The sequence below is a fragment of the Mytilus trossulus genome, chromosome 7 (genome assembly GCF_036588685.1).
Source record: "Mytilus trossulus isolate FHL-02 chromosome 7, PNRI_Mtr1.1.1.hap1, whole genome shotgun sequence".
NCBI lineage: Eukaryota > Metazoa > Mollusca > Bivalvia > Mytilida > Mytilidae > Mytilus > Mytilus trossulus.
In genome coordinates this window covers 40252282-40324370 of record NC_086379.1, presented here as the reverse complement: position 1 = coordinate 40324370, position 72089 = coordinate 40252282, and the positions used below count along the sequence as shown (strand labels likewise).

The following is a 72089-nucleotide window of genomic DNA, read 5'->3' as shown; positions in this document are numbered from 1 at the left end:
TGAATTATTTCAACACGGTTTCGTCGTCCTGTGTGTATACTTTTTATACAGAAAGTTCTAAAGCTATCTATAACGTTTATCGATAGAACGGTCATATATAAAACTTCCATGGTCATTCTGGTAAAAGATATATCAATATCTTTTCAGTGAGTCGGGTCTTTTTGTTCCAATTTATTATTCGGATCAGTCATTGCACTATTTCTCAGAAAGAAAACAAACATAATATATAACTTAATTTTCCCTGTGCTAGTTTTCAGACATTCGCAGACAAAGGATAAAATCGTTTTTACAGATCCAAATGTAAATATCATATATGTACTGACCAGTACAGCTACACTGGTGAATTAAAGTATCCAACTGGAAACTGTTTGCTGGGAAAACGATTCCTGTTTGTAAACGATCAGTTTAAAAACTCGAGGCTCTTAAGAGCCTGTGTCGCTCACCTTGGTATATGTGAATATTAAACAAAAGAAGCAGATAGATTCATGATAAAATTGTTTTTTGTTGATGGTGATGTGTTTGTACATCTTACTTTACTGAAAATTCTTGCTGCTTACAATTATCTCTATATATAATGAACTTGGCCCAGTAGTTTCAGTGGAAAATGTTAGTAAAAATTTACAAATTTTATGAAAATTGTTAAAAGTTGACAATATTGGACAATAACTCCATAGAGGATCAATTGACCATTTCAGTCATGTTGACTTATTTGTAAATCTTACTTTTCTGAACATTATTGCTGTTTACAGGTAATCTCCTATCTATAATAGTATTCAAGATAATAAACCAAAAACAGCAAAATTTCCTTAAAATTACCAATTGGGCAGCAATCCAGCAACGGATTGTCCGATTCATCTGAAAATTTAAGGGCAGATAGATCTTGACCTGATAAACAATTTTAGTCAGATTTGCTCTAAATGCTTTGGTTTTTGAAGTATAAGCCAAAAACTGCATTTTACCCCTGTGTTCTATTTTTAGCCATAGTGGCCATCTTGGTTGGTTTACCGGGTCATCAGACACAACTTTCCAACTAGATACCCCAATAATGATTGTGGCCAAGTTTGGGTTAATTTGGCTCCGTAGTTACAGAGGAGAAGATTTTTGTAAAAGATTACTAAGATTTACAAAAAATGGTTAAAAATTGACTATAAAAGACAATAACTCCAAAAGGGGTCAACTGACTATTTCGGTCATGTTGACTTATTTGTTAATCTTACTTTGCTGAACATTATTGCTGTTTACAGTTTATCTCTATCTATAATAACATTCAAGATAATAAACCAAAACAGTAAAATTTCCATACAATTACCAATTCAGGGGCAGCAACCCAAAAATGGCCCTTCGGACCAGGTGAGCTAAAATGGTTTACTGGTATTATTAGTTGGACTGCACTAAATTAAAGCAACTGATAGGATTTCACAGGCTATTTTCTATAAAGCAAGCCAGCATATTATCTTACTTAAACAACACAACATGACTGTAAAGATGTGATTTTTACCTCAGCTGGTTTATCGTTGTTGGTTCAGACAGCAACATATAATGATGCATTTGTTTACCTTAATTTATATGTCTTATAGCAATGTTTGATCAGAGCATCAGAAAACTACTGTTGCCTGTAATTCATTACCACCGGGTCGGAATATATAATGGTATAAGTCTTTCTCTCGGGAGTGTACCATTCTCATAGCTTAAAAACATGCCAAAGAGGGAGTTTCCAATATACTAGACACCCAATCGCCCATGATAAAATGGTTCCAAACGGTTGATGTCAAGGACAAAACCGTCAAGATTTTAAAGAATCATTATCGATCAACTTACGAAAGCAACGTCAAAATTGAAGGTGTATGTGTTTTATCACATTCCGATTTTACATATTCCTTTATTACCGTAGCATTGCTAATTCAATATCAACAAAATTCAATGTATTTATGTCAAGAATTCAACCATAAACGGTGCCCTATCTTCGTGATTTCTGAAAACATGTCAAAGTTTTGTTTTCTTCATTAAAACAAAACCCTCAATTCCGTTACCATATTCGGTTATCGATAATGTGATTATGTCTATCAACATAGATCTGCTTCTTTTATAAAAGTAAGATTGTAAGCAAACATTTACTTCTATAATATAAATGTGCAATACTTTTCATGTTCCCCCGTCATTTGTATGGAAAGGGTTATATACAATATAAAACAAAGTTTAACATGGCTTTTGATTTAGATATGTCTTTGTTACATGTATATAGGGCTTTTTTCCCTTTTTAGTGGAAACTAAATCTTGAATCAATTAACAGTATCATATGTTTATGAAATTTATTAATTTTTGCACTTACGTAAATTTGACATAAATTATTCAAACGTCTGTTTTGAACATGCTAGCCAAAAACTGGTACGCTATATTTAAAATATAGTTATTGCTGACTCAGTCTAATTGTACGCATGTTAACATTATAATCTAACATTTATCGAAGTTCAATAATGATCAATATTGTATTTTAAATAAAATGTCATTTCAAACGTTTAAGTGTATTTATAATATGTATACTCGATAATAAATTATATTCTGATAATATTTAATTATTTAGAATCAAGTTATAAATATAGCAGCATGTGGGAGTGTAAGAACTAAAAAATATCTAAGTCTTGATGTTATTGCATAATTATGTACCATGCCATTTACAGAAAATAACTACCTTTGAATTTGATAGCTTTTGTATTATCTTTTAAAATTGCAAGTGCACAATTTTTATTATGGAAGATAAGCATATGAGAACACTTAAAAAAAAAAGCATTGTCTTTTACCAATAAATTATTGAAAAATTGAAATTTATAGACTTGGGGGTAGTCGTTCAGTTGTATTTATGACTTGTCTATACTCGAAAGTACATTAGCCGATATTATTATTGGACCACAAATATTCACGGCGGATTAAGTGCTTTTATATTTTTGTCAGTTACTGCTAGCACATTGTAACGCGACAGAAAATACCAATGGTTTAATTGTATTACTGTTAAATATCGTCTTTTAAACCAATATCATCATGTCAAGGGTGTCAAGTGAACTGATATATAAAAACAAATACATATTCTAATTTGCTAACTGATAGATATTAGAATTGAATAAATGAAATATTGTTTATCTCGAAGACAATAGAATATTGTACTACTTCCAATATAATGTAGTTGTTGATTTATATTGGCCTTCTTGTTCGTTTTTTTTTTATTTTTTAATTCTATGAATCAAAAATTATCTCAATTTAATTTCATTGATTAAAGTAAAAGAGATAGGATTTTAATGTTTATAAAAACTGAGAGAAAAAATAACTAGGAGATTGTTAATGTTTTTGAATTTTTGATACAAATATTGTACCAGTCTTTTATGCTTACATTACTACAGAAAATTCAAAGTAATTGTGTAATTTTTATCGATACCACGATCATTCATAAGACGTTGTACTTTACTGTATATCGACCATTATAGACAAACGTCATGAATTGTTGTGCCTAAAAGATTTTATAAGTAAGACAGATCCGGTTTTTTAACGATTAAACAGTCTTAAATTGTTTAAAAAGACAATCATTTACTGGATATTTTTGTTTTGTTTGGATTGAAATAATAAAACAACCTTATAAGATTGGAAATGCAACATCTATGACACGCAATCGTTTAACCTATGTAAACTAACGCCAAATACAGTTTGGTGCTTCTAACCAGAATAATACCTTGCTTAAAGAAAGAAATTGGTATTCTGAACTTTTCATTTTTTTCCAGTGTATTTTGCCGGTTATTCTTAGGATTTTCTTATCCCAGGAATAGATTACCTTAGCCGTTTTGGGTCCTAAATGCTCTTCAACTTTGTACTTGTTTGGCTTTTTAACTTTTTTGATATATTAGTGTCACTGATGAGTCTTTTATAGGCGAAACGCGCGTCTGCCGTACTAAATTATAATCCTAGTAAATTTGATAACTATTTCCCACAATATTGACACAGACTGGTGACGCCAAACAAAAACTAAAGATAAACATGATGATTTCAACTTTCTCATAGTACATTTCTCATTACTAAGCAGTTAATAATCATCTGTCTCATCGTCTGCTGTTTACACATTTAAACTAATATTTTACGCTTTTCCATGTTACACGATAACACTTTATTATCATCGGCGTGTTTCTGAAATACCCATTATGTTGGCATATTCGTTAACATTATTTGGATGATAGAAATGTGATTATACTTCTTTATAAAGAAAAAGGCTAGACATTTTTGACATTTTAGATGTATTCTTCTGCTCACACATTGTTGTCAATAAATGGTATTTCATAAGACTGACATACAAGTGAGATATTTAGCTAGCTTTAGAATCAGGTTTTATCCATCGTTTTATCATGAGAAAATACCTGTACAAAGACAGGAATATGTCAGTTGTTTTCCATTGATGTAATGTATTTTTGGCTTTTGATGTAGCCATTACACATGTTACATAAAGGCTGTTCTGTTTAAATTTTTACTTTATGTTTGGTATTTTTGTTATTTTGCTTCTTATATAAAAACCAAAACATCGGAAAACATTTTTATATATATCATTTAAACAAATAACCGCCTCTTAAGGTGGTATGGGTGTCTTTCGCCATCTTGGATTGTAAAAAACAGAGAATCTAAGGTCCATATTTTCTATCAAGTTGCAGTAATGCAGATTTTTAATATGAATTTTCATTTATAAGAACCAATTTATAAGAAAATAACTTATAAATATTAATATTTTTACAAGTGTAGATTATTTTTAGTTGTTTTTTTTAATATTTTCAAATTGTCAATTTAAGGGGAGGTAACTCTAAAACAGTGCATTTTCTGAAGGACTCTACATGAAATTTTCCTATTTTGTCTTTTAGCCGGAAAAAACGTACGGTGACCCTATCTTTTCTGTTGATATTCTCAAAGCATTGTCTGAAAGCAATCTTTTCCTAATTTATTTTACAATTCTATCATTTTGTTTAGTTTCTATTCACAAAATGTTGTTTTTTCCTGTATTATCCATACAAAATTTGTCATTTTGTCACAACCTGTAGCTTGAGAAAATGCACGGTGACCTATCATTTTTATAATGTTTTTGAACATGTATCATTAGATACTACATTTTGACAAAGTATGAACAAATTCTATAATTTTTATTTTAGACTCCCATACCACCTTAACGTCTTCTGATTCCTGCCACCAGTGGAGTAATTTGTTGCTGAGGTAATCGCAACCATTCCTGATGAAGGGCATTGTTTATTTCATGACGTGTTTGAACCAGATGTGTCCTTTCGCGCACTTTACGTATAATAGTGTACCATATATACTCAATATGCTTCCAATCCGGGCTACGATCAGACTATTACCAGTTGCGATGAATCAAACTCGAACAGTTCTTGTTTAAAGTCTCCTGTAACCACTCTCTTTTTAGGACTGGATTGTTTGCAATGGGTTTCCTTCTGACCAACCTTCATTATGCTTAATTTTCCCTAGCAGGGAAGGTCTCAGAAGGTCTTTAACATCGTTTTTTGCCTAAATTTTATTATCAAAACGACTTATAGTGAAATGGTAATGACTAACCATACGTGCAATTGTCACAACGACATCCTGCTTCTCTCCTGCTGATAATCTGCCATCTTGCTGCAGTTAAGAGTTGTGGAGGATCCATTACAAGGTATTAATCACATAACTTTATAAACTAAGTTAATTAAAGTGTTGAAAACAATGAGGATACAAACACCTGTTTCGTCCCTGAGGGTATCACCAGCCCAGTAGTCAACACTTCGGTGTTGACATGAATATCAATAATGTGGTCATTTTATAAATTTCCTGTTTACAAAACTGAGTTTTATTCGAAAAACTAAGGATTTTCTTATTCTAGGCATATATTAACTTACCCGTATTTAACACAACTTTTTGTAATTTTGGATTCTAAATGTTCTTCAACTTTGTACTCGTTTGGCTTTATTAATATTTTGATACGAGCGTCACTGATGAGTCTTATGTAGACGAAACGCGCATCTGGCGGACTAAATTATAATCCTGGTGCCCTCGATAACTATTTACACTCCTGGGTCGATGCCACTGCTGGTAGACGTTTCGTCCCCGAGGGTATCACCAGCCCAGTAGTCAACACTTCGGTGTTGACATGAATATCAATAATGTGGTCATTTTATAAATTTCCTGTTTACAAAACTGAATTTTATTCGAAAAACTAAGGATTTTTTTATTCCAGGCATATATTTACTTAGCCGTATTTAACACAACTTTTAGGAATTTTAGATTCTAAATGCACTTCAACTTTGTACTCGTTTGGCTTTATTAATATTTTGATACGGGCGTCATCGATGAGTCTTATGTAGACGAAACGCGCGTCTGCACTAAATTATAATTATGGTACCTTCGATAACTATTTACACTCCTTGGTCGATGCCACTGCTGTTGGACGTTTCGTCCCCGAGGGTATCACAAGCCCAGTAGTCAACACTTCGATGTTAACATGAATATCAATAATGTGGTCATTTTATAAATTTCCTGATTACAAAACTTTGCATTTTTCGAAAAAAATAAGGACTTTCAATTATATGGTCATTTTTATAAATTTTCTGTTTACAAAACTTTGAATTATTCGAAAAACTAAGGATTTTCTTACCCCAGGAGTAGATTACCTTAGCCGTATTTGGCACAACTTTTTGGATATTGGGTCCTCAATGCTCTTCAACTTTGTATTTGTTTGGCTTTTTAACTATTTTGATCTGAGCGTCACTGATGAGTCTTATGTAGACGAAACGCGCGTCTAGCGTATAAAATTATAATCCTGGTACTTTTGATAACTATTTACACCACTGGGTCGATGCCACTGCTGGTGGACGTTTCGTCCCCGAGGGTATCACCAGCCTAGTAGTCAGCACTTCGGTGTTGACATGAATATCAATTATATGGTCATTTTTATAAATTTTCTGTTTACAAAACTTTGAATTATTCGAAAAACTAAGGATTTTCTTACCCCAGGAGTAGATTACCTTAGCCGTATTTGGCACAACTTTTTGGAATTTTGGGTCCTCAATGCTCTTCAACTTTGTATTTGTTTGGCTTTTTAACTATTTTGATCTGAGCGTCACTGATGAGTCTTATGTAGACGAAACGCGCGTCTGGCGTATAAAATTATAATCCTGGTACTTTGGATAACTATTTACACCACTGGGTCGATGCCACTGCTGGAGGACGTTTCGTCCCCGAGGGTATCACCAGCCCAATAGTCAGCACTTCGGTGTTGACATGAATATCAATTATATGGTCATTTTTATAAATTTTCTGTTTACAAAACTTTGAATTATTCGAAAAACTCAGGATTTTCTTACCCCAGGAGTAGATTACCTTAGCCGTATTTGGCACAACTTTTTGGATATTGGGTCCTCAATGCTCTTCAACTTTGTATTTGTTTGGCTTTTTAACTATTTTGATCTGAGCGTCACTGATGAGTCTTATGTAGACGAAACGCGCGTCTGGCGTATAAAATTATAATCCTGGTACTTTTGATAACTATTTACACCACTGGTCGATGCCACTGCTGGTGGACGTTTCGTCCCCGAGGGTATCACCAGCCTAGTAGTCAACACTTCGGTGTTGACATGAATATCAATTATATGGTCATTTTTATAAATTTTCTGTTTACAAAACTTTGAATTATTCGAAAAACTAAGGATTTTCTTACCCCAGGAGTAGATTACCTTAGCCGTATTTGGCACAACTTTTTGGAATTTTGGGTCCTCAATGCTCTTCAACTTTGTATTTGTTTGGCTTTTTAACTATTTTGATCTGAGCGTCACTGATGCGTCTTATGTAGACGAAACGCGCGTCTGGCGTATAAAATTATAATCCTGGTACTTTTGATAACTATTTACACCACTGGGTCGATGCCACTGCTGGTGGACGTTTCGTCCCCGAGGGTATCACCAGCCCAATAGTCAGCACTTCGGTGTTGACATGAATATCAATTATATGGTCATTTTTATAAATTTTCTGTTTACAAAACTTTGAATTATTCGAAAAACTAAGGATTTTCTTACCCCAGGAGTAGATTACCTTAGCCGTATTTGGCACAACTTTTTGGAATTTTGGGTCCTCAATGCTCTTCAACTTTGTATTTGTTTGGCTTTTTAACTATTTTGATCTGAGCGTCACTGATGAGTCTTATGTAGACCAAACGCGCGTCTGGCGTATAAAATTATAATCCTGGTACTTTTGATAACTATTTATCCCAGACATAGATTTATTTTTTATCCCTGACATAGATTTATTCTTTAGTTTTCTATGTTGTGTCATGTGTACTATTGTTTTTCTGTTTGTCTTTTTCATTTTTAGTCATGGCGTTGTCAGTTTGTTTTAGATTTACGAGTTTGGCTGTCCCTTTGGTATCTTTCGTCCCTCTTTTACATTAGCCGTATTTGGCTCAACTTTTTGGAATTCGGATTCTAAATGCTATTCAACTTTGTATTTGTTTGGCTTTTTAACTATTTTGATCCGAGCGTCACTGATGAGTCTTATGTAGACGAAACGCGCGTCTGGCGTATAAAATTATAATCCTGGTACTTTTGATAACTATTTATCCCAGACATAGATTTATTTTTTATCCCTGACATAGATTTATTCTTAAGTTTTCTATGTTGTGTCATGTGTACTATTGTTTTTCTGTTTGTCTTTTTCATTTTTAGCCATTGCGTTGTCAGTTTGTTTTAGATTTACGAGTTTGACTGTCCCTTTCGTATCTTTCGTCCCTCTTTTACATTAGCCGTATTTGGCACAACTTTTTGGAATTTTGGGTCCTCAATGCTCTTCAACTTTGTATTTGTTTGGCTTTTTAACTATTTTGATCTGAGCGTCACTGATGAGTCTTATGTAGACGAAACGCGCGTCTGGCGTATAAAATTATAATCCTGGTACTTTTGATAACTATTTACACCACTGGGTCGATGCCACTGCTGGTGGACGTTTCGTCCCCGAGGGTATCACCAGCCCAATAGTCAGCACTTCGGTGTTGACATGAATATCAATTATATGGTCATTTTTATAAATTTTCTATTTACAAAACTTTGAATTATTCGAAAAACTCAGGATTTTCTTACCTCAAGAGTAGATTACCTTAGCCGTATTTGGCACAACTTTTTGGAATTTTGGGTCCTCAATGCTCTTCAACTTTGTATTTGTTTGGCTTTTTAACTATTTTGATCTGAGCGTCACTGATGAGTCTTATGTAGACGAAACGCGCGTCTGGCGTATAAAATTATAATCCTGGTACTTTTGATAACTATTTATCCCAGACATAGATTTATTTTTTATCCCTGACATAGATTTATTCTTTAGTTTTCTATGTTGTGTCATGTGTACTATTGTTTTTCTGTTTGTCTTTTTCATTTTTAGCCATGGCGTTGTCAGTTTGTTTTAGATTTACGAGTTTGGCTGTCCCTTTGGTATCTTTCGTCCCTCTTTTACATTAGCCGTATTTGGCTCAACTTTTTGGAATTTGGATTCTTAATGCTATTCAACTTTGTATTTGTTTGGCTTTTTAACTATTTTGATCTGAGCGTCACTGATGAGTCTTATGTAGACGAAACGCGCGTCTGGCGTATAAAATTATAATCCTGGTACTTTTGATAACTATTTATCCCAGACATAGATTTATTTTTTATCCCTGACATAGATTTATTCTTTAGTTTTCTATGTTGTGTCATGTGTACTATTGTTTTTCTGTTTGTCTTTTTCATTTTTAGCCATGGCGTTGTCAGTTTGTTTTAGATTTACGAGTTTGACTGTCCCTTTGGTATCTTTCGTCCCTCTTTTACATTAGCCGTATTTGGCACAACTTTTTGGAATTTTGGGTCCTCAATGCTCTTCAACTTTGTATTTGTTTGGCTTTTTAACTATTTTGATCTGAGCGTCACTGATGAGTCTTATGTAGACGAAACGCGCGTCTGGCGTATAAAATTATAATCCTGGTACTTTTGATAACTATTTATCCCAGACATAGATTTATTTTTTATCCCTGACATAGATTTATTCTTTAGTTTTCTATGTTGTGTCATGTGTACTATTGTTTTTCTGTTTGTCTTTTTCATTTTTAGCCATGGCGTTGTCAGTTTGTTTTAGATTTACGAGTTTGGCTGTCCCTTTGGTATCTTTCGTCCCTCTTTTACATTAGCCGTATTTGGCTCAACTTTTTGGAATTTGGATTCTTAATGCTATTCAACTTTGTATTTGTTTGGCTTTTTAACTATTTTGATCTGAGCGTCACTGATGAGTCTTATGTAGACGAAACGCGCGTCTGGCGTATAAAATTATAATCCTGGTACTTTTGATAACTATTTATCCCAGACATAGATTTATTTTTTTATCCCTGACATAGATTTATTCTTTAGTTTTCTATGTTGTGTCATGTGTACTATTGTTTTTCTGTTTGTCTTTTTCATTTTTAGCCATGGCGTTGTCAGTTTGTTTTAGATTTACGAGTTTGACTGTCCCTTTGGTATCTTTCGTCCCTCTTTTACATTAGCCGTATTTGGCACAACTTTTTGGAATTTTGGGTCCTCAATGCTCTTCAACTTTGTATTTGTTTGGCTTTTTAACTATTTTGATCTGAGCGTCACTGATGAGTCTTATGTAGACGAAACGCGCGTCTGGCGTATAAAATTATAATCCTGGTACTTTTGATAACTATTTACACTACTGGGTCGATGCCACTGCTGGTGGACGTTTCTTCCCCGAGGGTATCACCAGCCCAGTAGTCAGCACTCCGGTGTTGACATGAATATCAATTATATGGTAATTTTTATAAATTTTCTGTTTACAAAACTTTGAATTATTCGAAAAACTAAGGATTTTCTTACCCCAGGAGTAGATTACCTTAGCCGTATTTGGCACAACTTTTTGGAATTTTGGGTCCTCAATGCTCTTTAACTTTGTATTTGTTTGGCTTTTTAACTATTTTGATCTGAGCGTCACTGATGAGTCTTATGTAGACGAAACGCGCGTCTGGCGTATAAAATTATAATCCTGGTACTTTTGATAACTATTTACACTACTGGGTCGATGCCACTGCTGGTGGACGTTTCTTCCCCGAGGGTATCACCAGCCCAGTAGTCAGCACTCCGGTGTTGACATGAATATCAATTATATGGTCATTTTTATAAATTTTCTGTTTACAAAACTTTGAATTATTCGAAAAACTAAGGATTTTCTTACCCCAGGAGTAGATTACCTTAGCCGCATTTGGCACAACTTTTTGGAATTTTGGGTCCTCAATGCTCTTTAACTTTGTATTTGTTTGGCTTTTTAACTATTTTGATCTGAGCGTCACTGATGAGTCTTATGTAGACGAAACGCGCGTCTGGCGTATAAAATTATAATCCTGGTACTTTTGATAACTATTTATCCCAGACATAGATTTATTTTTTATCCCTGACATAGATTTATTCTTTAGTTTTCTATGTTGTGTCATGTGTACTATTGTTTTTCTGTTTGTCTTTTTCATTTTTAGCCATGGCGTTGTCAGTTTGTTTTAGATTTACGAGTTTGACTGTCCCTTTGGTATCTTTCGTCCCTCTTTTACATTAGCCGTATTTGGCACAACTTTTTGGAATTTTGGGTCCTCAATGCTCTTCAACTTTGTATTTGTTTGGCTTTTTAACTATTTTGATCTGAGCGTCACTGATGAGTCTTATGTAGACGAAACGCGCGTCTGGCGTATAAAATTATAATCCTGGTACTTTTGATAACTATTTACACTACTGGGTCGATGCCACTGCTGGTGGACGTTTCTTCCCCGAGGGTATCACCAGCCCAGTAGTCAGCACTCCGGTGTTGACATGAATATCAATTATATGGTCATTTTTATAAATTTTCTGTTTACAAAACTTTGAATTATTCGAAAAACTAAGGATTTTCTTACCCCAGGAGTAGATTACCTTAGCCGTATTTGGCACAACTTTTTGGAATTTTGGGTCCTCAATGCTCTTTAACTTTGTATTTGTTTGGCTTTTTAACTATTTTGATCTGAGCGTCACTGATGAGTCTTATGTAGACGAAACGCGCGTCTGGCGTATAAAATTATAATCCTGGTACTTTTGATAACTATTTACACTACTGGGTCGATGCCACTGCTGGTGGACGTTTCTTCTCCGAGAGTATCACCAGCCCAGTAGTCAGCACTCCGGTGTTGACATGAATATCAATTATATGGTCATTTTTATAAATTTTCTGTTTACAAAACTTTGAATTATTCGAAAAACTAAGGATTTTCTTACCCCAGGAGTAGATTACCTTAGCCGTATTTGGCACAACTTTTTGGAATTTTGGGTCCTCAATGCTCTTTAACTTTGTATTTGTTTGGCTTTTTAACTATTTTGATCTGAGCGTCACTGATGAGTCTTATGTAGACGAAACGCGCGTCTGGCGTATAAAATTATAATCCTGGTACTTTTGATAACTATTTATCCCAGACATAGATTTATGTTTTATCCCTGACATAGATTTATTCTTTAGTTTTCTATGTTGTGTCATGTGTACTATTGTTTTTCTGTTTGTCTTTTTCATTTTTAGCCATGGCGTTGTCAGTTTGTTTTAGATTTACGAGTTTGACTGTCCCTTTGGTATCTTTCGTCCCTCTTTTACATTAGCCGTATTTGGCTCAACTTTTTGGAATTTGGATTCTAAATGCTATACAACTTTGTACTCGTTTGGATTTATTATTTTTTTGATACGAGCGTCACTGATGAGTCTTATGTAGACGAAACGCGCGTCTGTCGTACTAAATTATAATTCTGGTACCTTCGATAACTATTAACACTCCTGGGTCGATGCCACTGCTGGTGGACGTTTTGTCCCCTATGGTATCACCAGCCCAGTAGTCAACACTTCGGTGTTGACATGAATATCAATAATGTGGTAATTTTTTTTAATTTCCTGTTTACAAAACTTTGAATTTTTCGAACAAAATAAGGATTCTATTATCCCTTAATCCTGTTACCTTCGATAACTATAATGGTTTACGGGTAAAGTAGCTGCATGTGCAGATTAGAACTTATCGAGTCGATATTTATTGATTAAACTCAGGTGATTTTTTACTTATGTTTAACTAGTAGTTCTATTTCAACAAATTATATCACAAAAAAAACTAAAGAGTGTTTTTCCTAATTTCAATTCGGTGTTGCAATACTTTTTATCCATGTGTATATATTATCATAATACATGTATACAAGAAGATGTGGTATGATTGCCAACGCGACAAACTGCATGGCTCGGTATACAACATCTTCGTAAAAATGAGGATATGCTATCCCGTTTTCTACAGGTACCACACAAGTACTTGTCCCAGAATTATTTCTATATACCTTAATGTTATATTAAGGTATATAGAAATAAAAATTCTGAGACAAGTGCCTGTGAGGTACATTTGTACCAACAATTTTCAAAACCAAAATTTCATATCTAATGAAAAATTTCGAAAAGGTTTCATGTAATTTGTGGGAACTAAATCCCAATCATGTACATTGCTATTTTTTTTATAAGAGACGGGAGTATACAACATAAATCAAAGTCTTTTGATCAAAATATGTCTATGTTATAAAATATTTCTGTCGTGCTGTAGATAAATGTTTAATCAATTAATAGTAAAGTCTTGAAAGAAAATTTATTAGTTTTTGCACTTTAGTAAATTTTTCATAAATTTTCCACTGTCTATCCTGAACGTACCTGCCAAAAAACTTGCTAGCTAGTAATATCAAACATTTAGTAATTGATCATTCAGTCTTAATTGTTCGCATGTTGCATGTAATAATTAATTTCATATCTATTGAAGTTCAAAAGAGGACCAATACATATTAAGTTATGCCAAAACAAGTTATTTCTACGGCTCTTGTAGGCGTTCAAAGCGTTTTTAAAAAGCAAAATCTTAAGGGTACTGTAGATTTATATAGCATGCCATTTACTGAAAACTAAATTTGATTTTATTAGGTTTTTTTCTCTTTGCAAAATTTCAAATGTCAAATGTTTGGTGGGAGTTAAGATTAGCTTAATCAATTCATTAGTACATTTTTTTTTTTAATTCCTTGCCCACAAAATTTGGAAAATCGAAATTTAACGCCTTGCGGGCAATAATATTTTAATCGAATTGATTTCCATAACCTTCTTGGAGAACATAAACTAATAGAGTGGGGAGGACACAAAATTAATATACACTGCAGATTAAGTGCATTTTCAGTAACTAGCAATTATGATTGTAACGCGGTAATTTGTTTTACATGATTCTGTGTTATTGTCATGGTTAAGACCTATAATATCCGTAAGTCAAGTGTTTCCAATGAAACCATTAAGTTAATATATATATTATAATTTTGATCAACTAATAAAGGACAACTTGTAGACTCACGTATGGCACAAAATGGCCTCAAAGATCAACTTTTTTCATAAAACAAAAAAAAAAGGGTCACAATTTGGTTCGTAAACCAGTCTTTTTCAAAAGTGTTAATGCTAAAAACATCATTCTTTTCATAAAAGTAATTATTTTTTCAAAAGTAGCACATTTTGGACATTTTGTCAAAATATGATGATTGCGCACTTTGCAGACAGAAAAAGCTTTAGAAACACTTTGGGCGCCACCTACGATCTAAAATGTGTAGTAACCAAAAGATTCCAATTTTGTTATAAATTTCATCAATAAAAAAAATTTGGATCGTGGATGTATGCCAGTGTTAATTATGCCAAACACAATTAAAATTAAGGAAAAAGTGCCCAAATTGACCTTAAAATACAAATAATGTTTATTTAAGGGGTTGTTCTAGCTTCAAAACTTGTAAAGAAAAGTGCCAGAATAATATATGTTTGTCTAGTAGTATTATCACAAGTATTTATATACAAAATTTGTAATTATTTAGCCCGATTTTAAAAAAAATCAACAATTTAGGGCCAATTTTAACCCTTCGTGAACATTACATGGTTGTGTATCAAATCTTTTTTTTAAACTAGACAAAAATTATCTGATTTTCTAAATGTTGTATCGAAGGGCAGGCGTTCTGAATGAACATTTTGTACTTTACTTCAAATAGAATGTTAGATTTGTTCACTCTCAACCCTAGTTAAAATTAATTGAGGGAATTGGCCCTTACTTTTTATGCGGATGATCAGAAATGATACATGACATATAGTCACGATGGCTTGCATGGTTGTCTTTTTATATATAAAAAAAAAGGCAACAGCCTTATCTTTTTCTAAAAAATAAAACAAAACGTAGCATGTGAGAAAATTAAATTTGTTCCCGTCTTCTACTGTTTTGTCGGTTTCAACTGGGAAAATGTGTATCCTTTCTTTTACATAAATAGTACGATATTAGATTTAACTCTAATTGCACATCTACATTATCTTTTGTAGTACTCTAGTTTTTGCAGGACAACAGTACTGACAGTAGAAAAAAACTTTACTTCAAAACGCATCGTGACATTAAAAACCATTATCCAATGCCGTACCGTGTCGAACTAATAAAACATTTCAATACAGCAGTAGTTTCTTACAAATGCACATCTTATATCATTAAGATATACTAGTGATGTTTGAACGTGCAATTTCCGCTCCTACATGTAAGTGCAATATATTTTAAATGTAACACCAGATAGGGTGACAATCTTTTTTAATGTTTAAAGGTTTTCGGAGGAAAGGAAGTATTATTAGTTTTTTTGTTGTTGTTTTTGTTTTGTTTTGTTGGTTTTTTTTGTTGTGGTGCAATAGCTACATGTATCTCCAGTCCTCCAACGGGCATTGTAATATGTGTAGGTGTAAGACGTGAAGTACACACATTTTACTTTCTTATTTTATCCTTTACTTATTTTTAAAAAAAATACCAATCAATTAAATGATGTAAGTATTGGTTAAAAATTGAAATAAAAATGTATAAAAAAAAATATATATCAGACAATATGTCTCAAATATAAGGTCACGTGTACAAATATCTTTTTTTTCTTTTTTTTTTTTTTGGTCTTAAAAAAATATAACTTTACTAAGTAGTGTACGTAGATCTTTTTCAAAATTTTCTACCATATCAAAAACTGCAAAATTGCAACAATACTTGGACTTTGGATTGTCTGATACAAAACATTTGATACGAGTTCAATAATTACTTATCGAGGGAAGTAATATGGACACCATTTATCATAACTCTACGTGATCTGACAATAAATCAGACTGCATCACACGTAATCAGGCAATATCACACGTTCTGCTACAACTATCTAATGATTTCTTTCCTTAAAGGGATACAATTATAAAATGAAAATAGCTAAAGTTTAGTTTAACCTTATAAAAGATTGACCCTCCCCTGCTTCATTATAAAACAAATCATATTTTATTAAATACGAAAAAAAGCCAGAATAAGAACTATCTATAATTTAGATCTATAAACTATTTTGAAATGTGTTTTCCAAAAAAATAACATTGCAGAAACTTCGCGTATCATTAGCTTTAGAACAAATCTTGAACAAAAAGATTTCCTTTACTTATAATTTTAATTCCCAATTGGCATTTTTATTCAATTTCCTGTAAAATTTGAAATTTAGCATTCATCCGCAACTATCATCATTCTTGTCGTCTTATCATTTCATCAGCATGTTTAACACGAGGTTAATCAGAGGTGAATTTATATGATAATATTTCCATTTCCATTCTCCGTGTAAATAAATTTTCTGTATCAGTAACTTGTCATAAGGAAAGGTAAAACCTGTTCAGCTGCTTCCGATCATGCGAAAAAAAAGATGTGTATTCCACCTGTCAGGGAGGTTACTAATCTAATATCTGAGGATTAAACTGGACACGTTTAAAAATATTGTTGATAGATAAAATGGTTATTTAAGATTTGTGATAAATGTGATCCCGTGAGTGTTTCTTTTCTCTATCCTTCGTTAGTGATAAGAATAAATAGAGAATAAAAACATGTACTTGGGTGTTCAGATTTTAAACTTTTGAACTTTCAAATCTATGTTTTTTTATCGAATATGTATGTATTATTTCTATCGGCGATTCCGATTCAAGAGCATCTAAAAACTCTTTCATTTCTATATGCAAGGGTAGATTTCAGGTTTTAATGCTGCAAAACGCTTAGAGCAGTGGTGGATCTAGGGCAGGGGGTTCATTTTTTGGACGATCAATCATGCCTTTGATAGGGGACATATAGTTGGAACCCACCCACTCCCATTTGTCCTAGGTTTGGACCCCCTCCCGTATTTGTCCTGGGTTGGGAACCCACTCCCTTTTTGAATGGCTGGATCCACCCCTGTAGGACCGTCCTGAACAGATACTGCAAATCAGGGCCCGATTAAATGAAGAAGTTGAAATCATACCTGCGTAAATTTTACGAACGCCTTCACGAGTTGGTTGTCTGTTATGGAATAACCGTTTCACAAATGATATCGGACATGTAACTTACGTCGTAACTATACAATCCCCTTCCCTTTAATGAATGTGACCTACCGAATAAGAGTATTTACCGGATTTGTAATCACACAAGCAACACGACTTGTGTCACATGTGGAGCAGGATCTGCTTACCCTTCCGGATCAACTGAAATCACCCCTAGTTTTTGGTGGGGTTCGTGTTGTTTGTTCTTTAGTTTTCTATGGTGTATCATGTGTACTATTGTTTGCCTGTTTGTCGTTTTTATTTTTAACCATGGCGTTGTCAGTTTATTTTCGATTTATGAGTTTGTCCTTTTGGTATCTTTCGTCCATCTTTTAGAGGAGAGGCAAAAGGCAAGATACTACAAACTGTACGTTGAAATTCAAAACATTCGTTCGTGGTGTGATTTTCAAGCGGACACTGAGTTTGGACATTTCAAATTTGTAAAATGGAAATAAATGCCTCTTTATAATTATAGATATTTGACTGATTTGTATTTCGTATTTCGGTTGGTACATCAATCAGTTAGAAAATGAGTAGGTCAGGTCAAACCGATTTTGGCGACACAATGTAGCTTATTTACAAATGGTAAGAATGTAAACTTTAAGCAATTTAGTTTTTGATTTGGACAATACTATGCACATGTACTAGTTTCACCTTTTCGTGCAAATTAAATTAATTCCTCACAATTGTACAAATTGTAATATTCTTTTTTGGTTTTGTCTAGAATTGGATTGGCCGCACTTGTGTTTAGTCTTGATATTTAAAGATATGTCTTACTTGATTATATTACATAACATATATAATGGTATACACTGAAAACGAATGGGGCTACTTTAATTTTAAACAAAAACGATCTGAAACCTGACTTTTATAGCATATAAGTGATAGATTTATCATATTTCAGCTTGAATTTGAAAGTCTTCAATGGCCAGATCAGTTCAAACATTTTATAAAAAAAAATGCACTGAAGTAGACACTTTTAAAATTTCAAAAATGTCTAATCTATAATACATTGTACTCCAATTTCAGGCCAAAAATAGCAATTACTGGACCTTCGGTTGTCGTTGAAGAACGATTATTTCATCGTATACATATTAGCAACATGACTATCAAACGTCAAGTACATATTTTAAAACTTGTGAAAGTTGTCCTCTACAGTACACGTCTATCAAAACCAGTTTACAAAGTTGTCGAATAAAACAATTGTTTGTACCAGACATAACCAAAGAGGTGGTAAACTCCACACGCTTACCAATCATCATCGTTTACGAGCACATTTAATTTAAATATTTATAATTTCTATTGCTAATGTCTAGCCTGCATTAACACCACATTGTCAAAACTCATTTAGCATCAATTGGTGTATCAATAAAATTTAATAAATTTAGAGCGCTTTGGCAACAACTCGTGTGGAATCGGATGAACTTTATTCTCACAAAACTACATGTCTAAGTTACAGAGAAAATATATATTGACAATAACATATATGTATATATACTTAGTATATGCATGCACATGTGTGAACAAAAATGAACTTATTTTGGAGGACTGACTTTCACCTGTATTATTTTTATAAACTTACATATTTTTTTCTAAAATGATAGTATTGTCTGAATTAAATGAATAAACTATTAAATGTGTATGTATTTGGATTTTTACAGCAATATGCAGGTGAAAATTGAAAAAAAAAAAAGATTTCACATGAATGGCAGAATGACAAAATCTGTCGTTTCGTGAGCAGCCTCGTTCAGAATATAATACAATAGGACAAGGAACACGTAATTATTGACTTAAATCGTTATAACATATTTAGCAAAATTTGGAAAAAGATATAAATGTGTCATCTTCATCTATATTAGAATAGACATATATTCGTTCAAAGAAATACAAATAGCTTCATGTACATTTGTACCTTAATAAAATTGCGAAAGGCAATGGGGAATGTGTCAAAGCGACAACAACCCGAACATAGAGCAGACAACAGCCGAAGGCCACCAATGGGTCTTCAATGTAGCAAGAAACTCCCGCACCCGGAGGCGTCCTTCAGCTGCATGGCTCCTTACAAATATGTATACTAGTACAGTGATAATGGACGTCTTCCTAAACTCCGAATTATACAGAGGCTCCTGACTTTGGACAGGCGCAAAATTGCGGCGGGGTTAAACATGTTTATAAGATCTCAACCCTTTCCCTATACTCTAGCCAATGAAGAAAAGTAAACGCATAACAATACGCACATTAAAATTCAGTTCAAGAGAAGTCCGATGTCAGAAGATGTAACAACAACAAAAATGACAATAATACATGAAAACAACAGACTTCTACATTTGTACATATACCAGTTAACTGACATGCCAGCTCCAGACCTCAATTGAACTGATTGAAAAATTATGTCTACAACATATGAATATCAATCCCTCCCGTAAGGGGTTTAGTATCATACTATCATATGATATATTTCCCGTGTCATGAAAGCAGATACCTTGCGTTTCGGAAATTAACATATATATACGTGTTACTCTTGGTCTTTCGATAAATACCAAAAGACAGGAAATTTGGTATTTTTGCAATGAGAAAAAAGTATCCACCACCACGTCAGGGAATAAAGATGTAAACAAGTAGACTGTTCATAACGTCCTTCAACAAACAAACTGGAAATATCAGTTGGAGGCGTTTGACAATAACTTAACCCCCGTAAACATCATTTATATTCTCGTTTATAGAAACATTGAGTTGACATATTGAAAATACTCGCTTCTTTGTTTTGTTCAGATAAAACGATCTTTATTTGTTTTCTATTTTACTCTGATCATAAAGTCGCTATTCATTTGTGCTTTAATGTTCTGTACTGGCATTTTCCTTTCTTTCGGAAATGGTGTTTTATTTTGATAGTCGATTTGTTCATTTTGTAAATGTCATCCTAGAAAATTGTTATGATCTTATAAGTTTCTTCTTTTCGATAAGATATAATTATAAATCATTAAATAACATTGATCATTAATTGCTGATTATTTTTACGACTTAGCAAAATATCATACACATAGTACAGGCATATCTTTTATAAAGATAAATAAATGTGAATAAAAAAAAGCGATGTTCCTTTTATTTTAAGAAATATTAATCGATGCTTCAAATACATGAATAGAGTAGTTTTGTATTTTCCGAGGTTGACGTCCTAACGTTAAGCCAAGGCCGGTGAGGGAATTAAACTTATGATCGTTGTTATTGCATGTACATGTAAGGATATAAGTATCATTAGGCTCCCAAATTTATATACATTTATGTAAAATGACGATGGGCATGGCTATTATAAACCAGCTCCGTATGAAGATGTCATGTTACGATCTGTACCAATTGACTTGAAAGGCTATCATAAACAAGCTCTGTTTGAAGATGTCATTTCAATTTTAAAGTAATACGATACATGTATCACACATAACTATTTTGTATTTTTTTTTAATAAAATAAAATGTAAATCTACAAAATGTTAGGATTGTTGACTATGGAATGATAAATACTTCCGTTTTCCATACACACCAATTCCCTTTTCATTATCATGATCATTTTGTTCCGAGGTTAACCGAAATCTTTTTTAATTTGATGGTGACACTGATATAGTTCTCATAATACATATTTTGTACTGTAATTATTAAACCAGTATTTTAGCCAAAACTTTAATAAATTGTTACAGTACATAAAATCTTTCTTACTGAATCTTAATATAATTTGATATCTTTAAAAAGTTTGTTTGCCAAATTAAAATAATATAAAGTGTGCACCTGGTGAGATGCTAAGATAAAAACGCGCGTGCGTAGTAATTATTCTTTTAAGTTTAATAAATACAATTATAGTATACTAAGTGAAACTAAAAATGTATCAAATTGTTATCTAACATCACGTTTAAAGTACAAATGAAACCAAATCATGTAATATAATTATAATAATTTACAATAAGGAAGTATAAAAGGATTACATCAGCGATATATTTCATAAGAAAGCCTCTAAACTTTTAGATAATTGAGTTTGAATGATACGCCGTCATAAATGTTATGAAAATCTCTCAATCAGTACAAACATCATAGAAAATAAACATAACTTATTTGTTTCACAAAACGAATTATAGATTAAAATACGTAATTTTAGATAGCACTGAAGCTTTGTTTGATTTCCTAGTTAAAAGTCGAAATGATTACTCGGTTGTCAGGTCATGAGTACCAAGTTCTTGATCGAATTTCATGATTGGAATTGTTTTCAGATGTTTGATTGGTTTATTGTTGCTTTATTGCGTAATACTTAATATTCAAGAAAAGAAATTATTACAATTAATACAATGTATATGAAGTTTGTGCAGGGTGATACTCTTGAGACAAAGTGCATGGAATTTGGACTGCTGCTAGGAAGTGTGTGTGTGTTAAAAAGAGGCAGCATGTTGCCTTGTGAAGAGCGCCATCTATCAAGGTACCACCCCTCAAAGAGTTTTCGCAGGGATATTTTAAGTGAAGATTATTTCAGACAGTTAGTTTTCTCGTGTGCATTTGTTTTGCATTCTTTTGTCATGGTGAGGCCTTTCTTATGCTTGCTATGTGGTGTAGATTAGGCTCATTGTTAAGGTCAGGACGGTGACCTAATAATAGTTGCTAACTTTTAAGCTAGGTTCACTATTGACATCTTTACCCCCTTTTTTGCAATATTTTTAGTAGAAAGGAGGTTGTTGCCATGGATACACCAACACAATATCTTGAACCATTTAAAAATACTGGGTATCAGATCTATGGAAATTACTGATTACATACATACATGTATGTGTAACAGCCACTATGTTTCAACTAGTTATTTCGTTCCGATGAAAATTTCCAACTAGTTATTTCGTTCCGATGGAAATTTCCGACTAGTTGTTTTATTCCGAGTGGAGTTGAAAACTTTCGGGAAAAAGTAGCTAGTTGAAAGTCCCAGAACAATGTAGCTGGTTGAATAGTTCTTGCTGAACAGAACAACTAGTTAGCAAAATTTAAAGTTGTATTTCCTAGCTCACATAAAACTGAATAAGATGTATTTCATAGCTGCTCACATAAAACTGAATAAGTTGCATTATCATGCAAATTAAGTATTCATAGTACCCTCAAGAGAGAGGAAGAATACCCCGTCCTCATGTGGGTACTTTTTAAAATATCAATTTCAGATTAATGAATAAAAATAAATTAGAACTTAGTCCATTAGTTTACTTTGTCGAAATGGAACTTTGTGACTGATTGATAAGTTCCGTAGGAATTTTTGGCAAGTTTGTTAGTTCTAGTTTTGACTAATTTGACAAAGAGGAACTATGTGACTAGTTGATAACTTAAAGTTTCTTTTGACTTTTGTAATCAGTATCTTGGTTCACTTTGAAAGGTTCAAATATAATATGTTGCGCTTTTCCTTTGCATCAATTCTCTAAATGGAGCTTTGTGACTGGTTGATAAGTTCCGTTGGAACTTTTGGGCTAGTTTGTTAGTTCCGGTTTTGACTAATTTGGCAAAAAGAAACTTTCTAACTAGTTGATATGTTCCGTTGGAACTTTTCAACTAGACACTTTGTTCCGTTGGAACTTTTCAACTAGACACTTTGTTCCGGTGGAACTTTTAAACCAGAGGAAGAACACTTTAAACTTCAAACATGAACTTGAAGCATAATATTTAAATCAATGCGAAAGTTTAAAAAAAAAATCTAACATAATATCTTATTTCGATGCAGGATCTTGTTTACACTGAATTGTGCGTATTTTTGATAATATTTTTTTGGTATCAACGTTTAAACCTCGATTTTTACACACCTGTAGATGCAATAACACGTACACGTACACACGCAAACAATCGTGTCCATATATGGCGTCATTCCTCGACCACATTCCACAATTACATGTATCTTAAACATGTAGCTACATTTTGTACAACATGCTATTTATCCCATGATGTTTTGGGTTCAAAAAGCTTATTTATTGTTTACTATTCTTTTCATTTTAGGTTAATACATTACCACTGATATGGCGCCTGTCATACAAATTATCGCAATGGATGCTTTAGGTTGTTTTCAATTAAAAGTGTTGTGTCACCAAGCACTTACCCAAAACGGCCTTTAATTACCTGGCCACAATAATGATGATGCAATACTCAACAGGGAAAATGCGTAAGCAAAATTATAGTTTCGTAAATAGCTGTGGTTAAAAAAATACACGATCTAAATTTAGTATTTTTTACAAATGATTGCAATTATGCAGAATCATAAAACATTTTAGCTAAGAGAGCGGAAATCTGTGGTGTATTAAAACATCAATATAATTCTAGTTTTCTTAAAATTGAAATAAAAATATATTTTGCTGTCTCATGTATACCACGTGTATCCTTCTATTGATTTGTACCAGTAATTTCATCTTTAATTAGGTGAAAACACTTAATTAGATGTTTAAATTTTGAAATATTAAACTATTAAACTTTTCCGTCCTGATTCTTTAAGTTTATTGGTAAAATATTAACACTATTTAAAATGCATGCTCATTAAGTATAAGATTTATTTACAATTTGGCAAATGTTGTGATTTGTTATACAAGAAAAAACATAATTATATCAATAAAGTAAGATATGAAAAGGAAACAACACTGTAATTATTGAAATATGTGTGGTATAGGTATAAATAAAATAATTATTGTGGGATGGATGAATGGGCTGGCTGTTCGGGACAATCCAATCAGAAGAATTGATCGATGAATCTAGACGACGCGAACAAACGAACTTTCAAAATATTAATCTAACACGAAACAGCATCAAGAAATCGTAAGAAGAAAAAAGTATATGAAATTGATAGTTTCTGTAGTTTTTTTGTAAAATTTACTTCGCTGTTTCACTATAGATTTCTGTTTCACTATAGATTTTCGCTGCAATGTAGGACGTTTGAACAATTATAGTAGTTTGAAAGAAATTTTACACCTGAAGAAAATATAATTATTATTGGATTTTTATTGATAGTATTTGTTCTTGACACTCAGTTAAGAGAACTTTGCAGAAAAAAAATGTCAATTTTTTACAATGCAAGTGGAAAGAATAATGAATTTGAAATAAGCATGGTGAATATTGAGAATTCATACGCACAGGACAATAGTGAACTAGGCATAAACGACACTCAAAATTCTAGCTACGGATCCGAATTCAAACATCCTCCTGGTGTACTTGCGATCTACATCATAGCTTACAGCACTGCTTTCTTATTCGCACTTTTCGGTAACTTAGTTGTAATTGTTGTAGTACTGAAATACAAATGGATGCATACAGTGACAAATTTCTTCATCGTCAACTTGGCTATAGCTGATATACTTGTAGCGATATTTTGTGTTCCAATCACACTGCTGACACATATATTTATTGGTAAGTACACAGATTTTTCCTACTCATTTTGTTTGTGAAATGACTGTGTCAGTTACACTAGTGTTTTTTTTTCATTGAATGTGGTATTGAGTTTTTAAGACTTTTACATAATTCCCCCTTGTTTGTTGTCATTTCTACTTCCCTCAGTGGTGATACACCGAGTGCTTCTTCTTATCGAGTGTACACGTTTTAGGTTGCTCATTGTAAACTTTAACTCCAACGTTTCATATTTAAAATATCTGTCTGACTATGGTCATGGTATTTCTATTATATATATATATGTTGTTACATTGTTACATGTTGTTAAAACGAAGTCGACAACTTGCAAGTGACAAATATATGGTTTTTCTTACGGAGTATGATTCCATCTTCTACGACATGATTGTTTGAAAACAACACGTTGAGATCTTTTAATTTTTTTTTGAAATTGACAACTTGCAGGTCTAAAATATATGGTTTTTCTTTCAGAGTATGATTCCATCTTTTACGACATGATTGTTTGAAAGCAACACGTTGAGATCTTTTATTTTTTTCTAAATTAGATGATTCCGTGAAAAACGATTACTAAGATTATTATAATGTTTTATTATCTATTGAATATGGTATTTTGGAGTAACATCAATTCTAATAGTCTTTAAAGTTTGAAACGAGACTCAAATTCTATTTTTTCTTCTTTTAAATTCAAAACTCTTTCGGGAACGAACAACATCGTGAAATATTGGTGAAATGAACAGTCGCCTACATAGTTTGGTTGGTATGTCAGCATAATTTCTTAGCAGCGGGTTAAGAATTTATCGCATTTGAGCGTGTTTAACGTTAGGGCAAGCATCCTTTGATACGGTATCAAATAACTTGATACAATGTTTTGTCGTCTGCGAATTGTTTTGTTACAGAATTTAATTCAGAACGCACTCTCTTGGTAACCTTGTGTAAATTTATATGAATGTTCGTAAATAAAAGAGGAAATGCAATTTATCTATAATTTACAGCGACCTCACAACATGTTCGTGTGCACTTCTCAAATCAAGATTTGTGTTGGGGTTATCCGTAGTCAGAATAAAATGTGTTCTCTTTTTGAGGCATGTGTGTTTAAATTAGATCTTTAATAGTCTATTTTAAGTTTGGTCACTTGTTCTACACTCGAATTATGATTTATTTTTACTTGTACCTCGCAGACTGCATATTGATCTCTAGATATTTGGATTCAAGTTTTTCAATGTTGGGAAGTTGTTCCACTGACGTTTACCAATCACAGTATTCATATCTTTATTGTTGAAATATTTCTTTACACAAGTTTGCATGAAACAAACAAATGCATCATGTTACTGACAACAAGAGAGCATGGTATTTTTAGTCTGATGTAGACTTAAGGTGGTACCCAACACCTTGACTAAAATTTATTTGGCTCGTTTAATTTTCATAAAATTTTTACAAAATACATACTTTGACCCTTTGACAAAAATATAAAAATTTCAAAAAATTTGAACCAACCGTTTTATCCGAAAAATTACACTGGTTATATAGCAGTTTGACAAACACTAATTTTGATCACTGAGAAGCTTAATATTCCATTAACAACACAACGTAATTAAAACGTTTAGCTGATTTTATAGAGTTATCTCCCTGTAGTGTTAGGTACCACCTTAATTTCGTTTCCATCAACAGTATCAAAGTTGTAGTACTATGTACAACTAGCAATGTGTTCATATGCACCAATAAATTGAACAATATGTCTTAATTAATATATGTAACCGCCTGAAAGTAATAATCAAATCGCTCCAAATGCTATATAGCTTACGGTTAAAAAAAACCATTACCAATATTTATTCAAAAAGTATGAAGTCAAAACTAAAAGTGTCAGGAAAATATCCGACAATAAAGACATATTAACATTAATTTTCATAGAAAACTTACTAACTATCCTCTGAAATGGGTTACACTTGGAACATGGAGTTTAAAACGTACCTTTTAGAACAAATACTCCATGTTTCAATTGGGTCTTTTACTTTCATCAAAATATTTTATAAGACGTATGATATCGCTAACAGTTATTTTCCATATGATTACTGTTTCTAAGAGATATTGATAACTGATCGGCTTTGATGGATTTGTAATGTGAGAGAGATTCAAAGACTCGGCAACGAAATGTACAAACGTGTATGCTTGGAATTTATTTGTATAATACTACAGTTACTGAATTCCTTTAAGCTAAAATTCTAATTCGATAGAGTTTTATGGAGCGACTGCTGTAAACAAGACCTTAGTTCTAGTTAAGTAAGCGTAGAACAGTCATGTGCCAGACATTAAATGACAAGACGAGGTTGTAATTATATTATATAATTTTAAAGTTAAAATATTATCTTATTCTGGAAGCTAGTCTGCACTTAGAGTGGATTTACATTTTAAATGCCATCCTGTAATTTGGTTTAACATTGGAGAATAATTGAAAAGAGGATCAAATATGGAAAGGAAATGTATATTGACCTTTTGAGTGTTATATTTAATGTCTTTTGTAAAGGCTCACAACTTATCAAATATGAAACATAAAATAAGGTGGTCTTTAAATAAAGTTATAATTGGCTAGAATATGCAATTAAAATAAACTCGTCAAATATTATAGTGGTAGAAAGTAATTGTTTATTACGTTGTACAAAAATATATGTTTTATGAATCCTTCTTCCAATGAAATATCTTAAAGTATGATTTTTTTTTTTATTCAACAAATTGGTAAAAACTTTCTGGTTTTATATAGGGCATACCTGTATAATGAATATGTGCATTGTACATTTTGGTAGTATGGGAATTATTTCGTCTATTTTATCGCATATCGCAGTTTGATCCTTTTCTTATGCGAGTCCTTGTACAGTTTTGTGGACAAGCCCTTTAAATTGTTTACAGAAAGTTGACTAAAATGAGGCAGTCAATGAAAGTTAATATTTGTCATTCAACGAGTATCTGAAAATTTGTGTTTCATTATATTTCAGAGCGGAACTTTTAGCATCAGCTTTTTACTGACAGTAATACCTTTTATGTTTCCTATTATATTGCACGAGTGAAAGGCGGTTGTTCTCTCCGGCTTCCCCTTCCAATGTAAACTGGTCGCAATGATATCTTATAGTGTGATGAAAGTGGCGTTTAATACCAACAACCAAACCATAATATATAATTCTTGAGCAATTTTGTAACAAGGTTTAACTCGGAAGTTAACTACTAGTATCAAATAAACAATAAATGTGTTTTGTCTTTATTAACTTTGTATGTATTTAAATGCTTAACACGTACTGGTGGAACAATGATACGACACAAGACTAAGATATATCGAAGCCGGAAATCGTAATGCTATCTACAGAACGGTATTACAGGCAAGGACATTCCTTGAGGTTTAGTTGGTTTACATTTTTCCTTTAAGGTTCGATAAAGTGTGTGTATCCTCGTCTTATAGGTGTTCGTGCTATTAAGAATGCATTGGGGTTTTTTTTAACTATTTTTTTATTAGTTGTTAGTGGCTTTGAACTAGCTGTCAGATAACTGCAAGTACTCTCAGATCTGTTCATTGTGTCTTTTTGTGTCAAGATGTATAAGTACCCGTCCATGTTCACTTGTATTTTTGTCTATCTGATGAGTTAAGCCTTTTTCAACTGATTTTTATAGTTCGTTCTTATGTTGTACTGTTATAATACTGTCCCAGGTTAGGGGAGGGTTGGGATCCCGCTAACGTGTTTAACCCCGCCACATTATTTATGTATGTGACTGTCCCAAGTCAGGAGCCTGTAATTCAGTGGTTGTCGTTTGTTTATGTTTGTTTTTACTGACAGTAATACCTTTTATGTTTCCTCTCATATTGTAGGAGTGAAAGTCGGTTGTTCTCTCCAACTTCCCTTCCAATTTAAACTGGTCGCAATGATATATTGTATTGTAGTGTGATGAAAGTGGTGTTAAACACCAACAATAAAACAATTAATATATGTTTGAGCCATTTTGTAACAAAGTTTAACTGGGAAGTTAACTACTAGTATCAAATAAACAATAAATGTGTTTTGTCTTTATTGACTTTGTATGTATTTAAATGCTTCACACGTACTAGTGAAACAATGAGACGACACAAGACTAAGATATATCGAAGCCGGAAATCGTAATGCTATCTACAGAACGGTATTACAGACAAGGGCACTACTTGTAACTATTCTAATTCCGTTCAATAACTTCCGATCAGAGAGACATATCGCCGACATATAGACATTCCTTGAGGTTTAGTTGGTTTATATTTTTCCTTTAAGGTTCGATAAAGTGTGTGTATCCTCGTCTTATAGGTGTTCGTGCTATTAAGAATGCATTGGTTTTTTTTTAACTATTTTTTTATTAGTTGTTAGTGGCTTTGAACTAGCTGTCAGATAACTGCAAGTACTCTCAGATCTGTTCATTGTGTCTTTTTGTGTCAAGATGTATAAGTACCCGTCCATGTTCACTTGTATTTTTGTCTATCTGATGAGTTAAGCCCTTTTCAACTGATTTTTATAGTTCGTTCTTATGTTGTACTGTTATAATACTGTCCCAGGTTAGGGGAGGGTTGGGATCCCGCTAACGTGTTTAACCCCGCCACATTATTTATGTATGTGACTGTCCCAAGTCAGGAGCCTGTAATTCAGTGGTTGTCGTTTGTTTATGTTTGTTTTTACTGACAGTAATACCTTTTATGTTTCCTCTCATATTGCAGGAGTGAAAGTCGGTTGTTCTCTCCAACTTCCCTTCCAATTTAAACTGGTCGCAATGATATATTGTATTGTAGTGTGATGAAAGTGGTGTTAAACACCAACAATAAAACAATTAATATATGTTTGAGCCATTTTGTAACAAAGCTTAACTGGGAAGTTAACTACTAGTATCAAATAAACAATAAATGTGTTTTGTCCTTATTGACTTTGTATGTATTTAAATGCTTCACACGTACTAGTGAAACAATGAGACGACACAAGACTAAGATATATCGAAGCCGGAAATCGTAATGCTATCTACAGAACGGTATTACAGGCAAGGGCACTACTTGTAACTATTCTAATTCCGTTCAATAACTTCCGATCAGAGAGACATATCGCCGACATATAGACATTCCTTGAGGTTTAGTTGGTTTACATTTTTCCTTTAAGGTTCGATAAAGTGTGTGTATCCTCGCTGTCAGATAACTGCGAGTACTCTCAGATCTGTTCATTGTGTCTTTTTGTGTCGGGATGTATAAGTACCCGGCCACGTCCACTTGTATTTTTTGTCTATCTGATGAGTTAAGCCTTTTTCAACTGATTTTTATAGTTCGTTCTTACATGTATGTTGTACTGTTATAATACTGTCCCAGGTTAGGGGGAGGGTTGGGAACCCGCTAACATGTTTTACCCCGCCACATTATTTATGTATGTGCCTGTCCCAAGTCAGGAGCCTGTAATTCAGTGGTTGTCGTTTGTTTATGTGTTACATATTTGTTTTTCGTTAATTTTTTTACATAAAGAAGGCCGTCAGTTTTCTCGTTTGAATTGTTTTACATTGTCTTATCGGGGCCTTTTATAGCTGACTATGCGGTATGGGCTTTGCTCATTGTTGAAGAATGTACGGTGACCTATAGTTGTTAAGGTTTGTGTCATTTTGGACTTTTGTGGATAGTTGTCTCATCATATCACATCTTCTTTTTTATATTGTGATATCATAATTTCTATTTAAAAAGGCATTCGAAGTACGAATTCATATGACGTACGAAAACATATGATCCAACCATGTAAATTATCTGAAACCAGTTAGAACAGTGACATGTGTTTCAAAATAAACATGAAAAACACTCGAAAGATACATATAATTTTAATATGCACAACACCAAAACCATTTTACGAGAATAACAACATAAACCAAAATAAAAAAACTATAAAAAATGCATGCAATACATGTGTATTTATTTTACAGCTAACTCATGTCCATAAATGCCTTTATACATTTTGTACACGACACAATGCAACTGTCCTTCTTTTCTTATAGTTTTTGTCAGGTTCAATCTACAATCTTCACCATGCTATCTCGACAGCTTCTTTAACAAAATAATGTTACATTTAGGATAATTATGAATGTTGACATAATGTTACCAAAGCTTTCAACATGTCAAAGATAAAGAAATAAAACGCTCCCAGCATGGTATGAAAGACATTTCAGTTAATTAACTCAAATTTCATTTAAGTTAGAATATGGGGCAAAAGGCACTTCCGGTTATATTGTTACACGTTGACTTTGAATATAATACCAAATCTAATTATCCTTACACTATCAACAGAGAGTTTATGGGCATTGTCGTTGTTTCTGTCTGTCTGTTACAAGTTTTTATGCCGTTAACTCTTTTCTCATTTAATTGGATATGTTTTTTCCCTTGCATGACATGCAATGTTTAAATACCATCTCTAAATGAACAATTACAAATGTAACATTTTGTCTACAGGGTTCACATTTAGGAATGAAAAGGAGCCTTGTGTTACATGTAATAAGTCGTTTCATTTTTTTGCTTTAATGAATTGATTTCTTATTTCATATAGTGGACATGCTCAATATAATACATGTACTTTATGTAGTTACATCATTTGATGTTGTAAAGGTACACATTAGTGGCGTATGAGAACTTTTTGGAAAGGAGGGGGAATGATTGACATAAGGCGGAAGGAGACTCCGGTCATGCTTCAGTGCTTACCTATATAATCAACCAAATTACTCCAGCCCCTGGGTCCCCCTATGCAAAATCTTATGTTGATTTAGTCTGCGTTTATTTGTTATGTTTCCAATTGTTTTATAATGGTTTTTGAGTGCGAAAGTTCTTTAAGCTCACAGAAGCACTCAAAATATGAGTATAGTGATGAAAGATAACACTTTTTGCAAGCTTGGTTAATTGTCCCTTTCATCGACCAAACAGGAGTAATTTAAAACCTTAATCTTATCATCAAAGAACCACATGGCGATTATAGCAACAAAGAGAAATGCACATCGGCGAGAAAAAAACTTAAGGTTTCATCTAGAGACAAGTAATACCTTTAGGCCCTATGCTTGAATATTGAGGCGTATACCAAATGATTAATCTTTATTTTCGAGTCTCTTTGGTATTTGGTGTCATTGAGTTGTTATGATGAAGTCGTGAAGATAAAATAACGAATATCAAATGGCTTTTTTTACAATCACATCCGTACATGTATCAACCCGTGACATCAATTTAAGCCCGAGTATTGGCCAAGGGTTGATACGATGTGTGTTATTGAAAAAAATAATCATATACACTCTATTATATAACTCAAGTATAGTTTTGTTTTACACGATATATAAAGATATATATATATATATATATATATATGGGGTTTAATGAAACCTTTGTCTTTACAGCCATAAAGGATATCTATAAAGTGACGTCATATGGGTTAAGGGTGGGATAAAAAAAAAATGCTTTTCAACAATGACTGATGTCGATATAATTGCTGATATAGCACGATTGCATTTGTTGTATAACACAATACAATTTACATGTATTTAGTATATAATAAATAGAAGTTATCGTAAACTCAGTCAGAATTACGTGACGAAATTCGGACAGAAAAAGATTGTAATATTTCAAAGCCTAATTGAGATACACAGTTTTCATTACTTTATCTTAGAGTGCAATCATTTCGACAAGGAACTGGTTTATCTCATCTACAGATGTGCAATTCTGCTGAAAAGATTTAAAATACATAACATGCATTTTTAGTTTGAGAGTATAAAAGTGTCAGAAGAAAATAAATATTACATAAGCGTCTAAGATAATTGTGTTATGGAAATATGGAATTCTCAATTTAGATAGAGTAATTTGTATTATGCCCTCGTGTGCAATGCAGTTTTAATCTGGAATAATTGGCTTAATTCATAACATCAACAAGAAATTAAAAAAGACCGGTACCCTAAGTTAAAGTTTAACAAGTTAACTTGTTTTGCACATCATGTTGAGTTTGCTTTTATTCTAATTCAGGAAGCAACATGATTGTAAAGATTTAAAAAGAGATGGCTTTTTAATATCGTATTTTTAATTTATATGACTTCTTCTGGAAATGTTTGTTTTCCTTTATAATCGTTAATAGACATATTGATGGCTGCTGTACCCATACTTTGACAATTTTACCTATTATGTCTGTTTTGTTCGCGCATCGTAGTATATATAATGGAATTTGATGCGACTGTCATACAAAAGACAGGTTTAGCGCTTTATAACCAGTTTCAATCCACCATTTTCTACATTTAAACATACCAGTACCAAGTCAGGAATATGACAGTTGTCCATTCGTTTGATGTGTTTTATCATTTGATTTTGATTAGTGACTTTCCGTTTTGAATTTTCCTTGGAGTTCAATACGTTTGTGATTTTACTTTTTACTACGATCACTAAGCATTTCGCTTGACATTTCAAAGTATTCATCTGTATACCATCGATCACAAAAGAAAAATTAAACAAAAATAAAAAGATATTTAAAGGTTCCTGGAATAATATTAGTTTCTCATCAATAATTGATTATAGTTTATATATCTGTTGATGTTTGCTTTTGTCTTTATTTTATATTATTCTATATTCAATAATTTCAAGTAATTTTCTATTTTCTTTATTGCTAATATCACATAAAACATGTTTTGTAATGTCGAACGGTTGTAGGCCCTTATATGCATGTTGATCTTTTCCATTAATTCTAAAGACAAATGATTCCTTGCTACATTATTTATGACCTTCATTAAACGATATAAACTTCCAGACAAAAGTCAATTTACACGACAAGAATGTGTTTTTCTTACTGACATAACATATTTGATATCTTTAACATATAGGAATTATGTGTTATAACATTCAAAATATTCCAAAACATAATGAACTACACAGGTAAACTTGATCATTTTAAACAAAAATGTAAAATTTGCAAAATTGTTCTTTTATGTCTGATTAGAAAAGAACGTTTATTTATATCCAGGTTCATGTTTGTAAACTTTTTTTTCTCCATCTTTTGTAGTCAACATGTTTCGTAAAATAACTATGTTTGTTAAAGATTATAGTTTCTTGTCGTCCATCTATATCAAGAAAATTACAAAGATCAATATATGAAGTAGAGTACCTTGTTTTGGTAGTATTTCGTAAAACCGTTTATCAACTAGTAGAGGTGTACAATAGATACCCATTGGCATACCGAAAAAAATAAAATAACAATCATACCGTACTCTAACGGAGAATCAAAACGGAAAGTCCTTAATCAAAAATCTCAAACACATTGATTTGATAACAACTGTCATATATATTCCTGACATGGTACAGGCATTTTAGATGTAGAAAATGGTCATTAAACCTTGTATGAAAGTCGCATAAAATTCTTTTATATTGACAATGATGTGTGAACAAAACAAAATAAATATTTGAACTGAACAAATTATAACTGAGTAACACAAACAAAGATTCGGATAATGTACTAGCGAGAACGAGAAATGACACACAGCGTTGGACATCCATTTATCACAATATATAATGAACAGGGAAAACTAAATTACAAACGTACATAACGAAGATCATTTATTTACTTGGCATTATAACACATGATTGAGCACTATAGGATAACAGTTTAAGGTGGGAAAATAATTCAATCACGGGTCATTTTTTTTTTTTTTTAAGAATTGAGTGTTCAAAGACATGTATCTATGATGGTAAATAAAATTCAAATCAGACATCAACTTTTGACATTTTAAAGGTCGGTAAATGATAACGTGTTTGATTTGAAAACACTACTCTTTGAAATATGAGAAAAAACGTAAAATCCAAAAGCACTGAACTTCGTGGGAAATTAAAAAAGAAGGTCCCTAAGATTAATTGGTATATTTTTAGAATGATACCGTGTTTCAAATGTCATTCTATATGAAAGACGCATTTCTTTGTAGCGTTTCTTTTGTTGTCTAGCATGTTAACGAGTGAGATCGTTACAAGTATGCGATGTTACTATTAGTATTATTTTTTGTTAGTTTTTATTTAGGTCATTGATTTGATTAAATGTCAAGAGTCAGTATGTATTCGATATTAATCATCATTCCAATTTTTTAAGACTAAACTATCGCTGCTTTCATATTATGAAAGATGTCATCTCAAGGCATACAAACCGTGCAATGAAGTAATTACATTGGCACTCCTGATATCTGGTAATAATCAAACGTTGTTGGAATGATAAATTACTGAATTACCTGTAGGGCGCTTTTCGTTTTACGCTATAAATTGATAAGAAGATACAACTGCCAATAAGATGGATGTTTTAGGTCAATTGACATATTCAGTTATGAAAGCTATACAAATCATGCCATAAATAGTTACGTTAAAGCTCTCAGGAGAAGCACCTCATTAGTATTCCCATCACAGTGCATGCTGTCTACGGGATAGAGAAAACAATAGGAAAGACCTAGTTGTTTTGTGAGGTCACACTGATGAAAATGTCAAGTTGTTCAAAAAATATTTTAAATAACAAAACAAATTTTCCATTGTGACCCATATGTTCAGACTAACAAAAGATGAAAAATTAGTTTATAGATGTTTGAAAGTAAAAAAAGGAGAAAACAAAACAAGAATAGCATGAGCATCAAATCTAGCAAAACGGGTTCGCGGGGATATCATATCTTGTTATGTATACACATATCATCAAAGTTAACCCCGAAAAGAAAGTCAAGAAATACTAAATAATAGGCGAAGTAACAGGTCATACGACTATTACATTAATTGTCTTCAGATCTAAGTTCATGTGATAATTGTGAATATAACGGAATTTGATGAGACTTTCATCAAAGTGAGAAGGTTAGCGCTATAAAACCAGGTATAATCCACCATTTAGTACATTTGAAAATGCCCGTACCTAGTCAGGAATATGACAGTTCTTGTCCATTCGTATTTATGTGTTTTGTTATTTGAAATTGCCATGTGATTATGGACTTTACGATTAGATTTTCCTTTAAGTTCAGTATTTTTGTGATTTTACTTTATATGACGCTAAAACTTGGTGTTGGCCAACTAATTATTGATGACTTCAGGACATTTCAGCGAACATATTGGAACTACTAGGGGATATGTAAGGGCTGACATTATAGCCGATTGCAACACATAATTAATCCGTGTGCCTGAATTCTCGATCACAAATGTTAGCGCAAACTTACCTGGTTGAATAGTGCTCCACAATCATAAACTATAAAAAGTAGTTTACGCTGGTTAATGTTTAAAAAAAATTTTAAATTTTCATTTTGGTTCATCATGACAACAAATTGTCTTGAAACTAACAGCGGAAGGAATAGTATAATATGTGATGGATGCCGTTTAAGGACAGAAAGAATATCTGAACGAAACTATGTAACTGAAGATTAGATGTATCCACCATAGCTTTGGGCAGAAGTTTCAAGTAATTCAAAGCGAAGGTTTGAGGTTGTCTATAAAACTCTTGATTGAAGGTTACACATTCCATGATAACTTTTGTATTGAAACACTTCTAGCTCACCTCATTTTAATTTCTGAAAATTGTTGAACATAAGATTATTTTCATTCATATGCTGTTGTTGACCTCTTAATATTGATGTGGAGTTCGAAAAACACAGTAGCAACATTCAATTTTTTTTGTTTATATTCAGACTATCGAGTTACATCCTTCGATCATTCAAATGTATCCATTTGCATTGGGGAAATTTATCATTTTTTTGCCTTTTATGGACGACTGTAGGGTATGGGATACATAGCCAACGAACCTCTAAGCATTTAAATTTCATCCTGTTTTGTATATGAATATAATAATATTTAGATTTATTAACTAAATGGTAATCATGGGTCAAATTAATAAATTTGACATGTGTATGACGTCATACTGACATCATGATGACGGTTTCTACAATAAATTGATGAATATGTACTAGGTATTCATCTATACTATCAAATTAACATAGTTTTGAGACGTCTAAAAACTATTTTCCCCCAATTGTCTTCATTTCATTTCATAAATGCACATCTGGTTAAGTCGAACTTACAAACACAAACCTTTTATAAATAAGTAAGATACCTCGAATACATTATCGTTCTAGTCAAATTCATATTTTAAAAGTGCGTAAAATGAAAATGGATGAATATTATATGATCAGTATTGATAAACAACTGGAATTACAATTGCAATCCACCTTTAAATATAAGTTATATATGAAGTAGGTTATAAAAACAAATCTGCTGCTTGTTAAAAGAGTAACGTTAAGAATTGCAATGACTTGAAAGCACTGACATACAAGATACAATGACGTTTGACGGCAAGAAAAAATAATCAAGTTTGAGCATTCTTGATCTGCTTTGAATGTTTACAATTACGTCATGACACTATTAGCTTTTGTCTACTAATGTATCTCAAGAAACCCTTCAAGTGGTAGCTAATTAATGTTTATACTTAGTAAGTCTGGAAGATTAAAAGGAGAATGACAGCAGATTATAAATTAGCAATTCCATCCGCTACATGATTCCAGCCGCTTCCGGTATCCAATCTTCTGCGCGTTTCATTTAATTAGATAAATAGCCTACTGAACAATTTGCAATAATGTAATTTAAACTGTAACAAGAGATATCAGTAGTATATTGTAGTGTTGGGTTTGTTTGGGTTTTTTTTTTGTTGATAAAAAATAATTCCGCATCATTTACCTCAAGCTGTAGTATTTGTTTAAGAGTAACTACATAATTGTGTAGGTTTGACTTGTTACGTAAAGTGTATCTTTTGAGTGATTGATTTGAAACCATTACAAACTGGTGATTATGTCATTGTGGACATGTATTATTATATGTTTTAGTCAATTCATACACTGAAACTCTTTAAGTATCAACAAAATTCCAATACAACATTCGACATTCTCTAAGCGGTTTTTCTTTAAAAAAAAACCCGTTTATTTTTATAGAGTTATTATTTCAAAGTGGATATAATGATAAGTTACTACCACTTATATAATCAAAAGCTATATACATTTGACATAACAAAAAATTGTTACCAGAAGGCATTTTTAAAATCGCGTTTATTTTTTTTAATCTGTCATCTATATTTATTTCTTAGAAACTATTTACAAGGGTAAACATTGCCTGATATGCTAACACCAATGTAAATACACATTCTTTGAAAATAGACGTATTTACACTTGTATGCAAATTTGACCGCCATTACGTAAAATCACACAGGTTCCCGTAAACTTTGATATCATAATTTAAGATATTTGAAGTCACAATTTAAACGTGATTGTTGCCTTACGTCAAAAGGTGATTCGGAGTCGATCTAAGGTCATTCGGAGGCAAGATACAGCTAAATACCAAAAGTGTAAATACGTTCATATGACAGCTGTCTTTCTCGCATTGCACTATCTAAGATGTATAGTTCCTGATAATGGATGATAATGTTCGCATTTGGTGTAACCGAGTAGTTTCCCCCTTTTCAACATACAGACCTGTATTCTTCAATACAATCTATGCACCATTCCAGATCTTCTTAAATGCATGTTAAATAATACACTGTTTGGAAATGTTTCTGGTTTGTTGTGATAAATCTAAACAGTGTTACGCATCATAGTAAGATGTCAACAGTTTTAAAGAATTAAACCATTAACCTTTTTGTTAAAATGAAATGGATGTATCATAAAAAAACATCATAAAATGTGAGACTTTGCTCTTTCCATTATACACTGATAGCCAGCGGTGAATGAGAGTTTGATGTTTTACTAACCTGTTGGGACATGCAAGATAATGCAATCGAATAGAAAAGATAAAAGGATTAAAGAATGGCATTGTATAAGAACGTTAATTAAGTGGCATTTTGCAAGTGTAGAGTTTATAGATCATAAAAATCCAATGTTTACCATCGTCATATTACCCAGAAAAACAAAGTAACAGATATGGTTTGTTGACACGTTAATCTTTTCCTGGTACTTGAGGATGAGAAATGAGCTTATTGTACTTTCCGTAACTTCAATCTGTGTTTGGCATTTAAGTCAATTACACTATAGCGTAAATAATTTAATGTTTTTATTACAAACTTAATTAAATTTATCTTGGTATGACTGGGTGATTGGATTTGGTAAAATATCTCCAAAAATGCACACTAAATCGTATTTACCAGGAATTTCTATATTAAGTCTAGACTAAACAAACCCTCGTTTTTTATGATAAACATATTGCATGGATCATTTATAACATATACAGAGTTGAGCTAATTTACTTTAAGACGAATTTCATATTTATGTATTTTCCGTTTACTTTTCAAATGTTGCAAAAGAGGGACGAAAGATACCAGAGGGACAGCCATACCAAAAAAAACCAGAAAAAGACAATCAGACAAATCAAAGTGCCCATACACAACAAAGGAAACTTAATACTAAGCAAACGATTCCACCAGAAAGGGTGATCAGATCCTGCTCTACATATGGCACCTGTTGTGGTGGTCATGATATAACAAAAAAGTCTTATTCGAGAGGTCACATTCTTGAAAACATTGGTTCTGCCACTGAGCTGATTGTACATGTATCTTCGGGGTTTGAAATTCCACCAGTATCAACTCAATGCTGTAAAAAACTATAGAATCATATTCAAAACAGTGTGGTCCTGGCCATTGATTGAATACCTAAATTATCCCATTGACTGGGACAGATTAGGTGAACGTGTGTCGGTAACAATCACTGCTCACTATGTACTTGTTAAAGACACTGAAACGGTGGGGTCACCAAAGGTTCTCAACACCTAAATAAAGCAATTTGAAAAACGAATCCGTAATAATACGATGTGTTGATTTATATCAATAATATGAATCAAAACATAAAGGTATTCCTGAATAATTTTTCGAATTATTTTATTATTAAAGGCGTTAAGAACCTTTGGTGACCCCACAGTTTAAATTCTATAATAAGTAAGAAGTGAGCAATGGTCGTTGCAGACAAACGTTCACCTAATCTGTCCAAGTCAATGGGATAATTTAGGTCGTCATTCAATGACCAGAACCACACTGTTTTGAATATGATTCTAAACCAAATTTTTACAGCAGCGCTTTTCAGGATTAACCTTCAACATAAACGCTCTGCTCAAAGCTGAGTATTTAAAAGTAAAGGATGTATACGAATCGTTTCTTACCTTATAAACAGACAGCTTCAGACAGTTTTGATATAAATCATGTCAGTATTAAAATACTGATTACTGCTCAGCGAGTGCAGATAACTCTGATGGACATATGAAACATTATAAAAACGGCAAGCCATACAACTATTCATCTGAATCTGTTAATGATCATAAAAACATTAAGAGATATGTCAACCGAGTTTGAAGAAAGTTCATGTTTATATTTCGTATATATTCAGCACTTTCCAATAATGAAAGGAGATAAAATGAAAAAATGTTTTCCTCGCACTTATTTGTGGAGAAGGATAAACATTACTAGGTACGCTCATTGCAAAAAGTTTGGAAATCAAAAGCAAGTATTTTTTTCATAGATAAAAGCAAACGGAAAATAAAAAAAAAAACAAAAAAAACCAGTCAAACCCGTCTTTGGTGATATTTGTCTGAGGCAGTAACAGACTAAGTTTTGGTGGTATTCGAAATATCCAGTGATATCTAATAGCTTAACATTGACTAAATTACACATTGAACACATGGCATTCGATTATTATTATTTGTGTTTAAGAATGAAAACTATTGCAATATATAAGCTATTGCAATATAATAACTATTGCAGTCATGGTCAACTTATACCACAAAAAGTGAAAATACGTTACATGGCTATGCTTTGAAAAAAAAACATTTCAAGCTTTCATTACTTTTTATATTTCGGGGTCATCGGTATATAGGATTTATGTTCCAAATTGCTCTTGGCAATCATGCACAGCAGATTTTGATCTTACTTTTTTGTTTCAATTTGCAATGGTGAGCAGCAACCTTTGATATGTGTCATCAATTTCAGCTTTGAAGGGTAAGACACGATGTCTTGACAGTTAAGTCTCTGTGATCACTAAATAAATCTTTTCTGGTATAGTTTTAAGTGTCATCGTAGTATATTGCTTTGTTTAAATCATTTTATAGTGAATTACGACAAAAGGTTACACATTCTATGCATTATATATATGCTTTCATTAAGTAAGATTAGGAATGTAAGTGTCGATGTCTTAAATAAATACAAAACATGTGATATGAATTCGCTATATTGATAACAATTTATTATAGAACATCAGATCAATTATCTTTGAAATTTGTTTTATTATCATTTATACAATTGCAATATTTCATTTTTGAACTCCTCCATGATTTCTAGAATCTCCCTACATTAAATGTTTTTGTCATTTTTCACAGATCAGTAGTAAAAGTAAATCAGTCTGATGCTATCTTTCATGCTTGAAGCTTATTTTGCAATAATACATTTAGAAACTCGCATACGTTAACATAAATTCATTAAAAAATGTATATAGTTAATAATGACTGAGCAAACACTTTGTTCTTGTTGGAATTATTATCGTTCATCGTAAACAGCTTCAAGATTCAATAATTTAATTATAAAAAAAGCAATTTATAGATGTACTTTGACTTTGGGTAATGTTTTCCAAAGAAAATACGCTCTTCTACAGAGTACTTGAAAGATCATCTTTATACGGTGTGATAACATCACGATTGTCAAAACAGAAAACTCATAAAACATAAGGGTAAAGAAGATACAATGCCTGAGTGCTATCAGGTACTTTAAGAGGATAAAGTTAAAACAAAAACATGTGATATGAACGTGTATCCGAGGACACAAAAAAGAGAGCGATATATAAGCATTGAAACATGTATATATGTACTATATGAAAAAAGTTAAATCACAAAAATACTGAACTTCGAGAAAAATTCAAAACGGAAAGTCCCTAATCAAATGGCAAAATCAAATGCTAAAACACATCAAACGAAAGGACAACTGTCATATTCCTGACAGGCATTTTCAAATGTAGAAAATGGTGGATTGAACCTGGTCTTATAGCGCTAAACCTCTCACTTGTAGCACAGTCATATCGAACTCTATCATATTTACAACTACAGTGTATTCGTGACCAAAACAGACATAACAGGTAAATTGTCGAAATATGGATACAGCAGGCATCACTGTGTCATAATCTCAATAAGAACAAAAACAGACCAATATATACCAAAGATGCACAAAAAGCATTTATAAATTTATCAACCACATAAAAGGTTTCATATGTATTAACTATATAAATTAAGCATAGTCAGCAAAAAGAGATATTCGCAATCAGTTCAGCAAAATGGTGGCGATTCTAAAAAAAAATCGTTTCATCAAAGTATTTGTAATGATTGACACTAAAACATTAAATTAACTTGCTTTGATTACAACTTTATTCATAATAAACTAACCAACCTCTCAAATTATCTTTCTTTTTTCTTTTCTTTTGAAGATATTTCATCATTTATAAAGTCACATTCCATTTGCAAATTTTTACTTAAAGTGTCTTTGAGGGTCGTAATAGCTTCACAAATTTAACAGATCGCTGAGAAAACACGATTCATTAGAGCTTCATCTTTCATGTCCTTCACTTATTTTGAAATAATACATGCTAAAACACGCAATAAATAAAAGGAGTTAATGAAAATGTGTTAGGTTGCGTATAATTAATGGAAACATTGAACTTATTATTACAAGTATCTTATGTATTGTGATCTCTCTTCAATGATTGCTTCTTGTCAAGGGAAATATATTTCGTTAATGTAACACTTCACATATAATAAATAACTATGTTGACTATATCAGAAATTACTATACATTGGATATAGCTGTATTGGGCCCTATTATAATATTTATCAAACAAAAAATATTAATTATATAATAGATGTATCACGCTATTTGAAGATTTTGTTTAATATAATAGTAAATGCAAACAACACGTTATATATTTCACGCGTACGAAGCGCCAGTCTGTCCTTTATATTTAAAAAGACAAGGATGTATAAGTACGGAAACAATTGAAAAAGCTTTATGAATAGAAATGACCTAACGAAACAGCCAATCTATTTCAGGCCAACAATGACTCAGGAAGTTGAAACATAAGTTTCTTTATATATTTTTTTCAAAATGTATAAACAGACAATTTTAGGAAAAATTGTTATAAATCATGTCAGTACAGAGGAACTACACGTAACTCCTTACCTGACGATACCCTTATAGACTGATAGTCAACCAGCAGAGGTATCGACCCAGTGATGTAAAAATGAAAACAACACGTTATATAAATGTCATGCGTCCGAAATAAATTCACCATAGATACCAGGATTGAAATTTCGTACTTGCGCCAGACGCGCGTTTCGTCTAAAACAGACCAACCAGTGACGCTCGAATAAAAATAATTATAAAAGCTAAATAAAGTACAAAATTGAAGAACATTAAGGAAGCAAAATTTCTTAAAGTGTTGCCAAATACAATTTATGTTATCTATTCCTTAGAAAGATAAGCCTTAGTATTCAATAAAAGTCAATGTTTTGTAAACAGTTAATTTATAGTTGACAATTGAAGAGCTTAAGGACCAACACCAACATAATGAAATAATGTGGGTGGACCTTTTGGGACCTGCACTATTTACACTTTACCACTATTATATATAACATATTGAAAATACTTAGTGCTAACATATTTTCAGTTAATTTTTTTATACATGAAAGATGCAATGTGTAAGACTTATCATGTATAATTAGGAAATATACACATCGATCAAACAAATATCGTTTTATTCTTCGGTCAATTTATTACATAAGAAGTTGAGATACTTTTTTATTCACTTTACTAATTGATCTTTAAATATTCTCATCGCACCTAGCTATAACGATATTGACAATTTTTATCACTTAGTTTTGGTTCGCATCGTTGTTAACTTCAAACAAATTTTTATAATGTCCATCGAACCTGCAAAATAGCGTTAAACATTCTCGTGCATCGGTTATCAAACGAAATAGACAAAAAACACTAAATGGAAAGTGAAAGAAATGATGAGGCATAAGTAAATGAAGTAGTGGGCGGACGACAATAATCACTATAAGTTATCTAGGGAGGAATAAGTTGTCTTCAGTACTTGTTTTTTATCCTGATTATTTCCAACTCGTTCGCTATGTCTGGTTCTTTTGGTTTTTTTCAGACTTCAAAGAACGTGCACAGTTTGTTCCTTAGAGACATTTATTGAAGAAGTATTAAATTAGTTTAATGAACAAAGTACTATGGTGTCAATTTAACAAAAAAATAGTCTCTTTATATTGAATTAACCGAGTTCGATTTTGGGGTGCAAGTAAAAAATTCTGTACATTGCATAATTTGTTCCTTGATAGAGACAACTTATTTTTAGAAGCATTTGATTACTTTCATTTGACATAGTATGATGCCAATTCAACAAAAAGTATTTGCTTTCAATTGAATTAACCCAATGCAGTTTTAAGGTGCATGCATTATTGTTAATGCGTTTAGTCTCGTGGTAAGATAACTAACTTACTTTGAACGTGCGTGAAGTTTTTTTTATTATTATTATAATTTTTTCATTTTAATTTCTGTATGTATTAATTCTTTACGAAAGACGCTGCAAGTGAAAACTTTAAGAGATAAAATTGTTAAAATATCTACTAATTAGAATGAAAACAATTGATCACATTTTTACGACGCTAGTACAATATATAAAATTCAATTAAATTTCAAATTAAACGTAAAAATATTTGATAAAAATCAACATTGTAAAACATCATTGAATTTTCATCAGCATAAAATGTGTGTAGAAGACATTGATGTTAATACGAGTAATAGTTGAATTGGTTTTCAAAGAATACTACAATAACTTTAATTGTATCATGGTTGTAATTTTAATGTTAAATTTATTTTTACAGTAGCTATGACGCTCGTATTAATCAAAAGTACACACAAATGCGTTTCAAAGCTGTTTATGACAGTTGGACATTTTTAGTGCTAATTTTATACCAATCTTAGTGCCTACGTGCGAACTTTTAAACATGCAGGTGAACGCAACTTTTCAAAGTTTTAAACCTGCACAATGAAATAAAAATAAAACAAGAATTATCTAAAATATCAGTTAACAAACCAAACAAACTCTTTATTCATCATTGGGTTATCTTGATTATTAGTATTACGAGGCTGAAAACTTACCCGTGAGTTTGGAGGGTTTGAATCTTTTAAAACTCTTAAAATCCATTTTCTAAAACTCTTATATTGAATCAATGGACGTTCGTTTCGGTAATAAATCTATTATATAGATATAGGAAGATGTGGTGTAAGTGCCAATGAGACATTAATTTACTTTTGATTGCATGCTGTTCATAGTGACAAACGAATCAATTGCCTATCACAAAATTACATCGTTGTCAATATAATGTAATTTTATGCGGCTGTTACACAAGTGAGAGGTTGAGATAGCTGCAAAACCGGGTTAAAACCCTATTTCTACATAAAAAAATGTTTGTACCAATTAAGAAATATGACAGTTGTCAACTGTTCGTTTGATTCGTTTGAGCTTTTGATATTGCCATTTGCTTATGGTCTCTCCGTTTAAAGTTTGCAGCGGAGGTATTTTTTTTGTTATTATATCAAAAGTTTTAATGTCATACATTGTCGATTATTTTGATAAGATTCAAACTACATATTTTCATTTATATATGGCATTAAACATCGGTTTTTATATATCGCTAGTATCTCCGAATATGAATGTCATTTCATAGATATGACAATGTAGTTCCAACTCTGAATTTGAGCATGCAACAACAAAAAATATATTCTATAAAGTCGCTCATATATTTTATAAGTGTTAGTTTATATTTAAAACACACCACTAAATTAGTGTGAATAATTACTTAAGGTGATATATAGCACTTCAAGGAGATAACTCTGTGAACATCCGCTAAACGTTTGAATTAAGAATGTTCGTTAAGGGAATATTAAAAGAGGGTGAGAGATACCAGAGGGACAGTCATAGATCGAAAATAAACTGACAACGCCAAGGCTAAAAAAGGACAAACAGACAAATATAAGTTCACATGACACAATATAGAAAACTAAATATAAAGCAACAGGAACCCCACCAAAACCTTGTTGTGATCACAGGTGCTCCAGAAGGGTAAGCGTCTCAAATATCAAAATTGTTGCTAGTCAAACTGTTGTATGTCCAAACGATAAAGTCTGTGGTTTCAAGTGTTTTGAAATTTTTATATTTTTTCAAAGGATCAAAGAAAATTTTTGTCAAAATTTTATGAATTTAGGAAAATTACTAGTAAACGAGCCAACTTAGTGTTAGTGAAGGCGTTGGGTACACCCTTAATAATAATAATTCTTATGTCTTATTTATCATAAGGTAAGGTCGTTTTGCTGAGATATTATTGTTTAACTATAATTGATCAAGATGGTGGTTGATGAGACAAAACAATCGGAAACACGTCACACTACGTGTGTCCATTTATCTGGAGCATATATGGCTGTTTTATGTTTTTTTTATGATTATTTGTTTTTCTATCAGCTTTTGGATCGTTTTTTAATATTTCCTAATTCAAAGATTGTAAAACGTCAGAACGATTAGACCTTGCTATTTATATTTTGTATTGGTTTGTTTATCAGGTTATAGTACCGTGTGTATTGATCAAAAACCTGTCGATAAAAAAACAGAATCTATCAATTACCATTCGTATTAAGTCCAAGATAAACACAGCCATATAATGAAATCCATCGACACTAACTTAGTCCATCGGGGAAAACTAACATTGTAAGAGCGTATTATCTTGTCGTTTTCGTGTCAAAAAGATTTTCACAGTAGGAAATTAAAAGATTGAATGTATGTTTGTTCTCAGTCCAAGTCTGAATAGTAAGTCACTGAAAAGAATATCCTGCTAACTTATTGATTAACAGCAGTTACAAATATGCGAATAAAGTGGGAAAAACAAATATTTTATGTCAGTAAATTAAAAGAGATTTCCTGTTAGGATTTTACAATCAGGCAACATAACAACCATTTATATGGTGTAATGAACCGGTGTTTCCGTATATTACATCATAAAGCATTTTAAATGCTTCTTAATGCTATCAGCATGTTTCTTTTTAGAACAATGATAATATTAAGCTGTAAAATCCTATAAACAGTTTCCGTAAGTGTGCATGTTCATCATTTTTTCTTTCTAAAAAATCGGATCGCTCATAGATATGATGCCATCATTTGTCTTGTTGTGAAAAACATCATATTAACCTTGAAAACGGAAGTTATGAGCTTTGTAGTTCCATGATGGATGTAAGCGACTTGTCATGTCTTCCGTCCGTTCTGTTGTTGTTTGTCGATTTATTTTACTGTTATTTTTACAAGTTATTAAATTCCACATAAAACACATGAAAGAAGACTTTATATTTCAAAATTGCTCTTGTTACTTTTTAGATTTAATGAGACAATGGCTTGTGATGTCCTCACATCAATTTAAGAGCAATCTTCTAATTTATAAAGTGCATTAGAACATGTTCTGATCGTTGATTGGTCCAATGAAAGCAAACAATGCACGTAAAACAAACAGTAGTCTTTGATTGTCAAATTAAATTAAACTTAACATTGCTGTAAAATTATTTACAAGCCTTTCTATTTACAAAAACAATGGGTTGAAATTTGTACCAACTTATTATGGGACAGTTATTCGCTTTAAAATGTATTTATGTCTTTTTTGTTGTACTTCAATTATTTAGATATTTACGTTTATAAAAGCAATGTGGGACCACCCATTTTTACTATCTTCAATAAGGTTCTTAACAAAAGTGATTTTGTAAACATCTAAATAAACTCATCGATACCAGATACCAGGACTAAATTTAGTATACGCCAGATGCGCGTTTCGTCTACAAAAGACTCATTAGTGACGCTCGAATCCAAAAAAGTTAAAAAGGCCAAATAAAGTACGAAGTTGAAGAGCATAATGAGAGCACTCTGACCATAATTAAAACATATAAGATATGACAAATATAAACAAGAAGATATGGCAGGAATGTCAACCAAACAATTTTCAATCCAAGTCACAATGTATAACGAACAATTATAGGTAGAAAAAATTTACTTCAAAACGGAGCCTTGCCATACTTATACATAAAAGTAAACAACGTTCCCCATGCATTGAATGTATATCAAAATATTGTACCAGACAAAGGAATATCATGGAGTTCAATACTTCCTACTCATAGGATAGATTTTAGTCCAAAACGTTAAAGAGATGATTGAATTCAATTACTTTATGCCAGTCTGTCAATGTGCCTTGTAGTATGCTCAATTCATAAACACTTACTGATGAAACAGTTGTAAACCACTGCATGACCATTTGAATGATGAAGTTAAATTTAAGGTCATGGGACAATAAACGATAACAAAATTGAGAATGGAATGGGAAATGTGTCAAAGAGACAACAACCCGACCACAGAAAGAACCAACAGCAGAAGGTCACCAACAGGTCTTCAATGTAGCGAGAAATTTCCGCACCCGGAGGCGTCCTTCACCTTGCCCGTAAACAAATATATACTTGTTCAGTTATAATGAACGCCATACTAATTTCCAAATTGTACACAAGAAACTAAATTTAAAATAAAACAAGACTAACAAAGGTCAGAGGCTCCTGACCTGGGACAGACGCAAAAATGCGGTGGGGTTAAACATTTGTATGAGATCTCAACCCTCCCCCTATACCTCTAGCTAATGTAGAAAAGTAAACGCATAACAATACACACATTAAAAATCAGATCAAGAGAAGTCCGAGTCTGATATCAGAAGATGGAAACAAAAAAAATGAGAATAATACATAAATAACAACAGACTACTAGCAGTGAATTGACATGCCAGCTCTAGATTTCAATTAAACTGATTGAAATGTTATGTTTTCATCATATGAATATCAGGCACAATCCTTCCCGTTAGGTATCATACCATTATCACAAACATGAGAAGTGCATAACCCGTGTCATGCCTTACTTTCTTTAATATACGTATAGCTTGGGATAAGTCATAGTTCTTATTTTAAATACAATTGCATATTTTTGCATGGCACATTATCTTTTACTATTTCATATACTTTAATCAGACTGTGCAAGGCCCCCGTGGTTAGTCCAGCACAGTAAAAACAAGAACTATCTTTAAAAAAGATATCCGACGTATTTAAATTTGAGTATATGTTTAAAACTATCACAAATATAAACCTTTGTAACATCTAGTTCAAATATTTACAGTTTTTCACTTGCTTTCCATCACGATATCATTTTTGAGACGTTTTTTCAAACACAACCCAATCACCCACCATGACAGCATTTTGTCCAATCACAGAAAGGATTTTCGGGCATGCGGATTCTGTTGCCATAGTTAAGCGTCCTTAAGTTCAAAGGGCACAAACCGAAACTAAAACGTCTACGTCGGAAAAAATCTCGTCATCGGCCTACTATATTAATAGAATTATTTTTCATCTGTGGTTGTAAATATATAGTTTTACTTTGAAAGCCAGGAATGTATAAAATCGTAGAAACCAAAATTGACCCTAAAAGTTGGTATAAGTGTAACATATTTCTTGCAAGGATTGCAATACAATCCTTGCGCATGGGGATATACCGTTTAGGATTTCTATAGACAATTTTTGTCACATGTAAGTTGCTCAAAAGTTAGGTACATTAATAATTCTTTTCGAAATTCGGTAGAATATTTACGTTCTGTCCCTTGCTCATATTTTCTATTCTGTTACTTGCTTAGATTTTCAAGGGCTTTGTGCAAGGATATGTATCATCGGGGACTTCAATATACATATATCAATATTTGTCACATGTACGTTGCTCAAAGGTCAGGTGCATGGGATCTTTTCGGACATCAGTAGGACATTTACAATTATGTTTCTTTTATTTTTAAAGGCTTTCATATAGTCGGTACAGCTATTAAAGAGGTGAAAGTTTCTACCTACACATTGCTTTGTTTTGTTACATTGAGAAAACATCGATCCCATGCATATCCTTTCATATATGTTAATTATGTGTTTTCTCTTTGTTGCTATTAAATTGATTAATTTTACAAATAGTAAAAGTCAAATGCAGTTTTGAAAACAACTTTTTTCATAATAGACTTTTTTTATCATTATGTTAAACTAATCATCAGTTTCTTAAGCTATATCTACGATCTTATTCATCTATGAAATTGTAAAAATCACAAAACATTGAAGTTTATTTAAGAACTGAATGCTTCTTTTTGTAACTTTATTGGCGTGTAAAAGTGTTAACCGAAGTACATTTTGTTCTACAAATGTGCGCACGGTCAACGCTTTTACAACCCTGTGAAGTTACAAAAAGACGCATTCAATACATGTAGTTACACATGTACATATAATAGCTAGGATTATGGGAACACGATTTTTATCAACTTTTTATTTAATTTACCTGTGCACTTTATTGTGGGACCTCGTGCCATCATGAATGATAATGTTTATAGTGTAATGCAATTGACTAAGTAATAACACGAGATTGCAGTGTAGCCAAACAGAATTACGTATTATAATGAAACATACATCTAATGTAATTATATACAAACAGATGAATTATCAATAACAGCAGCTTTTTGCAAGATGACAATATATTTATCAGTGCAACACATATGTATCCGACGTAAACAAATGAGTTTATAAGATACAAATTTATTTTACCATTTGGTTTGTTCAGGTTTCCTGGAATCGTCTCAATTTTGAAATTATAGTAGATATTTTTCATTGCAAAAGCATAGCTTTCAGATGTGTTTATACAAATTATATCACGTGTCAAACATATAGCAAACTGAGGCGAAACATTTGGAGTATGCTGCTTGATTAATGTGAATAGGTGAATAGAGAAAATATATACAGCGAAAACAGTGTAAAGAATCTCTATTTACCTTCTTGTTGGAAGAAACTAAATTACAACCGAATATTTGTTTATTTTACTAATTACATGTTATCTTTGGTAATTGTTATTTAAATATATTGAGAAAACATGACAAATTGCTCCGTTTTCTATGCAAATATTTTGAAGATCTTTGAGGAAAATCTCCAAATGATGTTAGTTGAAATGTCCCTAATGATATATAAGCACACAGTTTTTGACAGAAGTAAAACTTGAATGGTCTTTCATTTAAAAAAAGGTAAAGTAGTATACCGCTGTTCAAAGGTCATAAATTGATTGAGATTAAACAAATCTGTGTAACAAACTAAAACAGAGTGGAACACATCAACTATAAGAGGAAAACAACTAGTAAACAACAAAGACTATGAAGTGCAACAACAAAAAACGACAATTCAACATACATAGAAACGAACTATTAGGGAACAACTGCCATATTCCTGACTTGATACAAGGCATTTAAAAAAATGGTGGGTTGAACCTAGTTTTGTGGATAGACAAACATCGCGCTTTATGACAATGTTAGATAAAACGCTAAAATGACAAGGACAAAGTTCAAAATAAATTCAAAAACACTCAAGACAGAGAAATACGTAAATTAATAATATAATACGATCAACATGTTCACAACAGAGTAACATCGAATACAAAAAAATAATTTGAAACAGTTCACAAAAACAGCATAAGAGATTTATAAACTGTGCGTCACACAAGATTTGTTTTGTTTAGAGACATTAAAAATTTAACACAACATGAACAATTTGCAACTTTGTATCAACGGAAAATTCTAGCTTAATAACATGGAAATGTATATGACACCAGCATTTTACTATTCGAATTCCAGTATTGTGTGAAAACTTTTAAATTTTGAATTTCTGTGGGAAAAAAAACAGGAGAACTTGCCCAATGGCCCTATAACTGTCTTTCTGTATACGATAAATAGACAAATGTATTTTTGACTTCTTATATAAGTGTTTTGTCAGTAAATCTAAGTAACCGTCAAATCTATCTTGAATTGAGTGATTTATATATTATACATAAACAGTTATTGATTATGCATTTGCACAATTTAACTAAAAAGACTTTAGTTTACAAGGATAAGCACTAGCTGGGAACTCATGCCACCGCCGGAGGTATTCTATAAAAGAATTGTATGTCTCCGCGGACAATCAAGGTTTTGCCTTCAAATTGACTATTATTTGATTAATTTCAAAAATTATTTGTATTGCCTTTAATACTGGAGTTTATTAAATGCTATTCGGTATGTATTAACAGCAACTTCGAGTAAAATCCAATAAAATCATGAAAACATAGAGGACTTTCGGGATTTTACATTTCATTTTAAAGTTTTATATCTGAACTGATATTTATCAGAAACACTGTTTAAATATAATAATATTGTATCAAATTTGATATGTTCTGTTAATTACTTGCTGTAAAGATCAATCAGGTTTTATTTCTTTTTCAAATATCCTTTTGATGACGATAACATTGCGTTGGAAAATACCATTTTCCCCTAACCGTATTTAATGTACTCAAATGTACTTCGCTATTATAAATCAAACATAAAGCAGTTAACTTCTTTGAAAAGAGTATTTTATGTATAATCCCTAGTTGTTATATATCATTCACGAATTAATCAACTTCGTAAGCAAATATGAATTCAACATATCGAGAGCACTTGACTTGGATACTTTTATTACTAGGTACTCGTTACGTTGTCAAAGCTTGGAAACATGGGTGTCGTTAAAATATTTAGACACATTTTGTAATCGCTAACATTAAAGGTTTCAGAACAGTGCAGAAAAAAGAAACTGTATTCCATTTGTTTTGCAATTCTTTTCATTGAGCAGGAAATGTTGAATTATTTTTACCAATTCTCAATAAATGGAGTTTACACGAAATTTATTCTTTTAACATTCTTTTATAAAAATAGTTTCCGTCCTCTTTTCTCCAAATATGACCTTCTGAATTAGTCTTTTTTTCTATTTTTCAGTCATTGTCAGTTTGTTTTCGACAGTTTAAATGTTCCCTTGATATCTTTCGGCTCGTATCTTTGTTATAAGTTGAGATTCAAAGACAGACGAGATGTAATAATTAAAGAAAATACTTATGCCGTATGACAATCGTTCGTGAAATTTAAGGTCAAATCACCAAATCTATGCTGTACATAATTCATTTTGAAATACATAAAATAAAATTTTGAAAAGAAATCCTACAGTGTATGCATTATTTTAAGACCATAATATGTATTTTTGAAAGTTCAACCACCCATCATATTCGTGAATTAAATGTTTGCTATCAAAAGTTCAAATGATATATGCGGAGCGGAACTGTCCTGATAAGAAAAGATTAGAAAATATGTGCTTATAACAAAACTCCAACATGGCTGTAAAATTTGTTTTGATTAAAATGACAAGGTATTTATATGTTTACAAAGAATTATGTATTCTTTTAGAATATATTTTTTTATCAAAGAAAATTTCTCATTTCATCTTCAACACGTGCCTTCGGAACAAAGACATTAATTATATAATCATTGTAAACACGCATGTGAGGTTTCAAATCTTCTTGTTGAAACAGAAGAAAGACATATGACATATGAATAGATTTTTATGAAATTGACTCAGCTAAGTAATTACTGTAACAGAACTTTTAACATTCAAAAGAGGGATCAAAATATATTTCATTTTGATCTCGTATCACATTGATTACAACATATCGTTACGGTACATGTAGTTTAGTAAATGTATTTATAAATTGTAGCTGGTAGTTTTACCAGAAGTCGGCGTGATTGCATAATTGATGATATTATACTTTGTATTTTAACTTTCATCTATTAATATTATAATTTTCCCTCATTTCTTACGCTTCAAAACAAAAACTAATCGGTCTTCTTCCTGTACTATACTCTAACATTTGCTCTTGTCACAACTAAAACTACCTTACAAACAAGACATCAATTTTATTCAGTTTTTTAAGCTATCAAATAAAAACGTGCAGAAAATGAATTAAAATCGTCATAACTACATACACATCTAACCCATTTAAATATTAGAGCGTCATTGATGAGTCTTTTGTAGACGAAACGCAAGTCTGGCACAAATATACAATTTCAATCCTGGCATCTATGATGACTTATTTACATATGTATGTAACTAAAGGTATAGCTGCTAAATCAGTTGTCATAATTTTGAATATTAAACATGAACAAACGGTCTTTTGTTTGCACTACTATGGGGTTTTGCAATATTTGTCGTATTTTCAAGATTAACAAAGAGTCAAAAAAGAGGGACGAAAGATACCAGAGGGACAGTCAAATTTATAGATTAGAAATAAACTGACAAAGCCATGGCTTTAATGACTACATTAAATATCTGACAAAATAACTACAATCAGGTTGACCATGTTCTCTTGGTTATCTCTTTTATGTGCAAACCATACATGCATTTATTCTTACAAAGCTCTGTATACTGATGCTATTGAGCGTTTCGGTAAATATTAATCTAGAGAAGTTTGTAGAACGCTTAAAATCGGTTCGATTTACATTAATCTGTTTAAAGAATAGATTTACCCATCATATTTTTAGGAGCACCTTCAGACTAAGGAAAACTAATCAGACATTTGTTCAAACGATGTATTTTGATAACGGACTACATTTAGAATTATTGCGCAATAATGTCGATAAATATTTTACTATCACATAAATTGATATACATGTGCAATTAAATTTGATATTTGCAGTAATCTAATTTTTCAAACTCACGGCAAAGCAATATCCGTTCTGACCTATCTTACGAATACAGCGTATGTCTTCACCCGACTGATTAAAGGAAACAAAACACCTAGTGTAAAACCATCAGGCTCTAATTAAATCATTAACTTAAAGATAATTATAATAAATGATAAACGCACCTTGTAAAAGATCCTCAGAAAAGATCAATGTCTGTTTCTTTTGATGAAATTGACGATGATGACTAAGTAATCGCACCAACTATACTGAACGGCTTTAGAAACGCAACACTCATTTTGTTGATTTTTTTTAACCAAATCTTGTTTGATTTTTTACAACTACTTTGCATGCTTATCATTCTTCTTTCTCCGTACAAAAAATCAAAATCTGACTTACCTGTAGTTATTGAACATGCCGAATTTTTGAAGTCGCACGAATTTCTTAAAGCGAAATTTTGGACCCATGAAAGATTGTTTTAGTTGTTTTGCTTTGTGCAACAGTTCTTTCAATCCTTTGCCTCATTTAAACCAGTCTAAAAATGTTGCATCTCCATTTTGCCAAGACTGAGAAACAAAAAACTGAACTACCCCTTAAGAATACTGCAAACATTAAAACATAAACGTGCTGAAATCATACTGTACGACTTCAGAAACTCGTCTTACTGTCCTTCCGACAACGATACAAGTAGACAAGATTTGTTGCTGGCCATCAATGAACAGATAAACGTTTAGAGACAATAAAACATCAACATAATTTGATTACGCAACGTCATTTTTACGGCCGTAATGTCAACTGTAATCAAATTGCCGAGTTCCATTGAGTACAGATTCATGCCATAAATGTTTCCCATCAACTGATTTGCCAAAGAATCGAGCGAAAGAAAACCTTAAAAGCCCTCAGGTTCAAACCGCATAATTGCCAAAACCAATGTATGGGTTGAACAAATGCAAACCCAGAAGATGTAAAACAGGACCTAAAACATGTCAGACAGAATTTGTTGACCTTTCTGACAATTATTTTTGCGTTTGTAACATGCAGTCATCGCTTTTGCCGGGGACACATTTATTCAAAAATAACACAAAAATAATCTAGTGTTGCGTTTCTATAGTCGGTCAGTATATATTGGAGGGTTTATAACCGTTTTATATCAGCTATCAAAATATATAAAATTGATATTAAACAAAGCAACTAATATAAATTGTATGGCAGGGGTCGTGATACTTATAAATCGTTTTATCGCACACTTTACAACTTGAATAAAATGGCTCCCACACGATTTCATTTCGGTCCATACCAAATCGTCAAATAGTTTTTCAAATACTTATCAAGATATATACCAAGTAGGCTTAGAATTTTGTTCGTAAGACTACTAAGAGACTAGTCAGTGACGCTCGAGTAAAAAAAAAGGTGTCAAGCTAAATATGGTCAATGAGTATTTTAAATTCGTAGTGAACAAATACTAAAAGGTTTAGTAAAGCTCATGTCTGTAATTCTATCCGAGACAGAAAAATGCAAGTACTGTATTTATCAGTGACACCGATATACATTTGTATATTGCAATAACCCGTTTCATTCATTTAATATGATAGAAAAATACAAAACTGGTAAACAGTCATTTTGCACACGAAATAAAACTTCAAATGCACTGTTGTTGTCATAATTAATTAGTTTCAGGTAAAATCGAAAGGCAATTCTTTTTCTTCAGTGTCACAATTTTTTTTATGATAGAGTGATTAATTGTTCTTATACCCAGTGGACTAGTGCAACTCATGTCTGTCCGCCGTAATGAGCATCAAACGTCACTTGTTACGAGGTAGATGTTGAACAAAGGGTTCTTAATTGTAAAATTGGAAGTATTTTTTTTTGTACGATTTTTAGATGCCACCATGACTTAACTGACCTTAATGAATTATCTATGACAGAGAAGACTATGGATAACTATGTTCAATTTGTCTTAGGAACCATTGCATCCTCATTCAACGTTATGTAATTACCAATTGCGAGCGAAGTAAACACCATGATATGTAATCGCCTATCATCAGTATCAAAAAGGGTACTGCCGGGGATGCAGGTGATCCTCACTCTTAACTGTGTAACTCGTATCAGAAAATTTGAAATCCTATGCATGTGGCAATGCAAAATGGATTGTAACGAAAAAGTCGCATGTAGTTTGAAACGTATCGTTTTCTTTGAATAAAACGTTTTTGCCAAGTGTTCTGTCAAATACAGTTATTAAGAATATTTAACACTTCGATACATTCATGTAGATGTTTTCGAATAACCTTATGTCCAGATTCTCAGTCAAAGCTTAATATTTACTGGGAAAATAATGACGTTTAACATATCAACAAACAAAGATGTCACAAACAGCTGTTACGTACTTGATTAACTTGCGCTGGCCACTAATGTAACTTCCAATGGGAATGTTACAAGTTGATATTTACTAGTTTGAGATATGATATCAGATCAAATTAAAAATAGATATGGTGGTTTAATAAATTGTTTTCTTTTGTACTTTGTAAATATTCTGTTGTTAAAACATAAAAGTTATCTTGATTTTTTCAAATGTTGATTTCTCCTTATACGGATTATGCGAATTTAGACGTATTGCCTTATACGTTTATTTTTAAAAAAAATGTGATTTTGAATTAACTTTATTGAGAAGAGAAATGCTCCTAACTAGAAGTACACTTTACCTCTACTATGCCATACTAGGGCACACTTTAACGTAATTTACGAGTGTTAATTAATGAAATTCTTGTTCCTGCAATTATCTTAGAACATTAAATCATTGTTTATGTGTCCCTGCATGATAGGTTTGTCATTGGTAGCATGTAACAAAATTTAATTCTAAAGCACATAATTTCTAACAGTAGGAACGGCCTGCAATTAACTGCTAACATTAGAATTTAAAATATGCAAAACGTGAGTCATTTTATTTGAGGTACCTGCGCAATTCTAATTGTACAATCTGTAATGATGCATTACCTGCAATTTAAATGCATTTAAAATGGACATAAACATTCATATTTTAGCATTTTGTCAATTGTTGTTGCCATTTATAAAGAGCAATTACATCTAATTGCGTCCATCATTTTGTATGTACATGTATGAATCGTGGAAGATTTTCACAACAGTTCCTAATGTTAATGGAGTTGGAATAGCTACTTCCGTTTCAAACGCTGTAACGAACATGTACACGTATAATATAAACGCATCCTACCAATTTCCGTTTTCCGGAATAAGTGATTGAAACTAAAAAAAACAGAAACTAAAGAATACATTTTGTAATTCTAATGTTTTGTTTTCTTACTAAATATGTAGAAAGGGTGCATATATCTGGTTGTTTTGTGGATGTTCTTTGCTTTTTAACTGTGTTTCAATTGCAGTTATCAATGTGCACCCAAATATTAACACGGCAGAGAACAAACGATGCATAAGTGAAACCCTGAATATTTTTTTTGTAATACCATTTTTAAAACTCTCTCTTCACCTCACGTTATCAGTGTAATTTTCTAATGTCTTTCCTTTAATCACAACCCTACCTTCAACTATCAAAAATAACTAACACTATAATTGTTCTTTAACTGAATAAACTTATTCAAAATCTTGTATGACAGCGAATAAAGAATAGTTCTTCAAGCTGTGTCTTCCTGTGTATCCGATTCTGTTTTTATTCTCTACCAAACCATATAAAACATTGACATGTGTCTTTACTTTTATTGAGTCACGTGATTATTGACACTATGCATTTCTTTTTTTATAGAATGGAGATATGGAGCTGTCATGTGTAAGGTTACTCCGTACCTTCAAGCTGTTTCTGTCTGTGCATCTGTGAACACTCTGGCAGCAATAGCTGTAGACAGGTAAAATATTCTATATCGATTGGTTATACAAAACAATATACCTAATGAGCATTGTACTTCGACAGAACCTAGTATACTATCGTTTTGTTATGCCATTGGTAATTCAAACCAAAAACCAATTATAGTAAATCGTTCATAAATCCAACAAAATACATTAAGCCTGAAAGTTTGTCTACTTTAACATACTACTTTAACGCTTAATTTAACTATTAAATTTACATTTACCAAGTAAATGCCACATGTCTTTTGTTTTACCTGCTGCATCACTAGCCTAAATGTCGATGGTTTTCTTTTATCATTATGGCTTCCTCTACCAATAACACATGACCACTGAGAAAAAAGCAATAGTGCTCAAAGTTGTGTTTAACACCCACAATTAATCATTCAATCATGTAAATTGTGTCGGAGAATTTATAGTGCAAAATGAAAAATGAGTGTGGTATGATTATGAAATTACAACGAATTTATCAACTTTTAATCATCTTACGACCTTCAACAATGAGTAAAGCCCATACCGCATAGTCAGCTATAAAAAAAAAAGGACCAAAAATGACAAATTTAAAACAATTCAAACGAGATCAAACAAAAGACTTAATTTAATATGTTCAATTGAAACAGGTGAACTAAAAACAAAAATGTAACAAAGTAACAACGGCAACCACTGAATAACAGACTGCCGATTTGGCAAAGGCAGATACATAATTCAATGTTGAGGGGTTAAACATGTAAGTGAGAGCAACCCCCATCTTATCATTGGGCAGTTGTGCAACAGAAGAATACAATATCAATAAACATATAACAATGAACAAATATAATCAACAGCAACACACAACCACCACTCAATTACAGTATCATGGCTTGGTACAGACACGCCTGTAGGACGCCCCCGGGTGCGGGAATTTCTCGCTACATTGAAGACCTGTTGGTGATCTTCTGCTGTTGTTTTTTTGTTTGGTCGGGTTGTTGTCTCTTTGACACATTCCCCATTTCCATTCTCAATTTTACATATAGAATGAGGCGGATTTAAACATGTGTCCCTAAATAAACAATATGATTTCTTTTATTGCTATTTGGTTTTATGTCCTCCATTAGGGTCACTCTGTCCAGTCTTGCTGACGTTCACAGTGATGAATACAGTAGCATGCAGCCAAATTGCATATCATAATTATAATTATCTGAAATTAATCAAATCGAAATAGAAGTGTTAATGATATATGAAATCATGTAAAACACATAGCGAGCTTCATTTAATGGATCAAATAGAACATTTAGAGCATGTTGATATTTGACATAGAAATAAATTATATCATCAAATGTATAACTCAAAAGTTAAGGCATATGCCATCAATACTAAGTGAAAGATAGAACTACATAAAACGACAATAATATAATTACAATATGACGGTATTATTAACTTCTTAAGAACAGTTGTTTTGCAATCATTATAACTCCCCCATTATATTAAACTGTTATTATTATGAGGGGATTGATTAATTTATATATTTATATGTATAACTATACTAAACTGTCTCTTCTCAAATGATTTGTAACTAAATAACAACTATCTATCAGCGACAAGTAAACAAAAGAACATGTATATAACATTCATTTTGATATTAGAAATAGGGAATGCGTCAAAGAGACAACAACCCATCTAAAGAGCTAAAAAACCAGTATTTGGTTTTGAAATGAAAGACGGTTGACAACATTTCATAATAGCAAAACACAGAAAAAATAAATGTATGATTGCTACACAAACGGCGACAACTATAACATGCATATTGAATTCAGTATCATATTTAACATTTACTTAGATATCATTGGGTCTTCCTAGTTCGCTCTTATTCCCGAATTGGACACAGTCAAGTTCAAACTTTTAGATCACGCGACAAGAAAGGCTGTTTAAAACATTTAAACAAAAATTAAGAATTAAAAAGATCAGTAAGAATTAGATAGTAGAAGATGTGGTATGAGTGCCAATGAGACAACTATCCATACAAGTCACAATTTATAAAAAAAAAAAAAAAAAACCACACACACACAAACACACACACACACATTGTAGGTCAATGTATAGTCTTCAACACGGAGTCTTGGCTCACATCGAAAAAGCAACGTAATAGCTCAAAAGGCGCTGAATCAATTACCGTTACACGATAAGATGACTGACATGGTGGGACCGCCAAATATACAAACACGGAGTACACACACATAATTTGGTACTTCGATGCTAACAGTATGTTTCGCATAGAAATACAAATGATAAAATGAGGGTTTTAGGGATCAACATAATTGACATACTCCATTTTCATATCAAAACGAAACGTATATGTATATTTGAAATATAAAATAGATCGAGGTACAAATATGGTGATTCGTTTTTCAACTGGTTAAATTTTAATATATCTATTTTTATTTTTTTTCATTTCAGGTACCTAGCCATTTGCTATACATTCAACTATAAAATGAAGTGGAAAACATCCAAATGTATCATGTTTGCTATATGGATATTTTCCCTAATCATCTCGATACCAATGGCTTTGTTTTATCAACGATATGTACAAAGTGGTAGCTTACTGTATGTATGTGGTGAAAATTGGGAAAATAAGTTTCTAGAAAAAATATATTTTGTTGGAATTTGTATTTGCTGTTATGCTGTGCCATTAGTTCTGATAATCATTTGCTATTCATTGATCGGATTTCGTGTTTGGAACAGGAACGCCCCTGGCGTTTACAAGTCCAATGGAGTAATTCACAAGTCGAAGGTCAAGGCAGTGAAGATGTTAACTGTTGTTGTTGTACTGTTTCTGTTTTCCTGGCTACCGCTTTATATCATTAAATTCTTAATATATTTCCAAATGGATGAATATGATAACCTCGACTTCGTCCGTTTACTTAACAATTACATTGTACCAATTGCTCAATGGCTTGGACTTTCTAATAGTGGAATAAATCCAATTATATATTGCTTATTCAGCAGAAAAATTCGGATTCGGATTAAAATGATGGTGAAATGTTGTAGATATAGATTTTATGATGACAATGCAGCACTTGAAATAAACAAACAAACGAAGAGATTTTCCAGCACACGTTACTTTTCTGTTGACTATACAAATGGTCAGGTGGTACTAAGACCGCACAAACACCGGAAGTCAGGCTCAAAGAAACAAACTAATATATACGATTAGGTGGTAATGAGACCATCTTGTAACTTCTTTGATATAAACCTTAATTGAAATAGAACCTTATTTGCTATCAAGAATATATTTGAGTTTTTATCTTTTTATGCCTAATCTTACAATGAGATAACTTAGCTACACATTTTTTTTTTATGTTTCAAATTTGGATTGTTTGCATAAAACCCATTGTTCATCGTTATATCCTTAACAACGAGGCACATATTAAGTGATATTCAAATATAATATTTATATTCAAAAGTTGAAGGTACACATGTATGTTAAGTCCACTTTTTTTCTATTAGAATTAGAAATTAACAACAAATGTCAACTTATCTTTAAAGTACACACCATAGATGTTTCAAGACTTTGAAATGTCAGATATCATCATTTTTTCAGATTTTTCTGTCACTATTTGGGTACCAATAAACATCCTATACATAAATTGTATAAATTGTACGCTATATTACTGTATAAGGTATCATTTTCACATGGGACAAAGTCGAGTTCGGTAGTCTATCATTGTACCGTACAATACAACGGTAATGATTTAAATTATACGTGTAGTATACTGAATGTCGTTTGGGTGGTATATGTCGATATACGGTATATAGTACTGTTAATGAATAGCTTCCTTTGTTAAGCACTAGTCGTCTAACGTACCATATGTATAATGACCAATGACGTTGTTGCATATTTCTGGAAATAAATATTGATTGATATTTTTTTTCAATTAGCCATTGTAAATTATGGAACAAATAAATAATTGTCTCCAAATTGTCTATTTTGTGTTTTACTGGCTTCACATCGGATTTGGCTTATTATAGGATATTTTACTATATTTAAAAAAAAAATTATCCATTTTTGTGTTGCCTATTCTGACAATGAGATAACTTACATGTACCTACACATTTTTTTTTTATATTTGGATTATTTGCATAATATCCATTTTTCATTGTATATCCTTGACAACGAGGCACATAAGTGATATTCAAATATGATATTTATATTCAAAAGTTGAAGGTACACAATGTCATGTATGATAAGTCCACTTTTTTCTATTAGAATTCGAAATTTAAAAAAAAAATGTCAATTAATCTTTAAAGTACACACCATAGATGTTGTCAAGACTTTGAACGGTCAGATATCATCAGTATTTCAGGTTTTTCTGCCACTAAGTCGGTACCGTAGATCCAGTCAACTAATGAACGTTACATTCAATATATCGTATAGGAAGAGTACAACACTTTCAGCACGTTAAAAGACTGTTGCTGCAATTTAAAAAAGGCCACAAAAGACATGTTGCAAAGCCATATATCTGCCTAACCAAATATTCCTTTCCTTTTTATGTGGTAATCGTCAAATTTATCATTGTCAACCAACTTTGTAGTACCTGTTCTCTCTCCATCTCGGTTTGAATATGCATGAAACGTTAGCCTTTGTACCTTCATGTGATCAATCTAAGAATGAAACACACTGAAAATTGTTGTCTGTTCTGTATAGAACGTCTTAGTTTTTGTTCTCTGAATGAATATATTTGATGATTTGCAAACTTTACTCTGGAGAGAACATAATGAATGTTAACACTCATATACGTTTTCAACACACCATACATATGCAAATAAGAAATGGTAAGATTTCTTCTGAGACAACTCTCTATCACATACCAAATGGCGTATCTATAGAATTTACCACTCAATAGTCACTGTAAGGCCTTCGACAATGAGCAAAAACCATACTTGAAAGCCTCCGACTAACCTCAATGACAATTGTGGAGCAATTCAAAAGCGGAAACTAACATTCTTTATGCACAAAATAATCAACAAAATTATAAATCAACTACATGTATGATATACTAGTACAGCAACAAGCGACAACTTCTGAATTACAGGCACATACAGATTGTTGCAAGTTTAAACATGTTTGCAAGAGCCAAACCCTCCCCAAGTTGAAACACAAGTCAGGCATGTGACAGTTGTATTCCATTCGTTTGATTTTGCCATTTGATAAGGGAATTCGGTATTGTAGTAATTTTACTTTTTATGACGCATATCTATTTTGTTTTAAACCCATATGTAAAATTGCCTTTCAAGATGAATTTAGTTTATGACACCGTAAGGACAACACTTCTGAAAGTTCTACATAAAAGGGTATTTATTTAAAAAGAAATGAGGACTTTTATTCAATTTGCCAAAATTCTTAAACCACCTTCCCTTATTATGAAAAAAGGAATGAATCAACCATTATAACTGTCTTGAAACTACCATATAGTTTTGTTTGTTTTAATATTCAAATGATACTATTTATTGGTTAATTTCCAAATCACAAAAATATGATGAATATTGATCTGAAAATATGTTCCGAATATCCCGAGGCCAAAAAAGACGTTAGACGGGTTGGCTGATCTGTTCACATCCTTTTTTGTAAAAACAATACTGTCAATAGTTTTATGTTTTTTGAATTAAGAAACGAGCATACCTGACGGAGGCAGCTACAGAAACAATTGTTGTATGCAAAGACATCATAAATCATATTGATAATTTATTTTACTTCCATTTTGTCGATTCCGTTGGTAATTGGTACCATTTTTTGCAGTTACTGTAGAAATTGGTTTGGTTAAGGATGCCATGTGTTACATGTAATGATATATTTTGTTCTTAAATTTCTTATTCATTTTCATGTATTTGTGTTTAAACTAGTAAGGTCTAAAAATCCCTTTAGCTAAACTGTCATGATAATATCAACCTCAGACTGAAGATTTTATTGGTCGCACTGAAACCATATAATAAATAAAAAAGAAGGTGTGGTGTTATTGCCAATAAGACAACTCTGCATAAGAGACCAAATTACACAGAAATTAACAACCAAAGGCCATCTTAAGGCCTTAAACAATGAGCAAAGTCCATACCGGTATTACAAAATCGGACATAAAATACCCCGAAATGACAAATGTTGACATTAACAGTAAACAGAATTTTATGTTTTTGACGATTCATTAAATAAAACACTTTCAATAAACAACAAATAACGATATTGACGAAACAAGTACAAACAAACTTAAATAATAAAAAAACAATGTCGTATCACAAAGTGATCGCAGTAACTAAAACATGTATAAGCAGATAAAGTCCTCAACATGCTTGTATAAAATCATCGTTTTCTGTACTTAAAACAATATTCCTTACACTAATGATATAAACAGAAAAGAAAAAAATGTAAAAATTAAAACACTGTAAACTTATAGGCAAAACAAAACAAGACACATTTAAGTTTATTTGAAGCTTCAAGCTATCAATTACCAACTAGAGTTTTTACCAATAGCCACAAGACGCAGTAATAAAACAACAACAGCCAATTTGCAAGCGTTACTACGTACTAACATTACCATTTTGTTAATGATTTAATAGACATCCGATTGTCGATGGAAAATATCATACCTGCTTATTTCAATAACGATTGTTTGTACGTGCACCTTCAGGAAGTGATTGTCAGACTTCATAATAATTTACGTAGGGTACTGGGTACTACATGTATGGTGTCCCTTAAGCCCAGGTCACAACAGATCGTACGACTTTTTGTCGTGGAAGATCTATTAAATAATTGTCGTGACACTGTCGTGCAAAATGTCAAAAACATATTTCGAGTGTTCATATCAGCTACAACACGATTATTCCACGATTATTCCACGATGGTATGCTCTTAGGTTTTCATGTCAAGGGATGCGCGTCCTGCTATTGAGTCACTGTCGTGACACTGTCGTACGACAGTCGCCCTACAGTCGCGGGAGTCGCAGTCGTTGGTCACTCGCGCGTTTGACTCCGTACTACTAGTGATATAAAGAAGGCCAGATCTATTGGGTTAGTGATGTGAGAGACGACTCTCAGCAACAGTTCTTGAAACATGCCAGGCTCCATCCGTATGAATCCAACGAAATAATCTGCAGAATCCCGCTCCAACTCTTACATCAGTGTATACCATACTGCCTAAACATCAGGTGCAGATTGATTCATGGTCTAACCCACCAACTTCGGGCGTTTCGCTGGTTCCTATACTGTTCACGGGCTAAAATCAACACTAAAACGACCATATTTTGCTCTTGTTGGAGTCAGGAAAGGCGCATATACAGCAGGGCCAAGCGTAATCGTTATGGTGAAATGGCCATCCTCTTTAAACGGCAGACGGTATGTTTTTCCAAGCATTTTAATTCCCGCCGAGTTTTCTTCTAAAAAAAACATGTAAAACAAAAATATGTTGCACAACGAACGTACCACTGTCTTACGTCAGACAATCAATGTCGTGCGAGCATCGTACGAAAGTTGGTATTTGTGAGACAATTGTGCGACTGTATCACGAGTGTCTTGCGACAGTCGTAGGATTGTCGTACGACAGTCGAGCAACAGTCATACGATTTTATGGTTTAAAATGGTTTATTTTAGTAAGCGACAATGTGTTTATCGCACGACTGGGGTAAGACACTATCACGACAGCCACCAGACAGTGACACGGCAAAATATCGTAGAGCAAAAAAAGGTGCATGTACAATTTTCGTCCCGCGACACACGACAGCGCCACGATGCTCAAAATGCCAGTGTATGACCTGGGCTAAAACCCTGGTAACAAAGAATCCACGACACATCTATGCAGCTCCACGACATGAAATTTTGTCGTATGACAGTCGCACGATTTTTTGTGCATCGTGGCGCTGTCGTGTGTCGTTGGACGAAAAATGAACATGCATCTTTTTTGCTCTTAGATATTTTTTCGTTTCACTTTCTTGTGGCTGTCGTGAGAGTGTCTTACACACTCGTGGGACTGTCGTGCGCAAACAAATTATCGTGGGTACCAAAATAAACCATTTAAATAAAAAAAAAATCGTATGACTGTCGCAACTCAAAGAGAAGATATAGCAACCGAAACCAGTATTCTAGATTACGAGGACATCAATGGTTGGGCGATTTTTATGACAATTTATGACAAGACACTCCTGAATCCTGATACAGTCGCAAGATTGTCTCACGATTTCTCAATTTCGTACGATGCTTGCACAACATTGATTGTCTGTCGTATGACAGTAGTACTTTCGTCGTGCAACATATGTACGTTGTATTTAGAAGAATACAAATCGGCGGGAATGAATGTTTGGAACAAAACATACAGTATGTCGTTCAAAGGGGGTGGTTATTCCACCAGAACTATTACGCTTGGCCCTGATAAATACATTTTGTAAGTGTATGTACTGATCTTGTATCCCTTTTTTTCCTATTAAATCAGATCAAACTAGAATATGTTAACAGCTGACGAAGTATAGCTCTCCCTAATGAGGATCATTAGAATTGTCATAAAAATCGCCCAACCATTGATGTCCTCGTAATCTAGAATACTGTTTTCGGTTTCTATATCTTCTCTTTGTGTTTGATAAGTTTGATAGCGCCTTTGATAAGTCTTTTCCGACCATGTTGCATGTGCCGTCTTCTGTGCCTATCTCGTTACAGACTTTCACTTGTATTGCTATTCTTGGTGTATTTTTGAGTCTACTCAGGGGTTAATAGTTTTGGTGTAAAAAATTATAACAAACAACCAAACACAAAGATAAATAAAAAAAGTTGAAAAAAACTGACAAAGTCACACCTTATAAACCAACAAAACGAACGGCTAAACAACTGTGATATGTTGTTTGACTCAGTAAATTCATCTTATTCGGAAAAAAAGTAGGTTGAACCTTGTAAATTTAAAGCACCAAAAATACCAAGCTCCAAGAAAAAAACAAAACGGAATGTCTTTTATCAAAGGCAAATTCAAAAGCTCAAACAAATCACACGAATTAGAAACTTCAATCGTATTCATAATTTTTTTCGGGTCTTTACACACCTAGAAAATACTGCATGTAACCTGTTAGCTAGCTAGTTAAACCTCTCACTTGTAGGACATTTGCATAAAATTCTATTACATTGTACTTCTCCGAGCTAATGCAAATACCTTATGTGCATATGAGAAATTTTAGCAAATCCTGCCTTCTGGTTTTTGATTATCCTTTGGTGACTTTCTTTTTTTCGATTTTTGCCTGTGTCGATCGTGGACAATTGTCATGACCAGATTCGATTTTTAAACACGAATCTCTGGAAGAAGTTGAAAATGGCTATGCCTTTAAGACTTTCCAGCATGCAGGTTGAAAATCTTAATACACCTCTGTTCGTCTATAAAACAATCTACATTTAGATATGTAGCATTTTGTGCATATTTTCGAAAACGCTAGGGCTGTAGGCGTTTTAACTTCCAGTTTCTTGAATTTTATTTCTGTTTCGTGATCTCATCGGAGGACGTTGTTCCGTGTTTTCACCTTGACGTTTGGTTTGCGGTTAGTACATTTATGTCTTTTTATGGGAAGCATCACGACTAATTGCAGATTTTTCCCCAATACCTTGTCATATTCTTGATGCTCTATATCATCATGATCCATGTTGTTAATCGAAAAACTAACCCTTCTATATATCACTGGAACACATACGATGTGTAGTGTACAGTCGAAGTCACATTCATGAAAGAAGCTTCGTTTGGTTTTTTTTCGATGTATGAAAGTCAGATTACAAGGATGACGGTTTACTTTAAAGGTCATGCAATAAGTAAACACGTGACATCCAACCGACCGAATAAATCTACTCCCACTACTAGTAAAATGTTTTCATTAAAAACGGAAAGTTTAGTGACCAGTTAATCCAGGGTTTCCGGACTTAATTCCCGCTGCTAAAAATACTCATTTATACCTATTTTCATTAGTTTTAATTCCTCCTAAGTATTTTGTATTAATATTAATATAAGTGATGCGGAAAAGTAAATTACTGTTTATAGTCCAATATCCACTCGGATTTAGAATGTGAATTCAGTCGTGACAACTAATACAGTCAACAAATACTCATTGATGAAATCATTGAACTGAGTATTATTAGTACTAATTGAAAAATACATGTACAAGTTATAAATCAGAAAAGTATTTTTATACCAAATAAATAAAAGACCATTTTCTATGATTTTTGTCGCTGATGTTGGACAAGATTACAGTAAGACTATAGCGGTGAATTATTTGAGCTTTGAATATTTTTGAAGACGGATTTTCACTACAGCAAAGGTACCCCTACATGAAACTGTCAGCTAATAGAAGAACAATTCAGGGAAATTTGAAAAACCATTGTGATAATCTGCCATTAAGGTGGTATGGGAGTCTAAAATGAAAATGATAGAATTTGTTCATACTTTGCCAAACCGTAGTATCTATAATTGATATATGTTGAAAAATATAATAAAAATGATAGGTCACCGTGCATTTTCTCAAGCTACAGGACATGAAAAAATAACACATTTTGTATGGATTATACAGGAAAAAACACAATTTTGTGATTATAACCTAAACAAAATGATAGAATTGTTAAATTCTTAAGAAAAAGTTAGCTTTCAGACAATGCTATGAGAATATCAAAAGAAAAGAACAGGTCACCGTACGTTTTTTCCAGATAAAATACAAAATAGGAAAATTCCATGTAAAATCCTTCAGAAATTGCACTGTTTTAGAGTTATCTCCCCTTAAAATGCCAATTTTAATATTTTGTTTAGAACAACCAAAAATAATCATAATTTGCAAAAATATTAAAAATTTTAGGTTAAATTTTTATAGATTGATTCTTTTAAATGAAAATTCATATTAATTATCTGCATGCCTGCATCAAATTTTGCAAACTTGATAGAAAATCGTGACCTCTGGTTCTCTGTTTTTACAATCCAAGATGGAGGAAGACACCCATACCACCTTAACATCATATTAACATCCCTTCTTCGAATAACGAAGAACATATTATGATAACTTCTGACGATACTAAGTATTACTGGCAAACTACAGACACACGTTGCGTGGTGAAACCATTTTTTTTACACAAAACTACATCCAAGAGTAGTTATCAAAGGACAATACTTTATATATTTATAGATTATCGTTGATCATCTCAACGAGATTGAGTTTAGGGAACGACCATTTAATATTCGGGGGGAAGGAGGGGGGGGGGGCAGGATGATTTTGAAAATAATAACTCAGCCTTGATAATCACAAAAATAAATGGTTTGTTCTGTGGTAGTTTGAAAATAAATAACCTGACTTGCAATGTATTGAAAATTAATTATAACTCAGCAGGTCTATAGCTTCTTGGGCCTTCAAAACCCTTCAAAAATAATTTTGCCTCGCTTAGCGCGGCAAAAAAATGTTTGACAATACTTTTGAAAGAAGCCAGGTAAAACCAAACTAAATTGACTTTAATACTATTATGTATGTATGCAATATGTATATTGCTTGGGAATATAAATGATTCATTTCGTGAAGAAAATTATAAAATACTTAATCTAATTATACCAATTGTCTTTTATAATATACTTATTACTATGTATTTGTGTTTCGTTTGTCCTGTTTCGCTATGTATTATCTTAAAATATATTATATTAATATCCTCTTGTACACAAGTATGTGTCTGAGGTTATGAATGAAATCTTGAATCTTAAAATTTCTGCAGGGGAAAATTATCTTTCTGATTCAATGGTACATAATGACTTGACTATACATGTATTATTCATAATAATTAACAAATATTTAAAAAATATCATAACTAACACTAGTCTATATACTATTAAATATAGTTGTGAAAATGAATAATCAGTCCCTTGCTTTAATGAAAATGAAAAATCTTGCCTCAATAGTGCAGAAAATTAATAATATGTCCTCTCAGTTTACAAAAATAAATAACCGATCAAAAACAAATCCTCCTCCCCCCCTAGAATATCGGTTCAAGCGAGAAAATCAATATCGTTGCAACTCCACGTGCCTCCTTAGTTTCTAGCGATAATTTTCCATCTCAAATGAGTAGCATGATATGAAAAATTATCACAAAAAAGATCAAAGGAAAAATGCATAAAATAGCGGTAATTCATAATATCTGTAAACACTTACAATATTTATTATTTTAAAAATGGTTGTTAGACCAACTGACTCAATTTTGTCCATTTTGTTTTGCCTACAATTAAAAAAAAACTCGTAGTTGTGTGATTCTTTGATTCTCCTAGTATGATTGATTGACGTTTACATTCTATTTGATGGATTTTTTATTGTCGACATTTGACCAATACAGAAAGCATTTTTATGTATGACATGTCAACCTTAATATTAATGTACGTATTGTCTGGTTAAAGAGCCGACTTGCACCGAGAACATTTATTCACCGGGTGAATACATTTCTAACCTCTGAATTTTCATTTCATACAAATTATTGTAAATGATTAACGTTATCTTTGCTGAGTCTTTAGTTACAGTTAAAAGTGAGAGTAGAGAGATACCAAATGAACATTCAAAAGTCGAAAATAATGACAACGCCATAATGCCTTCATTTTTTTCTCTCATTTATTTTAAATTATTTGCTGTTTTGAAAGTTTTTTTTGTAATTATTTGTTTATACAGTAGAACATACATGTAGTAAAACTATGGGCAGATTTGTTTATTTTCCTATGATCATAAATCGTTTTATATTTATTACTGTTCTACCCATTAATTTGCAATAACGCCATACCATAATGAAGTAAAACAACATCCGTTTCCTTCTTTTTATTAAAAATGTTGTTTCTTTTTTCAGGAACATGGCGACTTATTTATATTAAGATTGTCAATAAAACAAAAGGTTATTGTAATAAAAAATCTAAATGTTTTATAATTAATGGTTAATTGAAGGGCAATTGCACTATAAAACCGAACAAACTTCATATTAATCAATATAAATCTACTTTGTTTACAATATATTATTGATGTAAAGGTTCGAGTTCTTGTTTAGCCTTGTGTCCAAACTATTAACTTTATGGTTGTTTTTTTTAACTCGGAGCCGTATGAGTACTTGTCAACCTTACACTGTTAAGAACTGTGCTTTTTGCTAGGACATTTCTTTGGGTAATCTCAGTTGCTTAAGGTGCAAAAATAACCAATGGGCCCAACAACCTCTCTCTTTCTCTCCCATCAACGTCATTGAGTAATAACCTTGACGAGAGCGTCTATTTAAGGAATGACTGTAACAGTAATATTTTTTCTGTCTATGAAGAAATAACATAAAAAATGAGGTACACACTGAATAACGCGCGTAGCGGGTTATTTAACAGTGTGCACCACATTTATTTATGTTATCTCGAATAGACAGAAAAAAATATTAGTCATTTCTTATAATTTAATTCTAAATTCCATTTTAAACCGTTGAAAACCATGAAAAAACGTTGATGACGTAATAACGGTCACATGACTAAATTATGTCTATGGGCTCATAACAAAATAACGTCAGCCAATCAGGAGACGCGTTACATCCAAAATTAAATTATTTGGTTGTGTTGGATGCATAATTTTAAAGTCTAATCAGGAATGTTCAATACAAGCACTTTTTTGTTAACAACAAGGGATGTGGTGTAACATCAACCAAGCAGTCGCCTTGAACAAATG

The 72089-nt window shown here is 32.3% G+C and overlaps 1 protein-coding gene across 1 annotated transcript; it reads left to right on the top strand.

The window, feature by feature from the left end:
* Positions 1-24351: 24351 nt before the first annotated feature.
* On the top strand, positions 24352-61641 carry LOC134727032 (neuropeptide FF receptor 2-like). The gene is made up of 3 exons (XM_063591419.1): positions 24352-24839; positions 58310-58409; positions 60841-61641. The coding sequence occupies exons 1-3, from the start codon at positions 24488-24490 to the stop codon at positions 61595-61597; spliced, it is 1209 nt and encodes a 402-aa protein (XP_063447489.1). The 5' UTR covers positions 24352-24487; the 3' UTR covers positions 61598-61641.
* Positions 61642-72089: the final 10448 nt, after the last annotated feature.

Coding starts and splice junctions, on each gene's coding strand:
- LOC134727032 (XM_063591419.1), top strand. CDS start 24,488: ATGTCAATTTTTTACAATGCAAGTGGAAAGAATAATGAATTTGAAATA. Junction 24,840..58,309: donor GCTGACACATATATTTATTG/GTAAGTACACAG, acceptor CTTTTTTTATAG/AATGGAGATATGGAGCTGTC. Junction 58,410..60,840: donor GCAGCAATAGCTGTAGACAG/GTAAAATATTCT, acceptor TTTTCATTTCAG/GTACCTAGCCATTTGCTATA.